The 60,948-nt window shown below is 41.4% G+C and overlaps 1 protein-coding gene across 1 annotated transcript; it reads right to left on the bottom strand.

Moving 5' to 3' along the window:
• Positions 1 to 2,373: 2,373 nt before the first annotated feature.
• On the bottom strand, positions 2,374 to 25,434 carry LOC138588881 (sprouty-related, EVH1 domain-containing protein 2-like). The gene is made up of 6 exons (XM_069659132.1): positions 24,892 to 25,434; positions 11,886 to 12,078; positions 11,610 to 11,778; positions 11,301 to 11,365; positions 6,405 to 6,563; positions 2,374 to 6,287 (listed from the first exon to the last, which is right to left on the bottom strand). The coding sequence occupies exons 1-6, from the start codon at positions 24,915 to 24,917 to the stop codon at positions 5,496 to 5,498; spliced, it is 1,404 nt and encodes a 467-aa protein (XP_069515233.1). The 5' UTR covers positions 24,918 to 25,434; the 3' UTR covers positions 2,374 to 5,495.
• Between the last annotated feature and the right edge of the window lie 35,514 nt (positions 25,435 to 60,948).

The following is a 60,948-nucleotide window of genomic DNA, read 5'->3' as shown; positions in this document are numbered from 1 at the left end:
TTCTTGTGTTTCACCTCTCATCCGAAAGGCTTCTTCAGTTCTCCATCTCCAGTTTTCCCTCCTTGTGTCGCTTAAATACAAACGTCTTTCTTTAAGTTGCTTTTGCACAAACCCTCATAACACAAGCTGAAGCAGTTTCCACAGGGTGGGAGTAGAGAGATGTTTTCCTCTGCAGCGGTTTATCTCAGGTGCAGGGTTTGAACTCAGGCAATGCTTAAACAATTATGTGCCTGCTTGTAATCTTTCCTTCTGCAACATCTCTGCTCAGCGTGGGTTTATCACAAAGTTAGTCCTGGCACGAGAAACACAACAAGCTGCAACAGTAAAAGTGAAGCTCAGAGGGAGCACACAGAACTAAATCTCAGTTTTAAGGACTAAAAGGAGGAAAAAGTTGACTATCTTTGTTGCGGGACAAGCCACCGGTTCCTGTAAACTTCACTAGGAAGTGAGCGTCGGTACTGTGTGCACCCAGAGAGGGGCCACGCTGACCCCATTACACGAGCAGATATCTTAAATGTTTGCACATGTGGACTGTGATGCTGTTTGCAGCCGTTGAGCTGCTTAGCAGGCCCCCAAAAGCCCTCAGGGACCTTCTTTTTTCTTCTCTTCTCTTCTCTCCCTCCTCCTCCTCTCCCCTCTCTCTCGCTCGCTCCATCATTATCGCCCACATGCTTTTCCAGAGACATCCTGAGTGAAACAGCTCGACGTCCTCGATGGCTATCACATGTTCCTGCCGAGGAGGGAGGCAGCTGGGGAAAGACATCTTGAAGAGAATGAAACAGGGTGTTCTAGGCTGAGGTTTTTTTTCTTTGTGCTTTCTTTCATTAAGAACTTTACAGAGAGTTTTGTGAATCAAATTAAAGATCTTTTTAAAACATGATGTGAGACGTCAGACCTTGACTGACACTTGACTGAAGTCATGAGTGATGTCTTTCCTCCCGAGCTGTTTTATCTTTCCCTGAAAATTCTGTATTTGTTTTAAAAAATAAAAAACCTGTTTAGGGACTTTATGGCCTCAAAGTATACCTTGAATATTTATGAGTCTTTCCTTAAACATATTTTTTTATAACCGTTTTAAACAATGGCCTGATGACCTTTTTTGTCCCCCTTAAAATGCATGTCGTAACACTTTAAACATCCCACAATCCTCCTTAATATGCACACCCCAGGAATGGGTTTTTGATCATGTGAAAATGCGAACTTTGGATAATTTTAGTTCTGACATTCCTTTTCCCTGTGGATGAATCCTCTTGATACATTTCTATTTCCAATAATTGACCAAATGCCTGAAAATTAATAACCCACCTAGAGCTGTACTGTGTGTTTATTGTTCATTAACAAATGTTGACAGCAGCATTTAGCTCAAAGCACTGCTGCGTGTTAGCACAGCCTCAGAGAGGGGCCGGCATGAGTGTAAACTCTTCTCTTCTGTAAAGTCACTGCTATGATTCCTCACATTTTTATCTCTGGGTTTTTATAAGAAGTGTACATTTACAAGTAATCTCTGTCTACAGATTCTACATAGAAATGTAGGACGTGAATTTCCGGGATGGCAAGTGTTCTGGTTTCCATTTGTACTACGCGTGTAGTCCGAGTAATATCGACCAATCACGTATCAGCAGGCTGTGGTGTATGCACGAAAAACAGTCTGTGTGGAGAGCAAGAGCAGGTGGAAGGTAATGCACCGAAATGACACCCGGCTGCCGTCAGCGGCTATCTGACGATGATTTAGCTTCTTATTAATCTCTTCAAACAGACATCTGCATGCTAACAGTTAACATTCTGCTCTAGATCTAAAATTCAACCTGATATAAATTTGCTTGTCGCCATTTCACGAAAGCCATTCAACGTGTAGATTTACTGACTTCCTTGAATGCATCAGATCAATCCGACCTCCGTTCAACAAACAAGAATATGACAAAGCTTGCATTTTGACTTTTTACAAATCTGCATCACGATGTTAAAATATCGGCAAAGGTAAGACCTGTTAATTAAAGTAAATCACAAGAAAAATAATTTCTTTTTCTGTAAATAATTCAGCACACGGAAAAGGAAGTCTTGACTGGAAGTCGCCTACCGCCAGCTACGCGCTCGGCATGTTCACCCCAGAGGCTTTATCGTTGTCAGATTTTAGCCAATGGGATCTGAGATTGATTTACAAGAGACCTTTGACAGATTTTGTTCCCTTAATGTGCTGATATTTGATGTAATTGCTGGCCGAGTACATAACTAAAATAGGAGGAACAAAGACGTAGATGATGCAGTAGAAAAGCTGCGGTTTGTGCCTTGTTTGCTCAACAACAGATTTCAATGGGGAAGAAGCGTCAACCAGAGAGTTAAAGGAAGCAACAGAGTCGCACATGGTTTCACTGTTTTCTCTCAGTTTATTGGAGGCGGAAGGTAAGACACACATTTCATTTTAGTTTTTCTCACAGACCTGGCCACCCTTCAGTATCTACAAAGTACTTCCTGTTCCTTCTCAAAAGCAAGAGCTACATCCATCGTACATGTTAGAAACAGTCATTTTAAAAAAACAAAATAGAAATAAAAATGTACAACATACACTTGATATATATAATATAATTTTTGCTCTTTTTTTACAGAGGTAAAAATACTAAGCGTAAAAAATGGGTCTAATTCATTACAGGGAGTTTCTTTAATTTTATCAATTTAAATACACAAGGAGATAAAGAGGATGCGTTCAGGCACTTGTAAATGGCTCTGACATGTGAGAACACACTCGACACCGGACGAGACGGAGAAAAAGACTCACACACACACACACACACACACACATAAACACACAGTCACACACACTCTTTCCAATCTGATTGGCCCCGTCCCTGACACATTAAGGATCATAACCGAAGGATCTGATTATACGGGATAGGTCTTAGTGTGTGATAGCATATTCAGCTGATCCCAGTAGCTTTGGATCGAGGAGCAGGAGAGAGGGGAAAGGGATGTGGGATAAACACACACACATACACATACACACCAAGGACGCACAACTGGTACACAGGACAGGATGTTTGAAACAGACACAACCAGGGAAGGAAAAAGGACATCCTCAGGCATTCTGCATTTCAACTACAGTAAGTGACATTTCCTTGGCAAAACAATCAGGGATGGATGTTTGTCTCCAGGATTTCAGCTGGTTTTTCGGACTCTCGTTATTTCCAAAGGGACCCGACTCAAATCCTGCTTCTTTTTTTAATGTTCCTGGTCGCATCCCCAATGCTGCCATCAACCAGGCTAAAACAGGGTAAAAAGCACCCGAGCGGTTGTCAGTTTAGTGACTGTCAGTGTGAAGGGTCTGATTGGTTGGCTGCAGTGTCACTCAAACAGACGGTGACACGAGCAGGTAAGGGTAAGAGTTTTGTACATCGACACACCCATTAAGATCCGAAATGAACACACTTTAACTGTCTCTCTCTTAATCCAGTCAAGCTGTTGTGAATCTGATGTTGCTCTCTGTGGGTGTGATGACGCACCAAATCTGGCGAAAACAAATACGCTACATGACAGAAGAATGGAGCCCGCCAGACACATGTTACTATGGATACGGAAGGTTGTCTCTCATGTTTATGTCCAATTTCCCCAACAAATGTTGGGCTGGAGGTATTCGGGAAAGCCAAGAGATGATTAGCTTAGCTTAGCTTAGCTTAAAAACTGGACAACAGTTAACCTGGCTCTTTCTTAAGGCATAAAATCATGTATAAATCTAACTTATTCACATATATCTTATTTGCATCTGTGTTTTGTTATCGTTTCTAGCTAGCTTAAGTTCCATGAAGTCACTGCACTCGGCCAGGAAGTAGTCCATTATGGTACACTATAGGACACTTTCGCTTTTGTACAGATTAACTACTTATGTAGTGTTAGTTAGTGCTGGATGTGCTGGTAGATGGCTCTTGTTACCTTTGGACAAAGCCAGGCTAAGTTTCCAGTATTTATGCTAGGCTAGGCTAACTACCTCCCAGCTCTAGGCTTCATGTTTACCACACAGAAAACCAGTGGTAACAAACCTCTAATGTAACTCTCTGCCAGAAAGTGACTAGTCAGGCTTCCCAAAGTGTCAGATTATTCCTGTTACGACTCCAGAATGACATGAAGCCGTATTTTTAGCGTGTATTAAGGCTCACTACGTTACTGTAGTGACATTGAACATGTCAAAGTTCAGTCGTTGTTTTGTTAGGCGAAGGCTTCATACTAATTTTCCATAGTATTTTAATACCTCTACTAAATGGATATGTGACTGTCGGGCTCCATTGGAAGGCGGGGCTTAAAGAGGGGAGCTGATTGTACATCGCAAGCAAACAGGAGTCCTTAGTTTAGACACTTAATGAGTTTCTTTTCATTATAAAAAACTGTTTAAAAGATTATATTTGAGGCTGATTGCTCTGAGCCGAAACTCTGCTCACGCTTTTCATCACAGAAGACGTCTTCAGAGGGACAGAGGGAGAAGTACGGAGTGAGACTCCACGTTTTAAGGCATAACGGGCACCAATTTTAACGGTATCTCTGATTGTTATTTCAGTCCGCGCCTGACGTGACACGGACTGCTGACTGAGGTCTAAGACTGGATGGGTTCCTGGTTTAGGCGATAGTTTAGGCACTGTTTGAAGTAACATGAAAGGGGCAGGGAGACAGATGCAAGAGTATCTTAGTATGACTTGAAGCACCGTCTCGTTCAGGGAGTAAATCACAACTCAGCACCCTTTTTGCTGGTGGATCAATTCAGTGAGAAAATAAATAGGATAAAAACACAAATCTTTGGGATATTAGACGTAGATAAAGATGAGTACCACATTTCAGTGAACAAAGATGTCGATGGTGGAGAGCTATGCAGACTATACACATGAGCTTTACTATAAGCTGCGGTACAGACAACAAAAGGCCTCGGTAAGCATGCACATATACCATCCACACATACACGCACTCGCACACACACACACACACACACACGCAAAGAGGTGTAGTGTCTGATTTCTCTTGTAGCTGGAGTTGAGCTGAGCGGGCCTGATATTGGAAGAGAATATAAACAAAATGGCCACGCATACATGAAAGGAGAGAAAAAAAAGAGAACAAAGGAACAATTCAAGTTCTTTGACGCCGAGTCAGTGTACAAAGTATAAAGTACCTGCATATGTGATACATGACATATAGGTCAGCTATAAAAAAGGCCCCCTGAAAAAGAGTGCTCTCTCACTATAAACAGAGCATGAAATGGCCACGTGGAGAGCGGAGAGATCTGTCTGCCGTGAGGGGGAGCTTATCTTCCCAGGCCGTTCAGAAAATGCACCAACTGTTTTTTTTTTGGCTTATTTCAGTGTCTGGAATTTGTAGAGAAACCCAGAGAAACCAAGGCAAGAGAGCAAGCAGCCGTGACCGCTTGTCCCCTCTGTGTATTTCCCCTTCCTTCCCTTTCCCTGTGCTTGCGTTGGGTTTTAGCTTTTTGTCGTTTCCTCTGAGAGGTCTCCGAGCGCAGCTGCTCAGCTCAGGGCCTTGTGTCGGCCCCCGCAGCAGCCGCACCTGAGCCCCGCCCGGTGGCAAGCGTGGAGAGGCGGGTAGAGACAGAGGCAGGGGGCCACCAGAGACAAGCCGAGCAGAGCTAGCCAGCGAGAGCCCATTCGGCCTCCACCACTGCCCTCGCCCCCGTCACAGGAGCAGGGGTCTGAGTAGTCCCCCTCTGGGTCAGACATGCAGTGGTAGAGCATCGTGTCTGCCAGCCACATGCAACTGACCCGGCGGATGCACCCCCGCACAGGGTCCGGCGCATCCTGACACCGGCCTCTCCGGTTGTCGGAGATGTTAAAGGATTCACCGCAGTGCTCACACTGAGCACGCTCCATCCCGTCCTCCTTCCGCCCCTTCCCGCCATTAGTGGACGGGGATGAGTTCGGGAGGAAGGAGCGGGGCTGAGAGGAGACCACAGAAGAAAAGCCTTGGCGATATGAGCCGCTGTGGCCCTTATTGGCCATTAAGGGTCCTAGAGCAGGGTCAGAGTCTGAGGGCGACAGGGCTGGTGCTAGCGGGTAGGTGTAGTCGTGCTTCTGCGCCTCCGTCTTTTCTAAGTGGACGTATGATTCATTGTCATCCATTTGGATGAACTTGTCACGCACGGTGGCGTGCCGGTAGTCCTCATAGCCTGTGAGCCAGGAACGGTCCGACGGGCGTCCATGATGACGCTCGGTCGTTCGCTCCCAGCTGCGCTCCCGAGGGTTGATACGGACGATTTCCTCGTCCTCCTGGAAGGTGACATGGCGGGGATGCCGGGACAACGGCTGCAGAGAAAGACAGAGTAAAATCTTTTAATCTGAATATTTCATTTATGAAGGAGCACCTGGGCCTTCACTCTCTTGGCATCATAATGTGATATAAAAAGACATTTTTTGCCTCACCTGGTCCGGGAAGTAGTGGTCCGACAGCCGGTAGGGGTCGTGGAGGTCGTGGCGATGTGTCAGCATGCACTTGTGTCTCTGCGGAAGGGGGGAGGACTCGAGCGGCTGCAGAGAGCTCTCCAGTTTCTGGGAGGAGTTGGACGAGCTGTCTGTGGTGTTCTGAGGGGACAAACAAACACAGGATGCGGGCTGAGAGCTGCACTCTGATTGGATACAACAAACAAATAGTGCAAGAGGATGACATGATTGGACAAACAAAAACAGGAAGCCGCGGGTTGCAGCTCTGATTGGAAAACAGGAAGTGTGAGCTCTGTTGTTGGAACCACTTGATCCAACTTTTGGATCAGTGTGTGTGTGTGAGTTATTAGCAACATCTGCCATAAAACAACAGCAGATTTTAGGGAGATTTTAGAAGTCACACAAATTCCCCATGTCAACTTTTTTTGGCCTCTCCCCCTACTTTCAATCCCTTTCCCCACAATCAACTTGTCCTCCTCCCCTCAATCTCACTTTCTACTAATTCCAGGTCTTATTCTCTCTTTTTCTCCACTCTGTTTGAGTGTGTGTGTGTGTATGTGTGTGTGTGTGTGAACAGTATCCCGTCCCCTTTTCGCTAAAGGTCGTCATGGCTCCACTCCGAATCAAACGTTGGCCATACACTACACAGTCCGGCCGCTGCCGTGTAGCTCTCACATGGACAGATTTGTCTGTGGGGAGCTGCAGTGTACCAGCTGATGGCCATGTCCTGGTTCTGTGTTGCAGACTTGACCCAACGAAAGGGGTGCAGGTGTTTTTGTGTGAGAAAAATTACTTTATCTTGTGTTCATCCTCACTCTCTCTTCCAATATTTTATCTCAGTCCAGCAGTCCTATCACAATGAATGTCCAAAGAAATCTTTAAAGCACATATATCTCACTGCATTTGTTTAAACTTACTTCAACGTCAACGTCAACAGAGCCTTAGAAACTTGTATCAAATGTTAACAAGCTTGTGCTAGCTCTTGCTAACAGATTTCTGTGCTGAATATTTCCAGTTCTCTTTACCTGGAATCCACAGCCATGCACTAAATGTCACGATGACACTGTTTACATGCTGGTGTTAGGCAGGTAAAGTTTAGCACTTTCACCATCCTAGTTGAGCCTGTTAGCATGCTAACGTTTGCTCATTAGCAATGAAATACATCTAAGGTTGATGGAAATGCCTTTAGCTTTGCAGGTACTTGGTCATTGACCAAAGTATTGTACATGTTATTTAACCTGATAATAAACGTGGACATTTATTATCCCAAGGGTAAAATAAATGTGCGTAAAACAGTTGTTGAGACATTTTTCTCCATGCACAACTTTGACCCTCATATTAGCACTACAGGAAACATCTGGGATCATCAAAGTCAACAGGAGTCATCGTCTGGGAACCATGACTGTGTCTACAAAATTGTGCACCAACCCAGAGATATTTCACTCGATAAGTGAAGATGATGACCTGCTGGTGGCGCTAAATGAAATCAGCCCTGGAAATCCAAACTAACTTTTTTCTCAAACTTTCTGAAAATCTTCGTCACGTGTGTCAAAATCTGGAATCAACCAGCGCTATGAATAATTTACCAGAGTTATATGACCCAGATCTGCTGTCTGTCTGTCTGTCTGTCTGTCTGCTGAAGCTATCCCTATTATATCCTGCTCCCCACATGGATACCGCCATGCTGAGAATTTCCCCCAGCTTTCTTACAAAGCCCTCAGAGCAGCCGGCCAAAAATAACATAACATGCTGCCTCCGCTCCAGGCCCCGCCCCCCTGGAGAAGACATTACGGGGAGGGGGAGGAGCCAATATGGTTTAAAACCAGTCCGACTGTGGCCTCCACGGCTGCAACTAATTCAAAACACAGACCAGACTTTCTGCTGCGAGCTCAAACTGCAGCCGAGGACAGAGAGAGAGAGAGCGAGAGGAGTTGAAGGGGAGAGTTTATATTCCTGGACATCCTCTCCTATATATTCAGGCCCAAGGCTGAGGCAGAGGGCATTTCAAGTTATTTTCTGACACAAAACATGTCCCGACTCAAAGCTCGGGAGGATTCATCCTTCAACAGGCCCGTCTGGCTCTCCTGGGATGAGCCCAGAATTGCTTCAATAGCTTTTTACTCCCTCTTGTTGTGAATGAGCCAAAATAGAGACAGAGCGAGGGGACGTGCTCAAGGGGGGGGGACAGAGGAAGGGTTGGGTTAAGTTTAGGTTTGGCGAACGAGAAATAATTTAGGGAAGTATGTCCATCCTTGCTCCCCCCCCCCCGCAGCCCCTCGCACCGTCCAACCTCGTCCCCTCAGCGGCTGTAAATCTGCTGCAGCATTTCCCCCTGTCCACGGCTGCCTGCCTCGCTAACTCTGCCGCCACCGCTAACTTTAGGAAAGGTCATAAGCAGAGTCTAAGAGGAACACAAGCAGCACAGAGCCCATTAATGTATCCCATGGTAATCAATGTGCGAGTGACAGGCGAGTTTGTTGAGTCACCATAAGGTAAAGGAGAGGTAATAAATGACATTGCATGTTTGCTCTTATTAAGTTTTGTCGTTTCAAGAACTCATATGCAATACACACTTTTTCATGACTGCATATTAAAAAGATTAAACTTTGTTTTCCACAATACAATTCAATGCTCTTTGGAGGAGAGACTATATTCCCTTTTACACTGCCAGTTTCGTCTTCTATGCAAAATGCTCGGAGGTGTAATGGTGGGGCGAAGTCGCTCTGCCTCTGAGCCGGCATCGGAGGTAGTAACAGAGGCGAAACAATGTCTGTGTAAACAGCTGAGCCAGCAGGGTTGAACAGCGCTTTGTGTGTGTATGGGAAGCAGGCGCTGTTTGTTAACACCTTGCGCATGTTTCCATCCGCAATACCGAAACGCACACTGGGGCGCCTTTACGCTGGCGTTGCTTGGTTCAAAGTAAAATGCCAAAAGCGGCGTGGCGGCGAAAGGCGGCATGATGGCGGAGCATCGTTACGCCGCTGTGGTGGAACGGCAATGTAAAGAGGGCTTATAACAACTGATGGCGGAAAGAAAAAAAGCTAGGTCAAAGAGATACAAACAAAAAAGGCAAGATCTGACACACCGAGCCGACAGTCTTGGCACTGCTTGGCTTTCATTGAGTGCCTGTTTCTGACTATCCAAACTTCCTCTAGTGTGTATTTAGCATGTTCAAACAGAGGGTTGAGTTCAGTTGGCTTTCATCTGAGACACAACAGGTACCCGTGTCTTTAAGACTCAACCAGCCATGACCAGTATTGCTAAGTTGTAGGTCAGATTCACTTTGCTACACTTCCTCATGTATGGAAGCTGATTATGTAGAGAGATATTTCTACATAAATTACATTTGAAAATTTCCAACCTACCCCAACCAGTCGGGTTTGAATAGCAGATCTATAGTGAAGACATCTTTCAGTGCTTTCAGACATATATAGTGTCATTGCCTCTTTATCGATCGTGTTCTATCCCTTCTTCCACAACCAAAATTCAGTGTGGAGATTACACCTGTTCAAATCTACACTTAAAAAGTGCTAGCTTAAGCTTCATCAGACACATAAAACAAACTCAGAAAGAGTTGTGGTCGGCTAGAATTTTTTAAGCCCTTACACACAAACTACAGGCGAGTAAGTCCTCTCATGCAGGGGATTGTATAGGCAGGTCTGCAAGCTGTTAGCGGCCATATTTGTGGTGTGTTCAAGTACAAATGTTCAAAGTTTAGAAACTATAACTTCAGTCAGAATTTTTATGTGCTTTTTGTTGTTGTGGCAGGACTGTTAGGGTTATATAAACCATCAACCAAACTGCATGAGCCAATGCGCTGCTGAGGAAAGTTTGGCTTTTAGAAAAAAGAAACAGTTTTCAATGAATTAATTTCACTGGAAAATGGCTAAAAAAGAAATATGGAGTCTATGTCACTTTTAATGAGCTACTATGAGTTTTAGTGAGCAGTTTAGTCTTACTTTGTGTGAATATGTCCGATAATTAGGCAACAATAACAAGTAAAGCCTCTGACTTGATGCACTGAAGTGTCAAGTTTTGTGAAACTCTGATGTTCCATTTTCAGGGTTACTCCACCCTCTGACAGAGCTGTAGCCTCCCTCCACTCCTCCTCATGTGTTTGTATGCGTCTCTGTGGTGGCTGTACACTCCCAGCAGAGCACCTATTAGTCTTGGCCCTTACAGACAGCTTGAGTCAAAGATGAACCACGAGGCACTTCCTCTCGTAAATCAGCAGCCCCGCACTAAGCTGGGAAACAGCTGCTAGCTGCTAGTTTGGTGGGGACTCTCTTTTTCAACTGGGAGGGTGAAGGGGGGGGGAGGGTGTGGGATGGGTCAACAGGAGAGAGCGAGGTGGTGGGATACAGGAAGTGACCTTGTGACCCTGCCTGCTGCTCCTGGTGTCAGGTTACAGGGTAGGGGGAGGGGGTCCTTCATGCTAACTTAAGGTACAGAGGTCTTGACACACAAAACACACACACACACACACACTCTGTGTGTGCTGTTGCAGGTATACGTGACACAGAGGGGACTATAAGGTCCTGAGTTGAAATATTTTCTGCTACATGGACGAAAAAAGGGATGTTGAATAAATGCTGGTAGAAACTGAGCCATAGTTCAAGTTCTAAAAGAGGCCTACAAAAGTTAAGATGGCAATTACTGAAGTCTATATCGAAGTGGGACCAAATTGGTGGAGGTGTCTTGCTCAAGGTACCAGGTGTACATGAAATCTGATCCAGGTAATCGAATCTGTGCATTTGTGAGCTGTGTCTATTCTCATGGATCCTGGGCTGTTGAGACGACTTGGAGACGACCAGCAATGCTTATTTATGTTTTCTACTATAACACAACGACATAAATGTAGGAAACACCAATGCTTACTGTAAAGACGTCGTCGTCACCCAGCTCGCCCTCATTCTGGAGTGCTGTAGAGGAGGTGGTGGAGCCTACACAGAAGCAAACAAGAACGTCCTTTAATCAGCACTTTAATAGATCATGTATCTATAAGAGAAGGCCTGGAGGTGGACATTGTGGAGATATTAAAGTGATACGATGTCTAAGACATTTTTAGAACGCGTTAATCCAGCACCAGGACTTGCTTAAAAATTCACCTGCATCTGGTCGCCTGGGACTTTATGAACCCTGACTGATCTGTAACCTGACATTGTGTTGCACGGTTACATCATGTACCTTCAGCCAGGTCCTCGATGGCTTTCCGAACCCCCCTGTCAAACGCTCTGGCGTCAGCTGGACTCTGAAAGGACAGGCCACACTTCCTGTCCTCCACCTTCCAATGGTGAAATGTGGGCGTAGCAATGGTGTACACAAGGTCCTTCCTCAGCGGACAGTCCAGGATCACCTGTTTATCCCACACATATCAGCCAATCACAACAGGGACACTTTTTCCATATCTTATCCTTAAATGAACTCACCATGATTTGTGGGTGTGTTTTTTTTTTTTTTTACCTGTTTGTCCCGAAGCCGCTCGCCACGGATAAGGAACTGGGAGCTGCTGGAGGTCGGCATGGGTGCCAGCTCTGGCGGGAGGAGGCGACACACGCCAACCCTGGTCAGAGCTCCGCCGTCCTGGGCCAACCAGCCACCGCTCGAGTCGTCCCGCGTCATCACCACGGCTTTCACACGCACGATGTAGCTGTCACTGCAGAGAGAGAGAGAGAGGAAGAATTATTAAAACAAGACCTAAAATTGTTTTTTAAATTTTGGTTGAAAACTTTAACTGTTCACAAAGAGGCAGACTAACATATCATTTCAGGGGAAGCAGCCCTTTCCATGAGCAAAGTTCACCAAACTATTCTACATCTGTCTTCGTCTGCGGTCAAAAACGAACTTGACTCTCATTACAGGTGAAACCAGCAAACTGACGTCAGAGCTTAATGCATGTTTCTGCCCATCATCAAAGGCTCCGTTATCACTATGCAATCTGATTTAGTAGCTATGTAGGTGTGATCAAATCTTGTAATGGAAATTCTGCTGAATTTGTTTGTACCAGCCAAGCTGCTGTATCTCATTTGACTTCAAGAGGCCAGTAAACATGTCAGCGGAAAATGAAAGCATTAAAAAAGCGCACCGGATGTTTCAAACTGAAGTACTGTGGAGCTGCAGAGGTGTCCTGGCTCACAAATGTGTGAAAGATGTTTGTCTTGTACAGACCTGACATTAATTTATTAGTTTTGCAAGTGAAAATTAAAAAAAATCCATCTTAAATAGATCTTGAATAATATTGGTATCATGAAATCTGCCAAAAATAATCGCAATATGACCATTTCCACACAGTGTAGCCCCTTTAAAGTGCATAACAACCTCAGTAAAATGCTAGGTTGCAGAAAATCCCCTATGCATCACTTTCTGACTGATAAATACCTAAACCTTACACTTCATCATTAGCTTGTTAAACTAAAAAGCTACATTTCCTTTTACTTGTATCAGGTAAAGTGTCACCACTTCCTTTTGCAGTATTAACAACAACAACCTACATAAATGTATATTTACACAAGACAATGTCTACATGTGATGTGATGTGCAAGCTCCACCAATGATAAGTGCGAAAACAGTCAAAGAAGCTTCCAGGACTCTGTGTTACTCTTCAAGCAACTAAAAACTATTCCCCAGGCAACATCTACTATTCTGGATCCCAATGGCCTCAACTTGTAAAAACATTGACTGAACTAAAACATGTCTAAGATGGTGTTAATGCCACAGCAGTTTATTATAGAGCTGGATCACACAGTGGCAGAATGTTTGAGGGCGTCACAAGTCACGACTTTGCCTGGTCGTCGCTGTGCTGCGGTGGGAGGTGTTGGACCAGGACGGCATGAAAACACACACACACACACACACTTTAATGTGAATGTTGCTTTGTGTTAAATTTTCATTGGTTTTACTCCTCAAAAAAAATGTAATAAGAGATGATCATTCAATAATTATGATGCTTGACAAAAGGAAAACTAATCAACTACGATTCTGAAAACAGAAGCAGACAAGGGCCATCTCGCTTTCTCAAAACACATGTACACAAGAATGTCAAGACCAAAATGTATATATCACACAGTAAATGTCTTGTACTTAATAAATCTGGCTGTTAGATAGATAAGTTACACCTTGGTTAAACATTAACAACTGCCATTGTTTGTGAAAATGTCCTTTATTGGACCATGTAGCAGCCTACTGTGTTTTTATATAATCGTAACATCCGCTCTGAATCCTCAAATAAACTACAAATAGATAGCAACAATAATCACCTTGGGTCACTTTGAATCATTAATTAAATTTTTTTAACCATATGTTATTCAAAGATACCGCACATGTTAAATGATTCATGTCAGGATTTGCTTCTTTTTTTGATTGTCAGACATTTCAGAGACTTGTTATTCATCAAAAGTTAAGTCAATAGATAAAAAAATTACTATTTTTTTAAATATAGGAAGTCAGAGCAGTGTATTGCCCTTTCCGACAGAAACCTCATTCTACAACACATTAGCGTACAGAAAAAAAGAAGCATTAGAGCCAGGCTCGTCACTCAAACTGACAGATAAATCAACTTCATTTAAGTCTATGCAGCTGTAAAAAACAATACTTGACAAAACTCCCTCTGCAGTCAATAGAGTCGTCAGTGCTTAAACATGAGACAACATAATGGAGGCTGAACGGTAAAATACAAGACATTCTCAGGCATTAGCATGACAGGCCACCACCCTCACAGGGACACAATGAACACACAATCCACATGAATGATCTGACAATAACAGGATGTACCTCTGTGTATTCCGTCGATGCTGCACTGCGTGTGTGTGTGAGTGTGGGTGGGTGGGTAGGTGGCATGAACAGAAAGAGACACATGAGCCCCTTTCACACCTGCTCTGCACTCCGGAAAATTTACCGACATTGTCCGGGTAGGCTGCATGTGCCAACACAAACGGCCAAATTTTCTACCCAGAAGTCAGAGAACGCAAGTAGTCGGGGTGAGCCGATGTGTGGGCGGAGCGATAATGTTTAGATCATGCGACGGGTGCGAAACCAGAAGAGTGACACATAGCAGGGTGATTAAAAACATCAGAGAGACGAGGAGATTCGGGAGCTTCTGGCTGTGAAGGCCGATGCAGAAATTCTTAGCCAGTTGCGGGGACCGCAGCGTACTTTTTACGTCACGTCCTGCCTCAAAAAACCCCCAGATGAGAGGGACATGTGTGAAAGAGAAACAGGGCCCTTTAAGGAGCAGACTGTCCTGAAACTTTCTGGAAATTGTCTGGAGTACATGTGTAAAAGGGGCTATAGAAAGAGAGATAGAGAGGGAGGTAGAAAGAGAGGCAGAGTGGGAGTGAATGAGAGGTGTTGTTATATAATTAGCTTTCAGACAGTCCCAGGGATTTGAAGTGCACACACACACACACACACACACACACACACACACACACACACACACACACACACACACACACACACACACACACACACACACACACACACACACACACACACACACACACACACACACACACACACACACACACACAGGTGGTAAAACTGGTTCACCAGCTCCCACCCACACACATTCATAAAACTGACTGAATGACAGACCGACTGACTGGGTGACAGCAGACAAACAGAGAAGCATCTACAAGGGTTGCACTTAAGTGTAAACACACATAAAATAAATGCTTCCTCTAAATCCACTCCTTCTAATTAGACTTTTCCATTCAGATATAAATGTGTTGCAGGTCAATCCATTAAGAAAAAAAGACATTAACTAGAAGAGTAAATCTGTTACTGGCAGAGTGGAGCGGCAGTGTTACAGTTTGTAGGCATAATTTCATGTGTCATGTCAAACCACAACGGGCGGAGGCAAATCAGTCATTCGGGTTCTACTTAGCCACGTGGAAAACGTGAATGGCAACAAAGAAAATAATAGATATTCAAGACATAAATGTCAATGAGCTATTTATATTTCTGTTATTTCATGATCTTGGAGGGCACGGCTGGCAAAGCTAGCTGACCTTATAGGTGCTAGCAAGAGACTACAATAGCCAAAGCCAGTTGAATATAAAAGGTCAGCTAGGCTAACTGGTGAAAAGCATTTTACAACTACTAAACAATAACAAGGGATTTACCGAGTTGGTTTGAACTGTCTATACACTGACTAATGAGAACTATTAGGGTTAACTATGAAAATAAAGTTACATCATTTTAAAATAAACACACTAGTCACTTGTGTAGATGTTGTGATAGCATGATGTTGATATTTGTTAGGTTTGCAAACAGCTAACCTTTCTGACACCGTGGTTAGCAGCTAACTACTTAGAATAGCTAACTTTACAGTTGCTAGCTAGTGGCTATAAATGGCTATATCCTGTTGAATATGAAAGGTTAGGTAGGCCTCTGGTAACTTTCAGTTATTATAACTAATTACTGATATTTAAGGTCTTCACAGTCGTCTATTGTTAGAAGTTAGACTGGCACATTACAATGCTACTGCTTATGAGATTGTTCTTGGTTGCAGCAAGCAAGTATTCTGGAAAACAAAGTGGTCTGAATCATAGAAACAACTAAAGAAATAAAAGAATTAAAAGTTTCAAAGATCATAAACGGAAAAATGATAAATATTGGGTTTAACTATTCAGATAAAGTTCCCTATTCTTGAAAGAAGTCTGTAGCCACTTCTATATGAATGTTTTTTTTGGATGATGTTGATGTTTGCTAGGTTTGCTAATGGTTAGCGTGCACTACATCGTGGTTGGCATCTAACCACTTAGTGTTCTTTGACAACAATTAGTGTAACTAGAGACCACTAAACAGACACTGTATTCCTGTTGGTAATCATAGTGTGTTGGGGATTTTGTGTCGGTTAATATCTGTTGTACATTATCTGAAAGGATAAAGTATGTCATGCTAACAATTTGGCGGCTGACTGATATAAATATCACTTGATGTCGCAAAACAGCAGTTGACAAGGCCATGTCACATAAGCAACTCTGGATGCTCTTCCCTCTTTATTGTAATTTAAACTGTATTTTGGTTAAATGTCGCTGAAAGGGGGGATGGTAAGAAGCAGAAACGTTTAATTCAGCTTTAATTCAACCAATTAAATTATTTCTGCCTTTAGAGTAGCTGTGACACTTTAAATGTTGGTGTAACAAACAAAATCCATAGTACAACAGCTTTATGATTCAACCACATGTAGCACATAGGTTTGAATCCAGTCCGGCCACAAACAGAAATAACAGCAAATTCTGTGCTATAAAAGCAAATGAGCATTAAGATACACGATACAGGCTATCAGCTCTCTAAGATGAACTTGTCACTTTTGGGCTGTCTTGTGACCCATGTTCAGAGCCCCGTCTGCCGACAAGCCCTGTAATCTGTGGTTGGAACACACAGACGGCCACAACCAGCAGCAACGCGCTACTTCAATACACTTGGGAGTGACCACACATTCTGGCACAAATAAACACAGACACACACATACATTTGGGAACTGTGAATCTAATTCGGTCCACACAAATGCGGCACGAGGTACCGATGCTGAAAATGGACTATGACGCCCACTTTAAGAAAAGGCGGTTGATGCACTATTTATGATCACATGTTGGAATTCACACCTAAACCATACACACAGTTTTCCTTAATAGCGTGGCTCATTAAATGGTGCTCTAGGTGATTTATAATATTGTATGTGCTCAGACTGTGTTATGTTAATGGCTGTAAAGACTTTTCAAAGTCCTTTTTAGGTGGCACGAGGATGTAAAGTTTCACAAGTGGTGTGATGACTCAGTTTAGAGCAAGAATGGAGAATGCATTAACAACTCACTGATAAGGAAAGTGCAAACAATTCATGCATCACATCCTTTTATAATTTGATATGGGCTTTGTCATCAGGTCAAAGGTGCTGGGTGTGTCTTTATACTGTAGTTGCCATGCAGCCAAACTTTCTGTACAACCTTTGACACAATATTCTCCTGTCTGTTTGTGGTCAATGTCTTCTGAATGTCTTTCGTCTTCAGGCCACATTTGTGATTAACTGCCAGCTGACTTCCAACACCTCAAGCTCCTCCAGCTGTGGAAAAGGTTTCATTGAGTACACTGCAGCCATTACCTTCTAATCACCTACAAATGAAACAAGGTTTAAGGTGCCCTTCTTACATCCCTACAGCCAATTGTTTCTGCGGTAATGAGGGATTATTGGTAATGTTTGTATAACAAAGCACAGTAATAAACAATATTTCTGGCCTCTTGGGGGCAAATTGCACAAGTTGTCGACATAATTGTGACATATTACCACCTTGAAAAGTTGATTTATTAGCAAACTGTTGAAAGATTTTCACATCCAGCAAACATAAGCATTGATTCTGTGGATAAAAGTCCAACATTTTCTCTTCTTTAAGCCCTGTTTTGGACTCTTTTACAATCTCCACTTTTGTGCTAAGAGCTTTTTCACTGAAAACAGCGGCCTTCTGAAACAATGCTGATAAGAGAGAGACTGAAGCCGGTCAGTAGATTTGCGGGCCTGAATACCTATACAAAGCAGTCATGATCCATTGTTGAAATGAAAGGTTTATTATAGTTACTTTAACTGAAGCTAGGCAGAATACACGGGAAAAATAAACGGGATTATTCAGGTATTTTAATACAGCAAAAAAAATATATATTAGCTAGCTGTTAGCTTAAACAAGCTAATGGAGTGTCTCTGCATGAGGTATACAAATAGAGGTTTTCTTGGGTTTTTTGTGTCTTACATTCATTGCAGCATGGCCGTGATGAAAGTATTCATTCTACACTTTTCTTTCTATGCTTGGTCCACACCTTGCACACTAGTCTGTGTCACAATGAGGAAATTAGCTGAGGGTGGAGTACACACCTGTAGATTTCCTGCCAAGTCACATTAGTGCACAGTCAATGAACTCTTTAAGTTGCATTTGTTAGCTGTATTTACCTGTAAGCCATTTTACCATTCACATCCTGTCCGTATTTGCACTCAAAACACCACAAAACTACAGCTTGTATTTTTTTAGAGCACATACTTTTAGGAGTGCTACATAGTTAGCTAGCCTCTGCAAATACCTGACGTGGTCTGTGAGGAACAATATTGCCATAAAGCAGTAAAGGGGGCTGGGAAGATCCCCTGGTTATCAGGTCTGGAATCCAGCTCATGTGTGACAGATAAAAGGGCCAGTGAGGGCAGCCCAGCCATGTGTGATAAGGGCGGCTATACTTCCTCTGATAAGGAATGACTGGCCGCGCCTCTGCCTGATCAACAGAACCACACACACCCCTGCACAGGGTTCACATCTCTACGTGGAGCTACACACACATACTGTATATATGCCCGATCAAGAGCAATCAGGAAGTGGCTGAAAGGTGGTTACCAACCGGATGTATTTGTTATCGGCTTTGTTTATGATTCACTGCTATTAGTGTAAAAAGAATAGTAGGACTGTTCGATGTGATAAGCTGAATTTTTTTTAAAGTAAACAAAAAACAACAAATAAGCAAATTATGACAAAGTAGGATAAATTGAAATTTAGTTTACATACAACACGAGTCAGTAGACCTTTTCTTAAACCTCATTTAGGCTCCCATTCAAAGTTTCACTTCAATGTGAGCATGCAATTGAGACAGGCAGGGAGAACTAGAGAGAGAGATAGAGAGAGAGAGGTGTGGTGAAGCGAGTTCATTCACAACTATTGACTCTGGAGGCTCCTGAGGGGAAGTTTGATCGGCTTCCTGTCAATCAGCTGTAGTTATATGGAGCGCTCACATGTCCGGGCAGCACAGGACTCATGCTGCTGAGTGTGTCAGTTGACATGACAGAGAGGTCACTAATATGCAGAGGAACGTTAATGGATAACATCCCATAGCCAACCGTCCAATCAGGGCGCGAGTTCACACTTATGCATGATTATTAATATACGCAGGAGAAAAATAGCTTTACTACAGTTTAAAAATTGATGGAAGATGTTATTAGAGTGAGATTGTTCTCAGATTTACAGGAACAGTAGAGAAAGGAAAGTAGCTACATGCTTAAGATACTGTATGTGCAGCCTCTGAGGCTTATACTGACATAGAAAAATAATTATTTGATATTGTATTGCAGCTTTAACACATTATCCCACAACAAAGAGTGAGCAATGATCCCCTAAGGTGACTCCGCAGCCCCTCCATTTATATCGAGGGTGAAACCATACTGGAAAATAAGCTCATTGGTTCTAAACCTCTTAGAAATCCAACCAAAACCCCTCATAATGACTCATATCCTCTTATACTCTGTTAGGCTTATCGCTTTGGGTAAAATGTACGTGATCAGACATCTGTCAAAACGTCAACCTCTGTGTTTGATCAGGTAGTCGTCGTTTACATAAACTGTCAGATGTCAATGGTTTATCTTGTAATTGGACGGCCTGTGGACCAGCTCCAGGGCAGCAACCCAACTGAAAATTATTTGCATAATGAACACTAGAAAGTCTGTTCTCTCAGGGCTTCCCTAGTATAAATATGCTGGTATATCCACCACTACACATGATGGGCTGCGCCGTTTCCTGATGCTATTTGTGGTTAGTTTTAAATAGCCTGTAGTCTTTCCCTGTTGTGTGTTGTAGGAGCCGTTTTAATTTACTGTTATTGGGAAAACATCCAGTTTCCAAGAAGAATCCGTCTGAAATAACTTTAAGAATTAATTATGAAAGTACATTTTTTAACTTTTACTATAAATCTCTCTCAGAGGAGTGACATAACAAACCAGGATCGGAAAGGGCCGACTGACTTGTATGTTGCAGGAATAAACTCTTATATCAGTACAACAAAATAGATTGTGATGTTACCAACCAAGTCATCACATACTTACATGACTTTTAAGTATATCCTAAAATCCAACCTCAACTCCTTTAAATACCACATATGCACTAAGTAAAAAGCCAGAGTCCTGAAAAACAAAACAACAAAGCACACAGTGTACAGTTCTGTAGTTTTTGTCTACATAAGCAAAGAGAGTATTAAACAAAGGTTCTGCATGTGTTGATTTATCTAAATCATCCGTGTACTAAAAAATAAAACAAGGTTTAAACATGAACTTGTAACAGAAGAAGTGAAAGTTCACAGAGTTCATTTGTCGAAGAGCTGAATGGAATGTGAGTCGTCAATAATGCACCCAGTGGATTGTTGTACACAATGGGAAAAAAACACACTGGGTGGGTGAATTGAATGAAAACTCAAGCTATTATAATCTTGGTCATCTAGTCATCTGATGAGCAGAGATTAGTTAGGAAAAAAAAAGAGAAACAGGCAAACAATCCGGCTCCATTGTTTGGTCTCCAGATATAAACAGCTCAGGCCATTATATAAAGGCTCCGGATAGCAACCAGTGATGAGCTCCTCTGTAAAACACAGGAAATACTGTGAACAAGGATCTGTTCCACATGATGCCTCTGTTTGTGTGTGTGTGTGTGTGTGTGTGTGTGTGTGTGTGTGTGTGTGTGTGTGTGTGTGTGTGTGTGTTTGTGGAGGGGGAGTACAGAGAGAGAAAAAAATGCAAAAGAGGTTCATTTGTGGACATGGAGCATAAGTCGATATTCTCTTTTCTCATGCGTGTGCTTTATATTGAATGCTGATATGCATGTTACTTATTACCAATTATCTGTGGATATATAGGCATCACCACATACATATTTGTCTTCCGTTTCTTTCATTTTCAGTATGTGTGATAATTATGCCTATACAGCAGATTACCTAAGTGTAAGCCCTCTTGTGAGGTCACACTTCTGCACCCTTCTTCCAGTAAATGCAAATACTATATACAGAAAAACACACGCTGGTAAGTCAGCTAGCCACAAATACGGTTCGACAACAGCAAATTATTCAGCAGTCTAAACCATCAACAGGAAATGTCAGGTTTCATGATCAGTTCCTCTGAATCATCACCGAAGAGACAGCCGTAGAGAAAATTTTTTACACCACAAACAGCTTCGATGGACCTAAATGGAATGCAGCTCCAACACATGTTGCACTGATGTGAGCGATGTATCCACATACAACTAACAGATTAGTGAAACCGATTTAAGTCGTTCCGCCAATTATGCATACGTTTGGTAATGAACGTTTCCACTGACCTAAAAACGTTATCATAGTCCTAATATAAGAAAAGAACAGCACGGTCCGGTTGATGGAACATACAGACCTCATAACTCCTCACTGCTGTGTTTGCCAGTGGATGAGTTCTTTTTGTTCGGAGATGGATTATATTTCGTTGCTAAGTTGACCTTAGCTGAATGTCACCGGGCATCTCCTGTCCAATACTGACTGTGCACATGCTGACCCTGCAGCAGCACACACCAGATCAATACATCCTCTGCTCGCATTGTGACTCTACAATGTGTGTATGTGTGTGTGCAACAGGGCAAAGATTCATGTCCTCCAAATTGAGGATATGATGGCTACAGCTATTGTTTAGTTTAGGACATGTAGTTCACAAAAGGCCCAGACTGACAAAATGTGTTTGTGCCATTAATTTCTCATAGAAAAAGTGCCACATCCAACTGGTTTCTCTGTTGAGCAGGTGAAGCATTCAAATGTGTTCATGTGACTCAACCACCACAGCATGCATCAGCAGCAAAAAAAATAATCTGCTGCTAAACTACAGCAAACAATTAAACCTCAAAAAGTGAAAGAGGTACTGAAATATTGAACATGTGACCGACTATATGATCACAAGCAAAGCTACACTGCTGCACCCTTTAGCATTACACAAAAGGCATGAAGGTGTGCCTTTTATTCCCCGACCCCTCCTTCCCAAGGCTTTTATTGCCGATAATAAAACCACAACACACAAACTAGCAGATGAGTGCACATTGATTTAGTTAATTCCTGTAATAAGACAGTAAAAGTTTTTTGAAGTAGTATCAAAAGGTTACTATGGTTTATTTGTTGAGACATTTAGATCAAATGTAGGCCTACTGTAAAATGCAAAAAGAATAGCAGTGAAATAAACTAAACTGACCATAAATGCAAATTATGTGAATTCTTTTACCATTTCAGTTGTAGATTACAGCTAAATTATAGTAAATCATTAATGTTTTAAACCAACACAGTTCAACAAGCCTCAAAATACTTTTGTGCTAAGCAGTCATAGGGATTCAACTATTAGCTAAGTGGCATAAGACAGAAGGTAGACCAGTGATATTGTCAATAATCAAATTAATCTTTCTTTAAAATGCATTCATATCTACATATGATGCAATAGATCTGCAATGAGAATCAAGAGCTAAACTGACTCCTGTAAACCTAGTGTTATATGTCCAATATTAGCATAAGCGCTAATCAACATCAATTTATTCTGGAGTCAATAGCAATGGCATTTATCCCAAAGGAGTAGGCTAATGGTTTTATAGAAGTTGAATAAAGGTTTTAATTAAACGGTTAATAACTTGCCATAGCCTTTAAAAAGAAACCAAGATTTAAGAGTAAAAATTATTGCAGGAATCGTTTTTTTCATTTTCTTGAGGCATGAAGCATGTTAGCTCGCTAGCATGTGCCTAGGTTTTTTAAGAATTATTTCATTGACATAGTTTAAAAAGTCAAAAGCTTGTAAAATTTGATTTGGGAACATACTTTACGAAAACTAGTATAAAATACATTATCAGACGACAATATGACTTTGTTTTGCTAATAGGGAGTCAATAAAAGGTCGTTCTTTGAGTAGGTAACGTCGTGGGAGTGGCCGAATTTGCACATCACGCCATGAGAAAGAACCACATCACCATAGAAACGCTCTCTCACCCGGAAGTGAGGGGCAGTTTAGATATCACCTGTTTATTTAGAAATATACGACTCAGAAAGGGCCATAAAGACATAGCTTCTGCCATGGAAGAACGTTAAAGCAGTTTCAGAAGGTATAAGACACCTACAATAAAACTAGCATTGAGTTCTACCCCAGTAACCTACATGATTTCAGCTAGCTCTCATGTTTTAGCATTGCATTATGCTAGTTTATGAGAAGCACAGACTGGAGCTAGGTTTAAGTCCCCTTTTCTTGTCTCTGTTCCTCTGTAGGACCAGGGACAGACAGACAGACAGAGGCTATGTCCGCTGGTTTCATAGAGCTTAGAACGACCAGCAGGCATGAATGGGGACGCGTTGAAGGTTAGAGGGCTTTTATGAATGAGCCGGCGTCACGCCACAGCAGCGCAAACATCCCCTACGGTGCCCTTCGCCCTTCCACCCCCGCCGACAGAGATCTGCAAGGCAGGCATTCCAACCGAGCACAGCCCCGTATAGTCTGACAGGGACGGAGGAGTTATCGATATCGGCTAATGGTGTTGTAAAAACGCAAACAGGGAGCCAGTATTTTAAATGGTTCTGGCATGACTGCTCACATGTCTGCAAATTTCCATTCAAGCCTTAAAGAGATTGACTTTGGCACAGGCTCGTCTGCATACCTAACAGTGAAAAATTATAATCTCCCTGTATTTAAACCCGGTGGTCTATTCGTGTTGGTTTTAACAATAACATTCAGGCTATAAGCGCTCTGCCACCTGCTCAGTAGGCCTACTAAATGTTATTCACATTGAGCTACAGTTCCTTCTCGGTACAGCTAATTTTAAGCTTCAAGCGCTTCCATATAGGCCTATGGGTGCCTTATAACAGGTCTGTGGGCCTACACATTGAACTGCTCTATATTAGCTACATTTCGCAAGACGCTGCAGCACAGTGCACGGGTCTGTCTGTCTGTCACACACGGGCTAATAGGGCTCGAGTCGACGAGAAAAAGAAGCGTATTTTTCCAGCGCAAGTCTTCGTTTACAATCGGTATTTTTATGAATGAAGCGCGGTAGGCTATGCAAATGAGGGCGATTGAGAAAGAGATGGCGGATGAGGCATATCGGATATCTCATATCCTGTGAGACTTCCCCCTTCGGTTGGAAGCAAACATACAGATGTGGCCAAATAACGAAGCCAAATTGCCTCTGTAAACGCCGTCGGGTTTTTCTTTTTTCACAGAACAATGCACAAACAAGAGGTGCGTGAGCTCGCTGCTGTTTGTGTGTTTATAAAAGGTGTAACTTCGGGGCGTGTTTGAGTTTCTAAGTTACGCTGCAACAGGGCCTGCTCTCTCGCTTCAGATCCTTTCAGAAAATGTTTCCGATCCACCCACGCTTATTCCCCTCCTCCTCCTCCTACTCCTCTGCTTTCTCCCTTGCCTTCTCAAGACTAGTCCACACCAAGGTTGGGGCCCTAAAAAACCCCCGTTCTACAGCACTGTCAATGCAATGCTTCACAGCAGCATCAAGCACCAAATTTAATCGAGTATAGGAATAAAAAAATGCAAAAACATACATTTAAAGAAGCTTCGTGAGGGGAGTTTTAGGCTGCACATTCCACCAAGTTTCCTTAATCATCTCCAACTTGTAGGCACAGGGAAAGGCGAAAGAAAGACAGGCAGATAGAGAAAGCTTTGAGCCACAGTACTTACTCGTTTGGGTGTGTTTCTTCTATCATTTTCTCGTTTCACCTCAGGTAATGTACCACGGCGGTTGCATACTTTTCGCTCGTCATTCTTTCACCGCGGATCCTCCGATTCTGTCTCCAATTCCGCATAAATCCCCCCTGCGCCTTTGTGCGAGTGTCGGCTCTTTGGCTTGCCTTCGACTGGCTGTGCCTCAGTCTGCTTTTCCTCACTTTTCCTCTCCGCAGCTACCCAGTTCCTTCTGGATCGCAAATGCCTCCTTTGCTATAACTTTAATACCCCATCGCCTTCAGTAGGTAGCGTAGTCTATACAGACAGTTTAGTAGCCGAATCCAGCTCTTCTCTTCGCACCCCCCCTCCCCAAACACACACACGCACGCACACACACGGACACACAAGGTACACACTCCGTTTTTAAGTCCTAAGGCGCATGTTTTGACCGACGACTCCTGTTCCAGTTGTGCGTAAAAAGCGCGTCGTCGCTGTTGTTACCGAGGGGTGGCCCCGCTAGAGCCCCATCTCTCTCTACTCCATGTTGGATTGCAGGCAGCCGAGCTGCTCCAACGACGCCGGGGGAGGGAGGAGGAGGAGGAGGAGGGGGGTGCAGGGCGGAAGCGGTGACGTCGGTCTACATTTTGGTGGAGGGCCCACGATGGTTGCAAGCCGTAGGGGCCCTTGATAAACGACCCCCCTCCCTTCTTTCCCCTCTCCGGATCCTTGATTTCAAATCCGGACATGTCACCTTTGTTCCCAAATGAAATTCCTCCCAGTTCCTGTTTGGAAATGATAGATACTCAAACGAGAATCAAAATGATCCTATTTAAGTGTTCACTTTAAACTTTAAACTCTCAGCGCGTTATGCAGATTTAAATCAAGGCAGTAGTTATATATCATGGACGCAATAGTATGTTGTAATGCTTATCACTCAGAGTTCGTTATCTTAATCCCTTTGCATTGATTAAGTAGTATGGATTTAAGGATTATTATGTTGAGTAACCGAACAAAACTACAAAAATAGTTTAACTGCAAATGCGTGTCAGATGAAACAAAAGAGATTCAGTTTTTTTTCCTGGTTAATCTTGTTAACTTTTTGCTAATCTATCTCCGGTAATCCATATCAGCTGTGAGTATAGACTCGTATTGCCTTTGTGAGGTGATCTAGTCCACAGATTGATCTCTTTAACACCTATTGATCCTCTAAAGTGCGGGGAAGTTCGATGATTAAACCACTTTTGTTTTCGTTGAGTGCTTCCAGATTTGTGTTCCTGCCTTCAACAGTTGCCAGTATTGTTTTCAGGTTCATGCCTGGGCGAAAAATCAGCACAGAGTTTAGAACTGTGGGGGCGTAGCGCCCTCTGCTGGTGATTATTACACACTACAGTTTAGTAGGAGAAGTTTTGCTCAATGGGTTGAATTAAACAATGATACAGGAATTAAACAATGATACAGGAACACATTTTTGTTTATTTTCATTATCCCCGGTCATTTATTTATTTTTCTACATTTTTTTTAATATACAAATTTTATCTTTTTTTTTGACATACAAATTGTGCTTTTTAAAAGAAACTTTTTGGACGACATAATCATTATATATATAATTTTTTTAAATGTACTACAGAGTAGAATAGACTGAGAAGGAGAATTAGGGAGAGGCTTCTCCTTATGATTGCAATTAAGTGAATCAGAATCGGTGTTTATTGCCAAGTAGGTTTACACATACAAGGAATTTGTTTTGGGGATTTTGGTGCAGAACAATTAACACAGAACTCGAATAAAATTAAGTAAAAGACTTAAATAGAATAAGATAAAAAATAGGAAAAAGAATAAAAATACAAAAAGCAATACGTATAATACAAATAGTACAAAATATGTACAACAGGTGTGCAGGATATTGAACAGTGCAAAGAGCTTACAGTATTAATTTAAAAATAGTGCAGCGTATAGACAATATAAGTCCAGTGTGCATTAATGTAACGCATAGTCTGAATTACAGACTTAACACTCGTTAAGTGTTAAGTGACTGAGGGGCTGGATGAGAGTCCATGTCATGTGGGGGGTGGAGGAGGGTCGGGGCCTTGTTGACGAGGCTGGCAGCAGAGGGGAAGAAACTGTTCTTGTGTCGTGAGGTTTCACACTCAATCACACGGGAATCACACTCAAAAGGTTAAACTTTATTTCATCTTGCAACCATCCAGGCCACATAGATGCATTGCCTATTTATATCAATTAAGCAGTTCTAGAGAACAATTTCTATCTGAGACAATCCCATTAAGCGATGTAGATTCACTATTTTTCCATCAAGTACTCATGAGAGTAATTATTCTTGGAAGTGGAAAGTGGACTCACCAGTATGCTTCCCTCGCAACTTCACTTTTAGTTTTGTTTCAACAAAAATACTTTCATGTGCGTAATTTGTGTGCTATGTGCAGTTTACTGAAGTAGTATCATGTGGATTTCAAGATTCAAATCTTTATTGTCATTGAGCAAAACAACAAAACAGCGAAGCATCTCATTTGTTGGAATTTCAGTATTTTTTCCCCAAGTCACTTCCAAGTGGTGATACCAACCGACAAACCTTCATATCAGGTATTTTTAGCGGAAGATAATAGAGTAGTTTTCCTCAAAACAGCTGTTTTTGTGTCCTACAAAATAGTTAATTTGACAGCAGCTTTCTCGTAACTTTTATTATTTTTATCTTCAGAAACCTGTGTAATGGAGTTGTCATATAACTTCAAAGCAGCAGAGAATGATTAACATTTACATGATCATCTCTAGATGAAAATTTTAGTGTTCATTGAGAAATCATGAAATCATCTTAACCTGCATTTAAGATCTATACTGCCACCTTGTGGTTTAACTGTGAACATTCAGACTATAGTCGGTGTTAAAAGCTAAGAAATGCTGCCAACCTTAATCGTCTCATTCAAACAAACTGATTAACTAACATATATGCCAACATTTTGGCTTATAGGTTTTTAAAATGTCAAAGTCCTTATGTTCCAGTTCAGAGTGAACCCTCAGCTGTGAACTGTAAAATTATCTTTCTGATAATTTATGATAAATGGCATAAAGGCAGGCATCAGTTTATTGTATTTGAAAACATCCAGATGTTATTTGTTGGATGTCGCTGAGCCTGTTTTTGACTTTAAATTGCTTTGGCATCGAGTATATGAACTAAAAAAAACAGAATAAATGTGTTTCAATTATCAAAAGCATTTCCTCAAGTGTAACTTTCTGTTTGCGAGCTGTTTTTGTATCTGTAAAAAGTATAGCTAAGTGTGTGTTTTTTATATATTTTTTTAACTTGTGTCTGGTTTCTGTCAGTGTGTGTTGTTTCTGTATCATTACGCTGTCCTAATATTTGCTTTTTATTCTTTATGTACTTCATGCAACAGAAATTTCCCCTTAGGATATTGAAGGGTCATTCATCTACGGCTCCCCTGTGTATATAAACAGTTAATGAGTCCACACACACAACGTCAGCCTCCCATTCATCATCAGAGCAGTAAACACTCCAAGTTCTGTCTCAATTTCCAGTTTCCCAGCTCTTGGAGACAGATGTTATAATATTCCAATTTGTCAGTAATATCACATAACATTAGTGTTGCCGGGTCTTACTCCATAGAGGCCTCCTCGAAGTAGTGAAATCCAAAGTAGTCTTATGTATAATATCATGACCCATGACATATGCACATCTGAATCTATTAGTTGTCAACTATCAAATTAACTGGCGTCTATCTATATCATCAATGAATCAGTTTCAAAAATGATTTAAAAGAATATTCTTTGCCCCTATGACAGTAACCTGAAAATCTCCGGGTTGTGGACAAAACAAGACATTTGATTTGATGATGTGTTCTTCGGATTGGGGAAACACAGATTGAAATTTTGGACCTTTCTCTTTTATTTTCTTGATACAAAGGGTGTGATATTTAGGCTATAAGGATGTTTGTCATTTAGGCTATCTTGACAGTGTCAGATAGGCTACCATACAATATTATCATTATAATCTGAACTAAAACCAGAACAAAGCTGCATTACTGCATTTTAAAATTTAATTTAATAGTTTATTTGAAGAAAAGGGACAATGTAGGTTACATTAATCAACATTCGGACAAAATGTAAATGCACCCCAGTTAGCCGAAAGTCTAGCTTTCATCGGAAGTCCCTTTTGCCAGATGTTATTGGCATGCTAAAACAACAAAAACAACTCAGTTGGCGCAATAGTTAAAAATATACTAGTTTGAGATAGAAAATAAACGAGTTTGAGATTAAAAAAAACAAAAACTAGTTTGTGATAAAAACATACAATACAGACAATGTTAAAACAACATGAGTGGATAGAATTCATGGTGATAGTTCAAGAAGTCAGTGTTGACATTTTTGGTTATCAACAAGCCATTACCTGACATTTAAGTGGACTGGTGGGGCCCAGTAGACGAGATGAAGTGTGTGGCCATCAAGTGTTGGGAAAGTTTAGTGCTTAATGACACAATATTTCAGACATGGGACACGCTTGTCTGCTACTTAACTTGAGTGTTCAAGACAAGACCGCAAGTGTACGTACTAGGCCAAACCTGTTGTGAGCATGCGCGCCAACTGATCTTTATCAACGATTAAAGCGATTCGCAATATTTTCGTCAGCAACGGTCAGCAACAAAACGGGACAGTTTGGAAGAAAGGTAAGAAAGGCAGTGGGTGTTGGGTTATCTGAAATATTACAGTTTGACGGCATTGTAAAAGTCTGCTGTTAATAATTAATGCTGCTCTGTATAGCAGTCTAAAACTTTAATATTGTCTCCGTATTTTAATGTCTGGTATGTATCGAGTTTTACTATCTCGCGCCCAGAGTCACGGGCGATTTTTAAAAGCATACGATTTTAGTTATTAAGTTATTTAATGAAAAGTCAAATTTTAGTACTAATAGGGATAATTAGTTGTTTGCTGTTGGTTTATTTTCCATCAGTCGGCTTTTAAGTCAAAGAACAGAGTTGAGTCCAGCGTTGCTTAGTTTGTATTTCTTCGGTAGCTAACCGGAAGTGAGTATTTACCAAGTTAGGTAGCTAGCTAACTTGGCGTCTGGTAAAAGGGGCCGAAAAGCTTTATGAGCTAACTGCAGCTACCTGCATATGAACTAATCTTGACGATGTCGGCTGAAGTCAACATTTGATTACTACAATGTACATCAGGTAGGAATGTTGTACTTTTAAATACTCAAAGTGCAGTGTACAGTTTGGAGAATTGATTGATTGTTTGGACAGAACAGGCAAATTGAAGACATAACTTTTGGCTCTGGGAACACTGTGATAGATGTTTTTCAGTATTGTCTGACATTTCACTCACTTACAGATTAATCAATGAATGGTATAACCAATTAACAGGTAAATCAATAACAAGAACTGTAATTTGCCACCATACAAATGTTGAATATTTAGTTTAAGATTAAGAGATTAAGATTAAGATTGGCTGACATTGTAGTAGCCCTTAATTGCGAAATAATAAAAGGTGTATTTTCACAACACTGTTATAAACTATTATGTCCTGGTTTGGTGTTGGTATGAATTGTTTGGCCTGTCACCTCATCAGGGGTTCATGGTCATCATTATTTTTCTCCCTCTCTCCTCTAATGTTTGCCCTTCAGTACAGCTTTACCGACTTGTGTAATTGCTATGGCTGCTTTAAATATGTAATGTGTTCATGTTTACTTTTTGTTGTTTTGTTGTGTTGGAGAGATTTCCTTAAGATGCGTCTTGGTTAAGTTCTATCTCGTCTTTATAACAGATACGCAATAGACCTAATTGCATGGGATCTAATGCAAGTGGTTGCTGTGATATTTTTAGGTTTGACAAAAGAATATTAGGACTGTATAATCAAATGCACTTGCACTTTGGTTGGTGAGGTCGATCTTGGCCTGTTTTTGAGCAGACATCCTGAGTCGTCATAGCAGGAATAGAATAGAGTGACATTTATTATCTGAGGCGGCTGTGACTCAGTGGTAGAGTTGGTCGTCTCTCATGTTGAAGAGTGGGCATGGGTAAGACACTGAACCCCAAATTGCTCCTGGGTATGAATGCATAGATCCTGATTGGAAATTGGCACCTAGGTCATTACCATCAGTGTGTGAATGGGTGAATGTGACATGTAGTATAAAAGCACTTTGAATGAAAACTAGAAAAGCGCTATATAAGTACAGTCCATTTACCATTTATAATGTTTTATTCAGGTGCCACAGTATGACAGTCAGCAAGCATGCACAATGTACTTCAGCCATAATTAAGTGCATCTTTTACACCTGTGCTTTTTTTTTGACATTTCAAAATCAGTGATGAGGTTTGTTATTTCTGCTTCACCTGCCATTTTAGTGGATGGTGGCCTATTATTGGACTTCTCTTCTCACTCTGTCCAACTGATTTTTCTAGCAATTTCCAGTCTTCAGCAGAAGTTTGGGCTTGTGTAATTATATCTGCTTTGTAATGTGTTGTTTGAATGTTAGCATGTTGTTGCGGACTGTATCACAGCAATTTTCTTTCTTTAGTCCTAAGTGTAGATAGGAGGAGTCTAAGGTAGTATTTATCCCAATGTTGTATTGAGCAAATAACTAGCTTACTAGAAATCCTGCCTTATTGTACTTCATCTTATCTTATCTCAGGTTAGCAATTCACTGAGCTAAGCAACTTTTTAACTGTTGGTTTTTCTCATTTAAACATACTGAAACATGCATTATAACAATAATACTGAAGCAACAACTGCAACACTTAACTGAAAGACAGACGACTAAGAGGTGCAACATCTTTAAAGACATCCAAAGATTTGACCAAAGATGTGTTCTTTTTGGGAAATCAACAATGTTAACTTAGGATGAGAGTGGGCTCGGATAGCAGCTGTAGCATTTTGTTGGTTGGGTAAAAATGGATTAAACTAATAAGCTTACTAGTTGATGTGAAAGTTAGGACCGCTTAGTGGTTATTAAAAAGACAGAGTTTTTGATTTAGGGAGGTCAAATATTTTTTGCTTCTGTAGCTCTGACAAAATTAGTGATGTTATTTTATTGTATAATTGAGTATTTTCCAGAAGTATTAAAAGCAGTTGCATGTTGCTGTTCGGTTGTGCCTATAAAAACACATATTAGACCAAATGGAGAGAAAACATTACTGCTCCACTCACATTTAATACATTGATGTTTTGAGGGGGTCAATTTGTCTCTAATTCAAACCACACCACCTAGCACAGCTCCCCCCCGTATATACTACTCCTGAGTATCACAAAACATTCATCAGGCCTGACTCCCTGACCTCTCTGCCCCCCAGCCAATCAGAATCGAACCAGACAGCGTCTCTCTGTCTGTAACTTTTGTACATGTACATAAAAGCCCCCTTTCCCTTCCAGAGTGCTTACACCCCCAAAGCCCCTCTTCCTCCCCCCATCCCCCTATCACAACACTCCACATCCAGGTGATAAATGAGGTTGCCCCAGTGTGTAGTATCAGGTCAAAGGTCAACCTAACAGTTCTTGTGGGGTTTTGGGGGCAAATTAAAGTCACTGGGATGTGGGTTAGCAGTCTGGTCAAACTGCTGGCTTTCTTATAGCTTCACCACCTCGGTGCTAAACCAAATTGTTCCAGGAGAGGGAGACAGAGACACACATAACTACTTACTCCTTCCCTATCAATCATAATGCTTGAAAGAGATCCCCTCCTTTGTACCATATCTCTTCAGGAAAAGAGCATTGTGTTTGCCCCCTTTCAACATAAACCAACGAGTATTTAACAGTAATCTTCTGGAAAATGACATAGGCCTATTTTTAGAGCTTAGTTCATATTTTGTCAATAGACATACATTGAAATTTCTGCTTTGACAGCCTAAATGATTTGTTTTTCAGCAACGTAAAAATTGCATTAATAAAAATTTTTAAAGCAAAAATACCGGCTAGATCAACTTATCGTAAATCAAAATTGATTTGGAATCGATCAATTTTGGAAGTCTTTTTGATGACTTGGTGAACAAATGATGTCTCCAACTTCTCAAATGTGAGGATTTGCTGCTTTTCCTTGTCTTACATCCTAATACACGTAGTAACTTTTGCCGTTCGATTGTACAAAACAAGTAATTTAAAGAGGTCATCTTAGACTTCTGGAAATTGTGATTGGCTTTCAATATTTGCTACTTTATCACAGTCTATTGAGCAGAGGATTGCTAAAACCTAACTGTTGAATCAGCAAGTCAGTAAATGCTCATATTTGCCCTCTTCGTATGTCTGTGTGTGTGTGCGTGTGTGTGTGTGTGTTTGCAAGGTCAGCACTGGGGTCATCAGTGTTTAGTCTGTTTTTCTCCAGAGTGGCGACCCCGGCTTTCTGTTCGCTTTGCAGAGATTTATAGTTATACCTTCTGAATAAGGACCCTGCTCGTGATATGTTTGAATGCCTTCATACACACACACACACACACACACACACACACACACACGAATAAACAAACTTGAATGTTTACCCTTCCTGTGTAATCAAAATATATACATGCACGTTATAAATTAAAAGATGTGTGTAGAACTTTAAACACAAATATCTTATTGTGAAATTGATAAAGGTGCCGTTGCTACCTATGAAGAAGTGAGTGTGATAAAATACTTTTGGACAAAATTGACAACAATGAAATAGAGATGAATATGCTTTGACATTGTGAAAGAGATGATTTAATTTTGACAAAAAATGCAACTTAAATAACGTGAAATTTTCACAAGTCCAAGTAGAATACCCTACTCATGTGCAGCATGGGCCCCAAAAGCCAGTACTATCAAAATACAGCCTCAGCCTGACACACAGCTTGGCCTCTGTGGCTCCAGCAGGCGTAGTAATGGTTCTGGGAGCCAGACTCTGTCTCTGTCGCCAGGCCCTGGCTCCAGCCCCTGTGTGTGCGACAGCAATTTCCTAAAGAATCCACAGCAAACGCAACACTTCTCCTTTTATTTTTTACTAACACACCACTGAGCCACCCAGCCCCCCACCACACACACACATACACACACAAAACACACACCACTTCTGAGAAACACAGAACAGTCACTTGCAATTACAACTCATCCAAGAGTATGATATACAGTCCTGTCAAATAGCCAGCAGGCCCACAAAGGGGGAGCAGAGGGTCATGTTTTCTTCTTTGACCATACTCCGTTTGTCTATCTCGGCCTTGTTTGTCGACATATGTCTTTTTATATGCTCTAAATCAGACACCAAAATACACTTAATTTAATTATTCTTACCCGAAAGTTGGATTTTATGGTTAAACTTATTTCTTTTGCTGATTAGGGTCTTTCTCAATTTCTGCTTCTATCCAGTTCTCTACCTGCCCTTAACAAAATAGCACATTTAAACGGGTCATGTATTCTAATTTGAATAATTTATTGACTCCCAAAGATGTAAAATTATCCAACAACAACCAATAATGAAGCAAGAAAGTCTAAGTAGTCTGTGTGGCACAAATATAGGCTATGTTTTGTTTCCTCTCCTGATATCCTCTCAGACGTGCTGTGATCCTTGTGGGGGTCCTGACTCCTAAGTAGGGAAACATTGTAGACAGAAAATTTATCGGCGCCGATAATCGGTCGATCCCTAAAACATTGCCTTAAATTAAGCGCTTTTAGAGGCCTGGAAGTTTATTAATGAAATTTAAACATCTGGGACAAAATAAAAGACATGGTTAAATTATGCCTGTAGTCATATTTCAACATAACATTATAAAGAGACTGAAGTTGTAGAGTCTGAGATTGAAATAAAGTATTTTTTAATGTTGGCTACATGATGGATGTTGCTTAAATGTCAAATTTAGCAAAAATGATTCAATTGCTTATTGCTTATCTACACTGATGGAAAGTCCCATCACATGATGGCTATCATATTACCCACATCAGAAGGGCCAAACATTTGCAATTATTCATGACAGATCTGACATAAACAGCTTATCATCTCTGTCTAAAGCCTGCTGTAAACAAATCCACTGGTGATCAACCAACCTGAGTTAATCTCCCACTTAGATTTCCAAACAAACCTTCACAGACCTGCATGTGCACACACACACACACACACACACACACACACACACACACACACACACACACACACACACACACAGATGCGTCACAGATCTTAAGTCCTGCGTCCGTCAGAAGAGAACAAGCAGAAGTTTATGAGATTAGACGTTTGGCATCAGCTATCAAAGCGAGCAACAGCAGAAACAGTGTTCCTTAAAAAGGGATCTGTGTGTTTCTGTGCATGTGTGTGTGTGAGAGGGCGGGGGGGTGTGTGTGGCCCCATCTAAACAAGCTCCAACAGCCCCTTTGTTGGCGAGTTGCTCCAGGAGAGCGTGTTGATGGAACCGCATCGATGTTCGGATTAAGGCACGCCTCCGTGATCAAGTGCTCAAACACTAGATAAGAGCGACAGAAACACCCTTTAATCCTGGCTAACCCTTTTCTAAATAGGACGGGATCCTGCCGGGCTCACTGGAGGGGAGGAGGGCTTTAAAGAGTAGCCCAAAGTTGAGCTTCAATCCTATACGGATACTGTGATTTATTTGAATAGCAGAAAGGAGGTTGGGTATATGGATGGAAAATTGGAAAAAAAAAGTAAAATACTGATAGGTGAATATGAAAAAATGTTCAATAGACTCACTTGATGGTCTCAAAGTTGAAGATGACCCTGATGGAGTCGGATGACTATAACAGATTTTGATAAACTGATTCATTGGTTAGTTGCCATTTAAGTTAACACTAGATAACTTTCATTTCTAAACCGGTCGTTATTTATCCCACAGTATCATCGACAAAATGCAAAAACAAGCAGTTAATGTTAGGAATTCATTAACAGTCCCTCTGCAGCCTTTGACTATAAAACAACCATCCTGTGCCACACACCATCACTACATTATTCAAGTTGTTTAATGTGAGATCACTTCCAACAAAATTTTAATCTTAAATTATTCTACCACTCTCAGAGATGATGCTTTTATTTTGTTAAACTAAGACATAATAAAAGTGAAATGATTACAGACAGCTTGCCGAACCAAAATCTTACTTGAGGACCCTAACACATCTGGCATGTCACCCAGTCCACTAACTGCTGTGGGAATACACTTGATCTAGTGATGTCAATGGGACTATACGTTGGGAAATTTGGAACCCATCGGCTATTGTCTAACAACAATAAACAGTAACTTTTGGGAGCGACAGCCAATTTTTCGGCGCTTCGACCAAGACTTCCTTTAACTTGCTAAAGGGATGATGGAAGTAGAGTTGAGATGCAACGTCTAAAAACAGATTGCTAATGCACTTGTATGCAGATGTCTGTTTATAGAGATGAATAAAAAGCTAAATTATAGTCAGATGATGGCTGATGGGAGCCCGGAAGGCTTTAATTTTTATTTCTATTTGAAATCTAATCTTGACTCTCTACTTTGGTAAAGCGTGGAATAATTGTGATCAGGGTCAATCATGGTCAGATTGTGATTGAAGCAAACCATTATTGAATGTTAAACATCAAACCTTTGTGTTGCAATCAAACATCTTGTATGCCTCTATAGAGATGACCATTTTTCTGAGGATCACACTTCCTACTTTAGCACTTAATGCAAACTTAAAAGTGTTTGAACAACCAACCAGTGCTGTTGTTTTCATAGGAAGGAATGTACTTACATTAAAAGATATATGTCCAAGTTTGCCAGTTTCACATCAGGGCACTTTAGCTAAATGCTGCCCAAACAGTGTTTTTGCAAATCTCTTGCGCCAGTAGCATCCAGCTTTTCTAAACCTCCACTTTTCCTTTTCACTATAGGTGAGAAATGACAGTAGAAAGGCACACAGTTGATTAAATGTATTGGTGTGTGTGTGTTAGGTACTTTTTTTACTTTTAAAAGACAAAAGAAATGACAAAAAGAACCTCCAATCCCGCCCCTAGTTTAGGTCCCCTTTTTCTCTTTCTCCATCCATTTTCGTTTTCACCCCCAGTTTCACACGTCTGTGCCACAAAACTGTTGAAATTGGATGTTAAAATACCTTTGCTTTTGCAACCTGTCAGCTTCTGTCTGATGTGTGAAAAGGTAATATAAGCTCAGCTTCAAACCCCCTTCCCCTCACTGCTTCAATATCTCCAAATTCACACTATCCTTCTCCAAGCCATCCTTAACCCATGAAGACCACAACCAAAATGTTTCAACACCCCATTAGAGAAAAAACAATCCTCCCAGTACTTTTTTTCCTAACACTCAGGTGATATGCTTTATTTGTCTGGTGTCCAGAAAGGCAGAAGCGCCAAAGAACAGGGAGGAAAAAATATTCAATCTGATACATTTATTTCCCATTGGCATCACGTCTGCTAAAAGGACCCTACAGGGATCGACCGTGCCCAGTAACACTTTACACTGATATGTTCAGTATGATAACCCTGCAATAAATGTTTAAAATGTAAAAAGAAACTGGAGTGCTTTGCGCATGGGCTTTGGCATATAAAGGATGCTGATCTGAAATTGACAAATTACGAACATTCACTAATGACCAACTTGTAATACTTCTTATATGATGCAAAAATTAGGCCTGACACGATGATGACAAATAATGTTTGATGTTCACACGTAACTTTTTTGTGCAAGTAAACAACAATGACAACCACTGGATTTAGTTTTCAGCATGAATGCTGAACAGGGTCTGGACTTTGTCTGCGATCCATCTGTTGTATGATCACTCTGTAACTCAACTGTTGTGTCCACAAACAATGAACAAAAAATACTGGTTTGTTAAAAATGCTGCTGTTAAAAAATCCAGTGAGAACTCAACCAATCAGAAATGATAAACGCTGCCGGCCCCACCCCCAAATTTCCTGTACTTTCCAAATGAACAACCGAATGCTGCCTATTTTTTGTCGGCTAACATAATTTCCCAAACACTTATTATAGACCCTGGCTCCTAGGATGGAAATGCCCCGAGTTCCTCCTAAGATCCCTCATCCCTGGGGAAAGCTCCTGCGTTGAAAAAAACAGCTCTAGTTAACACTAAGGGTGGGGATGTCCATTAGAAATACTGCTAACGAAGCTTTTTTTTTGTAGCTATGCCTTGTCCTTTCTAAGCTCAGACACTTGAAACAATCAATTAGGATGACATGAGCTGTTGACAAGAAAAATGGCAAGTCATTACATCTCTAACGCGACAACCCCTGAGCGCCCTTACAAACGAGGATTGTTAATTCCTGCGTCTAGATTAAAAACACCTGTTGGTAAACAAGACAATTATACCGTTCGGTCCAATGGGGAGCCGTGCGTTAATCATTCAAGCATCCTCCCCTGTTAAAAGGCAACCTGATATTCCCCCACTGAATTCCCACTGATTAACTCGATACTCCTGACTGTTTAAAATTCATCCCACCAATGAGCGAGAAACTGATCTCCCGTGTGTGCGTTTGCGTGTTTAAGTGTGTGCGTGTATACAACTGTGTTCTTTCCCCAAGATCCCGGAAAGTGTATGCATAAAATATCCTCAGTCCCTGGTGTCAGCACAATTAGCTGTTAAATAAAATACCTACTCCTCGACGCTTTTGCAACATTTTAATTAGACAAACCAGCTGAAGAGAGGGCCTGTTTTAGTAAAATAAACAGCCCTGTTTGCCAAGAAAAAGCTCCCTGGAGGGAAAGGCACTAAGTGAGGTTGCTTAGGGCAGGAAATGGAGAGATAGCAGCAGTTTACCCGAGGAGCTAAAAGATGTTTGTTTAAGTCACCGGTGTTTTTCTTTTCCATCGTGTTCGTAGCATCTTTATGCACCTGCCTTATTATTGCAGTTTATATGATGCCAAACTGAATGACTGTTAGGGCTCTTGTGTATTATTTGATACTTAGTTACAAAAACCAACTGATAACCACCCACCTCACCGTCCCCTTCCAGGTCTTGGGAGAGCTTACAATGGTCGCAAAACTCGCGGAGAAAACAAAAATGACCTCTCTGGAGCCAGAAGAGCACAAGGTAAACATTTCACATTTTCTAGTGATTATACACCCATGAAAATATACCTATCAATACTACATTTCTCTTCTGTCAGTTGAGCCCTCTAAGTCTTACACCCTGTTCCTTTAAGACTTCATGAGCGCCTCTGAGAGTGAGGTCATATTTTCTGTAATCGAGGAAAATGGTTCTTCCTATATGGCAGGCAAATAGCTTTTAACTTCCTGTATAGTCTTTTCTGTTTTTGTTTTAATCTAGACAAAAGAAAAAGCTTATATTTGTGATCTCAGTGATAATTGCAGCAATATTTTAAAAGTATTTTCTTCCTCAAAAGAGGACCCAACTTGAAAAAAAAGTAACGTAACCCTAAAAATTCTGTAGCTTCCAAGCACTTCTCTTCTCCTGTGTGGTTACATCCAAAGCATTTTTGTTTGTTACGTATTTGAGTAGAGCGAAGCAGAGCAGGTTGAATGGAGACATAAGTAGGCATCTAACAGTTTGTGCTCGTAGACAACACATCAAGATTTACTTTCACACATCAGGGAGTGGCTCCGTATAGTGCTTTATTGTCGGTGTGCTTCCTAATGAGATTCTTCCTCTACTTGTTTGTCTTCTTCCTTCCTGCCTCTCCATCTCTAGTCCGACTGTGTCGCTGGAACAGGAATGAAATCGTCATGCCTCTCTTTTCCTTTGTTGCAATCTTGTATATTAGCCAGCTTATTATACCACTCTCTTGTTCCTCTTCTCATCCTTTATCCTCTCCAACTTTTGCACTTCCATTTAAAGCTTGTCATATCACTATTCTCCATCGCTTGTCAACTATTCTCACTCCTTAGCTCCACAGAGAGCGCCATTCTCGACATTTTTTCCCAATGACTCTCAGTCTCTCTCTTATGTTCCCAGCTCTGTCTTTTTTTCCAGACTTTCCCTTGAAATGACAACTGGCAAGCTGTCAGATCCATAATCACGCTGTCTGCGCCATTTTCAAACATTGTCAATCGTTTTGTTCCGTTGAGGCTCTGAGGTGGGAAATATGTCAGAGCTCCTGGAGTCAAACAAAAGTAGTGTCAACGCATATAGAAGAGAATAACTAACAATATCAGGAGGTGTGTGTATTTGTGAGTGCAAGTTAGTTGCAGAAATACAGTGTATTTGTGATTTCCTCATGCATTAGACAGGCTTCTATTTATCTGAAACAGTGTGGAAGTGGAAGTATGGAGTATTAAATTAGATTGTATTCATTTTGAAGTCTTGTTAAAAAGTATGGAAAAAAAGAGAAGTATGATAGTATATATCTTTGCGCATACATACTATCTTTTATTTATTTATTAGTTATGACTATCAGACTATCTTTTCTTATGGCTGCATTCATCAATGTTTCCACAAAACAGAGAGTAACAAGGCCGTACAGACGGCATGAAAATTTAACTGATTATGAACTGCATTAATAAAGACTTTTTTGGGGGAACAATAATATAATTTTTTTGGGGCCTTTTATGCCTTTATTTGAGAGAGAGAACAAAGGAGTAAATATAGTACCAGGTTTAACTTTCTTTATAGGAATATATCGACTGAAAAGTCACAATCCATAAAAAGCAAGGTTTCCAAGGGCTTACTTCACAATTTAAAATATAAAGTCCAGCAACATAATAGCACACATTTAACATACTTGATAGCAGTTGGATTTTATAACCATCAACATCTAGCTATTTGGACTCAATGCACTCGACATATACTGTATACTCTATGGATAAACATGGCTGGAAAAATCTATCAAAGGGTCTGGATATTTGAGTCCGGAAAAGTACGGTTTATAGAAATTAAAAACGTGTTTCCAATTACATCAGTTTGTTTGAATGCTAACATAAAAAGATAGGAAACAGATAATATCTTTATTTCATCTTTAAAGTGAACCGAGAAACACTGAGTTACAGTATATTCAGCCAAAATATTTGGTTCACTAAATGGTCTCAGATACTCTCACCGCCTTCTTTTCAATGGGCAACGCCCACCTGGCTTTTCAATGCTGAAGTGTCCTTGAGCAAGACACACTGAACCTGCTCCAGAGTTCATACACCTCACTCCTTTGATCACACAACTTGTAACATGCGACTGAACATGCTCTTAACTTATGCATGATGCTGTGATGCTGATTGTCACTCACTCTCCATTGCAGAGGAGTGTGTTCACATTGCCTCCACTAGGGGGCAGTGTAGCCCCAGTAGTAAGCTGCTGGAGGGCCAACAAGAACTCCCCCTGGATGTCAGCTTTACTGTCGGCCTCAGAGGGACTGAGTGAAAAGGGGAATGACACTTAGACCAAGTATGTCACCTTTTTTGATTTTTAAATAAAGAAACCTTGTGTATTCTGAAAGAGGCAGAAAGGGGTCAATACTGGAGCATAATATCAGACCCTTGAGTTACATTAATCCTGCAAACATAAGAAGATGGTTTTATGCAACGGGCAGAAATTACACAATGTGGCCGGTATTCACATCTGAAGAGTTCAAGTTGAAGATGGTTTTTACGTCCTTTTTTAGATGTTTTTATTTAATTGAAAGTAAAGAAAGAGAGCACAGGACTGCTGTTAACTTCTATGCAGAGAAAGTTAAAGATCAGACTTGGTGAGCTGCAAAGATGCAAATCTCTTGAAACACAAAAAAATCAACAAGTATTTAGTTTTAGTTTTAAAAACAATGTCATTATTCAAATGTTTGTATCTTTTGAGGAATGCACTGCCTGGGTTTGAGCTTCTGGTATAGCCCGTAAAAACCCTCTTTTTGTTCCTGTCCTCACTTCCTCCCTCTGAACTTGTACTTTCTCAGTCTCTCAGCTCAGTTAGTGTGTCTGATGTCTCCGCTGCAGCTATTTACAGCCACATAATACTAGCTAGATAAACTCTTTTGAAGTGCCGCAATCTCTGATCTCGTCTCTCTCTCTTTGATGGCAATAGGTTTAGACATGGCAATCAGGACGCATTCACGTGAAGGGCATTGATTGATTCTTAGATTATCTTTCAATGCAAACTTTAGATTTCCTCTTTTAAAGGGGTTTTATTTTGAACATGGTCACAATCAGCTGTGTTTTTGGCTCAAATAGTTTCCGTGTTGGGAATTAGCTACAGAGACAAAGTTGTATAAAAGTAAACTAAATCTTGGAGTTCAGAGCTGCCGAAAGAAGTCTCGGAGCCTTCTAGGGAAGTGATTTCTCTTTGAGTGCCTCTAAAGTTTAAGAAGTTTGTTGGTTTTTATTTAACTTAAGTGTTTCTGAGTGATTTAGGGACATTTTGGGAGCAGCTTTAAGATACATAGATACATTTGGAATCTATAAAAACAATGGAAAAAAAGAAATATTGCTTCAGGAGCTAACCAAAAACACTAAGTGACATTTGTTGTAGTGGCCTTGTAAAATCTACACTCATACACACTGTATTGACCATCTGTACAGGGACAACAGAACTGCATATAGAGGCCAAGAGGTAAGACTTATAGCAGACAGTACAGCTGGCGTATCAAAGCTGCAGGGGTACGTTCAGGAACCAGTGACAGATATTATTTTTTTATATTTTCGACACTGTGTTCCTGAGAGCGAGGGAGAGAGAGAGAGAGGTAGGGGTGTGTGATAGTTTGTCAGTCCAAACAGAGTCATAAAGCGCTGCATGGTTAAGCCTGATGAATTAATAACAGGGAGGCAGATGGGTCCCAGGGGCACTGTGGGAGCAGAGCAGCATGGAGAGCAGAGAGAACACACGCTGATATCACACACACACTTTTCTATGTCTGCATGCATCCGTATACACAATCAGAAACTCATTTGCATCCGTATAAAGTGTCGGACAGAGCGAGGCAAGTATGGACTAGTCTACTGTAGGTTATGGTGAATCTCACATTTAATTCATGACTTATTTATTTCTGTTGATATTTTGACCCTCTACTTTGATTTTTTGACGCCTTATTTATGAAGACAGCCAGACTTCAATTGATTAAAAGAGATTGTTGCATGTTGAATATTATCCAGTGATGCTTTTGCACACTTAATGAAGGCCAGCGGAGGTCAAAAAATTGATGAATAAACCCATCAAAGAGCATCAATGAAGCATGGAGGTGTATTTTTCACCTTAATTGTTTTGTCTTTTGCATCCAGCATCTCAATCGTGTGTGTGTGGGTGTGTACTTCTCAGCTTTGTTACTGTACCTGCAATCCCTTTTTATGTTTGAGAATGAGTGAGTGTAGCCGGTACTCAGGTCTAATGATCAGCATCTGAATCACTTTAATTGCCGAGTTCAATTAAAGCTGCTTTGGGTTACAATTTATTGTTGTTCAGATGCACCAGTCTTATCAGGCTAAATCATAAAGTGAGGCTCCCATTACACTCTTATTTTCTCATTATCTCCTCCTTTTATCATTTCCTAGAAACAGTTGTTCTCCATCTTTCCGACTATCCCGGGACTGTTGTGATTTTGGAAAAGAAGCGGTGTTAAACACAAACTAGTGAAAACACACAAACTGCAGCATACAAGAAAAAGATTAAAAGAAAGCTGGACGCATAGGCCTTAAATCCTCGTCCTCTTGCGTCTTCTTCTAAAGTCTCTCAGTGCAGTATTATCCAGCTCCCTTATATTGCAAACCATGGTGTAATACATACAATGTACTCACCAAGGCACTGATGTAGCATAATGGCTGCTGTGGACGCGAGCTGATGACACACCAGAATGAGGTGCCAGAGGACGCTGTGAGGTAATTTACGATGGGCAGACAGGTCAAGGTTGCCATGTAATCTTCTGTCTGATGGAAAGCAATAAGTGTGTACGTGTGGTAAGAGAGGAAGTGGATGGTGTATGTACACGTGTGTGTGTGTGTGTGTGTATACAGGGGAAATGAATTAACTTTTGGTGTTGGTGGTTTGAGTTAGTCTGCTGTGTCTTTTACTGCTGACTGACAAAATAGTTTTATCTCTTGCAATCTGATTAAAAACTATGAACATGTCAACCAAAACACATTACCTGGGTGTGGACTACAACGTATATGTTTAGGTAGATTATTGCAGCACTATTGTTTATTGTACATGCTTGAATTAGTCTATTTATTGTGCTGTCAAATCCCCTAATATACAATTTTACAGGCATTTTTGTGAACTTGAAAGTGAATGCTTTGGCCATGACACCTTCATTTCTTAAAGGAGCAATTTGCCCCTGGAAAAATCCACTGTCAGTCAGAGCTGGTGTTCTCTGTAATCGATAGAAGCAATAATATTTGAAATTGGCGCCATAGCTGTGGAGAAAGTTGTACAAACAGCTTGTGGTTCTGCCTGTTCTACCTTCCTGCAACACCCAGAATGCATTGCGCCCCTCCCTCTGAAAGGAACGGCCCAGCGAGAGAGGCTGGAGTGAAATACTACCATTTCGCTGCAGGCAATGGCTCAGAGCGGTACAGAATCTACAATATGACAAGAGTATACCGGTGGAATCGTCAAAAAAATCTTCTACATTTCAAACCTGGCGATTTTGAACGAGACATGACATCAGAGGCGGGCATCCTAGATTAAGGAAGTGTAGTTTAGCAAGCTCCCTGGCCTCCGCCAGATGATGTGTTTTATGTAGTCTTGCAGAGGTTTTCAAGGGCCCATTGGAGAAGCGGTTAGCTGATATAGCATAATGGCATTAGCTCACCATAATAGCATGATAGGACTGAGGTGGAAAATTGGCGAACTGGCCCTTTAATATACATACATTAATTGACAAGTTATTAAAAGACGCAGTACTCGATTGTACAGGATAATAGTCCCCCCCCCCCCCCGGCCTTAAGAGTCACCCAACCTACCTAAAACCCTTTAATTAGTCTGGTGTTACTGGAGAATTGCTGGTATAAAGAGTAATTTTGATGCTTAAGCAGAAGAATGATATCCAAAAGCAAGACCTGTTTCACCGATTTTATGGGCACCTGACAATTGTTTAAGACAGACTCTAGATCCAAATCTACCCACATATATCTCACCCATGTCCTGCCATGTTTCCTGCTTCATCAGATCACATTCAGTGGTTTGTCGCCTCTCTCCCTCACTCCAACACTGTCCTCTTGCTCTGCTACTCGGTAATGAGAAATTAATCCTCTCTGCAAACAAAACAAAATATCTATATTTAATGGGGCAGCAGTGAGGGTCGTTTAGCGTTGTCACAACAAGTTCCACGTTAAAAGGCCTTTGCTCCGTCTTTGCCTTCTCAATCCGCCAACTTGAATAATTGAAAATATTTTCACTGACTGTCAGGCCAGGAGAAGTGGAGCCGAGGCACCGTTTCTGTGAGTCTCGCAGCTCCTCGTCTCTTGTTTTCTTAAGCTCTGACATGGCGTTGCCGCATGCCTCTACATCGGCGTGTGGGGTTTTTCTCAGTTGGGTTATACATGGCGCGAGTGTGGGAATGTAAAGAGGCTGCCCGGTTTTGGCTTAGCCAGCTAAAAGTCTCCACACGGCCCTGGATAAATATGGATGGGCGAATAAAACGCATACAGATGAGGCGGGCGAAGCAGGAAGTATGCTCTGGCACACGGACAGCAGGATGTAAAGAACTCCACCAGCACACGCACACTCTCACAGAGACCCTGCTACACAAAACCTGCATATTTGCGAGTCTGTGTTTGGGCTGTCAGGCCGATGGCAATCATGCATGTATGCATTTGTGTGCATTGTTTATGTGCATGTGCCAGTTTCTGTATGTGTATGCATATGCATGTGTGTCTGTGTGTGTTGGCTGCCAAACGTGGAGAGCAGGAAGAGGAAGAGGCTAGATGGTTGGAGGGGGTGTTTGTTTATTCATTACCCAGCGGCCTTGGTGGTTTCAGGGGGACATGGCAACACTTGTCCTGGGCCCTTTAGCACTGGTCTGTCTGAGGCCTGTGCTGGCCCTGCCAAAGCCTTCAGCTCTCACCTTCTTTGCTCTCTGCTCTCCACTGTTTCTCCTGCTTTTTGTTCTTCTTGCTCAGGATCCTGCTTAGGCTTTCACTTTTGTTTCTCTTTGTGTTTTTTTCCTAAACTTACTTGTTTTTTTCTTTCTATACTTGGAAGATTTTTTATGAAATACATAATTTCCAGCAACTTTTCCTTTTAACATGACTGTTTTTATGCAGATCTGAAGTGTTTAATTCAACTTTCCAATTTGCTCAGCTCACATTCTGGTAGGAGGTGATGCCAAAAAAGTATCAGGAACTAACCACAACTTTAGCCAACGGAAAACCAAAGTAAATACAAGCAAATTTAATTGAGTTGCAGTGACAATGAGCCAGATGTGTTTAAGTCACCTTTAGACCTATGCCAGGCTAGTTTTCGCCCTGTTTTTAGTCTTTATGCTCAGGTAAGCTGACCTGTTGCTTGATGCAGCTTTATCTTAACTGGGCAGGTATGAGAGTGGTATTATCCAGCGCTGGAAAGAGGTGGTTCCTGACAGGTTCACAGGATACTTCCAATGGTTTTAAACATCATTGTCCAGTTTGTTTTGGTAGATGTGAGAATGACATTATGATTTTTGAGGTTTTGAAATTCAGTTTTATGATTATCCCATTTTGTTGAGGTCAACATGCAAACGTGGGGCATGTAATTTTAGAGTGATAACAATACATCTGAAAATAGAAATGGATTTTAAGCAATAAAGAACAAATACGTTTGTTTTAGAGGGACTAGACTTTAAATGAGAGCTGCATGCCCGTTGTTAGACAGCATGCTCTATCACACTCAGGCCCTGTGCAGTTTAGTGTCAATTTATGAGCAAATAAGCAGTTGTGGTAGAGATGTATATCTAAAAAGAAAAATCTCAAACAAACATGCATGCTTAGGGTGTCCACTAACGGCATTTTTTTTCATCACCCACAACCTCAATTTCCGCAGCGCTTACTGCCGCTAGGATAGGAAAGTTTTCTTGCGGCTTTTCCACCTCTCTTGGTAGTGACCGTTAAGTCTGTTTGAAATTGCTTTGTATGCTTTAAGCAAAGACTGTATATTTAGATGGATGACATGACAGCTCCCTAAAAGTGAAGCCAAAACATTTCGAGCGCCCCCTGCTGACTGGCTGCAGTATAGGTCATAAAGCCCGCCTCCTCCATGTTAACAGATGGAACATGGGTCAAACTATAAAATCAAAATACACGCCAAATACATTTTTCTCAAACATGGTTTCTGTCATTATAGTTAGTTATTATCATGCTGATTTACTTCCAAGTGTTCATTTTTCTGACAAGTTTATTTTTAATTAGTTATTTGATGCTGTAAAAAGGATGATTGACAGCTCTGTTGACTAATATGGCTCTTGCAGCCGATCAGTTCCTTATTAGCAGAGTGAAGGTTTTTCGGTAAGTTAAGTGTGCGTTTTGGTTAGTGGAAGTGGCCACGGTGGTGCCTCCCGCCGATCTCTACTTCGCAGACTCTGGCTCCATATGACCTCACCATCGCAAGGTGGCAGTGCCTATCACGGGGGCTGATTTGGCATCACTTTCGTACAATGGGAGCAGATGGAGAAGAGTGGAAAGGAATTGTGTCCTGGCATTAGCAGCAGCTCTAGACCTGGAATTGTACCATCGGAAAAATGAGTATTGACGTCAGTGACCTCCAGGATTAGTTTATCCTCCACGATTGTTGTAGACAAAGTTGATGTCAGAAGTCCCGCCCTTTCTTAATTTTCATTAGTTGGAGAGGAAGAAGTGACATTGACGAGCACTCCTCCCACACCTTTTCAGTTCTAAAGTTGGAATTTTTGGAGGCTTTTCCCATTGATCTCTTTAACTTTCCCAAACCAAAAGTACTTTCTCAAGACATAGTCTTACAACGTCATACAAACCTCCCAACATTCAAGAGTCTCTTTTTACAACAGCTTTAATTCTTCTCTCACAAGGACAACAAAGGAAAAAAAACCCCAACAAAATAAGTTTATAAACGTAAGACAAAGATTATTATATATATATTCAGGACAGACTAATATACAAACACACAATATAACATCAGTTCATGCTGTGCTCTGCCTGACCTGACTGGGCTAATCTCCCTCATGGTGGGAGATCATCGATTCCCTTAACAAAAGACCTAAGCCGGGCACACATCTTGCTCCTGACCCTTCCCTCCATTGCTCGGCACGAGCGCGCGTTCAAACCCCGACCCGATCAATGGCCATACATGGGGATCAATTTCTCAGGCTTTGGGGTGTCAAATGTGATATGGCTTTACTTTGGCCGCGTGCCGTAAAAGAGCCCGGCCAGACTGATGCTTCAAAGCTTTTTGTTTCTCCTCATCAGTCGAAGCATTCAAATCAAGATTCAGATTGGTGCGAGGTGATGAGAGGGACAGAGATGAGAGGGGTTGATTCTGCAGCTCCTCTTTTGTTTTCAGAGGCTTGTTTGATTGGTACAGTCACCTTTCATTGATTGGTTGTCGTTTATAGAGTTCGTTTGGCAAGGTGACAGTTTGAATCATGTGCTTTTCATTTGGTCTACATCTTTGTTGTTAGGTGATGGTGTCTTGACCTGTACTTGAATAAGAAAAATCACCCCTCAGTCAATTATTGTTGACTGGCCTGTGATGTTTTCTTTACTGGATTTTCTGTGATTGAGTTTGAGCCTCTGTAAAAACCTTTTATCTCTTCAGCAACGGTGGCAGTAAATGTTTATAACAACAACTACTACTAGGAAAGACGCATCCTGTGTGCAAACAACAGTTCTTTATTATAGAACCAACTATGAACACATTTTTTTTAGTGCTGTGGTCTGAGACTAAGAGTCTACAGCTAGGATAGCGGCTATGCAATGCTTCACTTGACTACATGTTAACAATAACAGTATCATATCTGGATGGCTAGACAGAGAGCGAGATAAATATGTTTGAAAAACTGACATTTTTTTCATCTAGGTTGCTGAAAAACAACTTCAGTGAGAAAAAGATCCTCTAATAAATATGTCTAATAATATCTGTGTCAACTTAAAACACCTCTATACCTTTGCCACTGGTGATTTATTCTGTCTCTAGGATTGGGTCTTTTAAAAAGCTATCGTGGGCTCAATTCAGTTTTCAGTTTCATATATTTTGTTAAGAAGCAGCTCTTTAAATTATATTAAGGCTTAAAGTTATAGATAGTGAGAGTAGTGGTTGCTTTTAATAACAGATGGGTGCTGCTGGCTGTCAGCTATCACCTCAGTCTCTGAACCTCTCAGCCATGTTTGTGTTGTTGCTGCCTTTTGGAGGTTTTTACATGCAAACATCTGACAAATATATGGCCAAATATAAGTCTGATATATAATTAACTCTGGTATGCTACCATCAGAATCTCACTCTGTGGGTAACGCTGTCTAAAAATCCAGCTAAAGCATTAGCCGTAAGCATAGACTGTACACCTCTGATAACTTAAGCTGGAGATATACTTGCTTCTACGCGTACGCCTACGCATGATGGCCGCCGCGCGCTCCCTGCGTCTGTTTGGCGCGTCAGCTGTGCACGTCCTCAAAAATTAACACTACGCGTACGCGAGATGCTGTATGCACATGACCGGTAAGGATGTTGTTTACATCCCACACATACAGTAGTTTCATACAGCCTGAGCTCTTTGGTCTGCCCTCTAGAGGTATCCTCCAGTAACACACGTAGCGCACAGACAAGTACGTGAACAATAACGTTCATGACGCAGCCAGTTGTGTACGCGAATGCAAGGCCAAGCATTAAGTATAACTCCGGCTTATTGTGATTGTGTAGTAGTAACTGCAGATGGATACAAAGGTTAGCCAGGTTCTAAGCCTGCTGTGTGGAGAGGGAAGGATGGTGTATAGGTCTTGCCCAGGACGTCCATGGTCTCACCCACTCCCCTAATTTTGCCTAGAGCTGCACACACATTAAATACACCTAAAATGGCAACAGGGTCATTCTTTAACACACACACAATAAAAGTTTCCCATGGCTGTTGATGAGGTGTAGTTTACAGTATAGGATACATTTGTTTTGGTCATTCACCAATAAATTCTTCTTCAGGAATATTTACATCACGATTCATTAATGTCCTTTATTAAACAGGAAAGGTTCAGTTTATGACACTGAAAAACAACAACATTTAAATTGACAAAGAAAGTACTGGTGGTTCATGGACCTTAGATAGACAGTTGTGTTCTGAATAAGTGTTAAATTATTGATGTATTATGAATGTGTTAAGGTTTTTCCTCGCTGACTGTTAATGTGTGAGCTGAGAAGTGATTTTGAGATCTGGAGGTGTCGCATGAGGCTGGAACCATTTAACTGTATTGTTCCCTTAATGTGAAAGGTTTCCAGGTGATTGTACCCAGAAGTACCTCTACTTGATAATTGTGCTAAGTTACTTTCATCCTTTTTAAAAATGATGATATGATTCTGGTCTCCTTTTGACACTTTAACCTAGGTTTAACTTGGCTAGCGTTCAGCGTTTCTGCCAGACAAAGAGAACAGAGAGAAGAAAACCGTCTGAGGAAAAATAGCAACCCTTAAAAGAAGAAAAGGAGAAAAACACAAAAGTATAAAAATTTAATTGAAAAATAAAAACGATGTTATCCCATAAAAACATTCTAAATGGGCTTGGTGGGGCTGTGTATGGCGGGAAACCGCACGATGTACCTAAGGCACTGCAAAGTGTTAACATGAAAAACACATCAGAGGAGACGGAGGAGGGAGGGGAGGGGCAGGAGGCCTGTGGGGGGAGCACGCATGAAAACGCAGACATGTGGCCGATACGTCCCACTTTGCAATTAGTGTGCATGATATGACTGCGTGTGCAAATGGGGGTCAGTTTTTCAATTTAAGTATGATATGTTATTCTCGAGATGGAGCGAGAACAGTTCAGAGAGTAAGCTACACATCGGTTTGACAAAAGTTAATTAGATTTAAATGTGCATCCAGTGTACATGTTTATTCTTTATGTACAGTATGGAGGGACCTTCTATACTGGATTATAGAGGGGGAGTGTTATTGTTCTGCAGCTGCATTTGTTGGAAAATTAAGACAAAATGGATTTATCATTTTACTTTCTTCTAACAGACCTGGAGATGATGACTCAAAGTGACATTTTACTGCCATTAAGAGCCACCAATGTCCAAATATTTGTGCTGCTTTATATTCAGAATGTAATAACATGTACTTCTACCTTTTTCCAGATGAAAACACTTGTAGAACCAAGAGAAACACATCCACACAAGATGCACAGGTTCAAGACGTACTGGCACAGAGACAGGGCAACAAAGACTAAATGCACTTGCAAGATGAGTGTAATCAGACACAGGTGCAACAATTAAGGCACAGGTAAAAACAATAGCTGTGTCCCAATTCAGGGGCTGCATCCTTCAAAGGACGTATTTGAAGGCTGATTGCGTAAGGCTACTTCACACACACATGTGTCTTCCTTTTCCCGGACCATGAAGGATCCATCAGGTGCATCCTTCGCGGCTCAATGTACACCGAGATTCATTGCGCGACAATTCAAAAGAGATGGCGGACTCTCAAGCGGCGGAGGAATACACTTTTAAATATAAAAAGTTTTGGTTTCAAGTTAATTGAATAGCAAGAGTTACAAATGTAAAAAAAAACAGAAGGGGTCTTTAAACAAATGATCTTTAAAGTAACAGGCTAAGTTACATGACGTTAGTTATGATAGCTAATTAGTTAGCTAGCTACCTGTTGCTAGGCAACAGGAGTGGCGTTTGGTGGGCCGCTATCGTCTCATTTCAGTTCGGCCTTAGCGGTCTACACAGGCTACGAATGACTCATCCTCCGTCGACCGCATCCTTCAAAGGATGCAGCCCCTGAATTGAGACACAGCTAATAAGGCTGGGGTGCACAATCATCAAGGCAGGAAGTGAAGCGAGAGTGAACGGTGATCAACAAAATAAAAAAGGAAATGAAAACTGAACACATGCAATGAAATGCATAACTAACAAGGATAATACATGACATGATCGCTAATAATACTATCAGTGTTTCATATTTATAATTTATAATCAGTCTGCATTACTAATATTTCATCTTTCAGAGTCATTTGCAGGGTCGAATGGGTTACAAAACCAGTGCCAGACTGATCTGGTAAGATCTTATTCTTTAATACTGTGGCTCTCATTGTTTTGTCTGATATACGGTAGCAAAGCTCATTTATTTGGCACCGAAGGCTTGAACAAATTATACAAAATTAAACAAGAAGATGATTTATATTTGAAAGGTTGAAGTTTGAGTCATAAATTATTGTTATGTTTTTTATGCTGATATGGAGCTACGTGTCTGAAAATAAAGAAATAAAGTAATAAGCTACAAAAGGCAGCAGTTAATTAGTCATGCACTATTAAATTTTCACTATGAATTATGATTTAAAACAGTATGTGCCTTTGCCAAACAGCAGTCACACTGATGTTCTTTTTCTTTCATGGTTTTGAATACAATTTTTAATTTCCTGTCTGCTGGAGCAAACAAAGTTGAAACTTGTCGGGGCCCTCGACACGTCTAATTGTAGAAATAAAACGCCTCGAGCAAAGTTTTAACAAAAAGGTGTTTGTTTGTGAGGTGGAGCCGATGTGTGTGCGTGTTTGCATGCTTGCTTCTCTGCAGCACACGTACTCACACTTTTTATTTTTTGATGATGACAGAAAAATGGGCATGTTTGCTTTGCATATCCCGGATTCCCAGATTCTTCCGCCGCAGTGGAACGATAGAGGCAAAGTAAAGGAGGAGATGAGCAAAGAGAAAGGGGGGAAAAAAACACAGCAGAGGAATTAGTCAGTTAAACATCTTAGGGACTTTCCCATCTTTGTCTCCTCTGAGTGTTTACAACAAACCCGTCTAAGCATTGAAGTTTGCAGGAAGCCACACAGGACCTGGCATCATGCGGCAGACCTGACAGGAATGCCCTTAAACTATTAAGTCTTGGCTTCTCTTACACATTTTCTCTCTGTGTTTGCTTCTCTCTCTCACACACAGAATAATATAACAGTGTTTAACACAGGCAGATGTGTGTACAAACTGTTGTTGCATTCGCTCACTAACAACCTTTTAACAGAGCATTTTATAGAGCGTGCATCCTGCGGTCTGTTGTGTAACAGTAACTACCGGACAGTCAGTTCATCCATTTAGAGTAAAATATGTCAAACCAATACGAACTCCAGTGACCTCATGTCAAAAGCTTTGACCGCGGCTGTTTACTAACCACTGAGGTCACATGAACCCTCGACCCTGCATCCAGGCTCACATTACACCACCTCTCGTTCAACCCATCACCGTTACAAGATCAAATAATATCGGAGGATCCAGAACTTGTAGCTAATAGCCACCTCGGCCCGCGCGGCTCCGTGACTCATAATGGAATGAACAGAGCTGTGGACTTACTGCCGTTTAGCCCCCGAGGCTGTAATCAATTTCTCCCTGTGAGGGGGCCGGGCCGCGGAGTTCACTGTGCGCAGGGTTTGATAAGAGGAAGCCGAGCAGGGACCTTTAGTTTGGCTTAATGTCAGGTTCACCATCAGATAAACACACTGATTTGATCTCACTGCTGCAGGGAGGAGACGACTGCTGCTGCAGCACTCAGTGGAATTCTTACTATGCCTGCGTGTGTGTGTGTCATGACCTGACAGTTGGCTTGTGTGTTAAACTCTCTGTGGTTCTATGTGACAGTGCACAGTTGTGTGTGTATAGTACTAAAAGTGAATGCGTTAAATTGTGTGAATGTCTGCAAACATTCAAGGAGGTTCTATATGTAAACATTTTTACATCTTTAAAATGACAGTTGTTAGTATCTGAAGAGTATTAACTTGTTAGACAGTATTTCTCTTAAACTAGTTCTGGAACATTTGGATGATTTATTGTTCAGTCGATCAACTTAACAAAGATAACGGATAATTGACTTTAATTTTTCTTGAAAACATCTCTTACTGTAGAGGGCCAAATATCGCAGGTCCCGGACGGTCAAGTTTTGCAGCATCTCCGTTTTTGTTAATGAAATATATTTGTGTGTAACAGAACAAACGCTTCTACTAAAGAGAAGAACTGGTAGACCAAAAGAGGTCTCCAAGTTGCGACTTTTATGTTTGAGTTTCAAAGCCACGAGACTGCCAAAGGTGCAAATAATTTAAATGCATACATATTTTTCACCATCTTTGTATTTCTTCTACCTTTTTTGCGGTTGCTAAAAAACAGAATGGCTTCTTTAAATTACTTAGTTTGCCCAAACAACAGTCAAGCTTGTTTTTAAAGTTCACTTTATTTATAAAAGCAAAAGCAGCAATTTATGTATTTTAAGTTGTAATCAGCAAATGTTTTAGAAATTACTGAAATGATCGATCCCGTTATCAAAAAAGTCAGCCGTTGAGTTTCTTATCAATCAAACAACTTTTTGTTACAGTTCTGCACATACACATAAAAACTGGTTAGTTTAAGTAATTCATTTAAATAAGTGCATTTTAAGGCTGTTTATTGTAGCTTTTTTCATTACTCATCTTCCCATAAGCACTTCTTATTATGAGATTTTACCACAGTGCCATGAATGTCTTCAAGTGTAAAGTACGGCCGTGTAAACTTTTAGTGTTTCGTCTAATGCTCTCATCCATCTATCCCACCATTACTTTCCCCTTTTAATTGCCTAAAACACTTCAACCACTAAACCCTCAACCTGTTCACATTAGATGAGCTCTGTTTGTGCAGCGATAACCTCTCTCAGGCGGCTTCTCAACAGGAAGCCTGATGAGAGGGTATATTAAGGCTGTTAAACAGTTGAGGAGGGCTGGGGGCTTCAGGGAGCCCAAAGAGACAAGAACCTTTATTGGAAATGTAATTTTTGTTTGTCTGCAATTACCTCCCCGCTCATTTGTTTTACAGACGCGGTTGTTATAGTGAGGAGAGAGCGCGGCGGATTCTCCCAAGGATTGCTCTTCAGAGAGGCTGCAGTTTATTACAAATGGGAAAGCTTTCATTGCAGATTGCCCCAGCGCTGCACAGAGGTACGTGACCCATCTCAGGCGCTCTGGGCTCTGCTCTATAGGGTTTGAATTTACTCACAAAGTGCACAGACAAGAAGCTGATTGGGTGTATGCTTGTAAGTTTGTGCGCATACACACATGAAATATACATATGAGTATTGTGACTATAAACAAGCAACTATAAGCTATAGATGGGAGGTTTGATCAGATGGCATGAAAAGCCTGTTTGTACAGCACACCATGAAATATGTGTTTATAGTTTAACAGTGTAATGGTGCACAATGGGCTGGTTCCCATGTAGCATGCTTACATTCTCATCTATAGAAGCTGAGGTATTTTAATTTTAGCCAAATGCAAATCAATATCATGTGTGGTGCATGTTACATAAAGTAAAAGAATATCCTTTTAAAATATAAAACAAACAATCTGGAAAATACAGGGCTTGATGCCCACTGCATAAACAACCAACATTAAATGTGTTATTGTTAACTAAATAGCTCATTTGCATTATTCAAAAGTTATTTATTCATTCATTCATTAAAAATAGTAAATGTAGCAGAATTGTTCACAAACCAAGAGAAATGATCACCAAACTCTGCAGTTACCTGAAGCTCCCCAGGGCTTTTAGCGTGTTTATGTTCCGAAACTTTACTGTTGTTCAGAGTCACCAGTCGTATAAAGCTGCAACAGGCACCTCTAAAGACGGACTGCATGCTACCGACCAGGCAACTGCAGGCAGACAAAGACGCAACTAGCTAGTGCATATAGCGTAACAATTTGCAGCTGTTGATTTCAACATTTCCCTCCAAACACCAAAATAGAACAAAAAAGTTGCTCATAATTGGCTTGCATTCCCTAGGTGGCAGAAACATGAATAAGGGCCTGTGTCCACTAATGGCGTTTTTTTGTGCTGGGAGCGCCTGTTTTAAATACAAAACCAATGCAGTTCAGTGTCCTCAGTGCAAAAACGCCCCCGTTGTCAGCTGTTTGTTGTTGCTGCGCTCTCAGTTGAAAATAGTTCAACTTTTGAAACACCACCACGCTCGTCAATGTCACTTCTTCCTCACCTTGCAATCAAAATCAAGAAGGGGCGGGACTTCAGATATGAACTTTGTCAACAACAATGGTTGAGGAGAAGCGGACCGTTTAGTTTTTTTGAGGGTACAACTTCCAGGTCTAGAGCTGCTGCTGATGCCAGGACACGATTCCTTTACATAGTTTTATGTTTTCTTTGTAAAATTTCATTGAATTAAAGAAAATATCAAGATTTAAAACAGACTTAACTGTCACTACCGCGGAAAGCGAAGTGCCACCAGACAACTTTCGTGACCTTGCAACAGTAAGTGCGGGCGAGAAGCGCCCTGAAATTTAGGTCGTGGGCGTTGTCGGAGCAAAAAGTGCCGTTACTGGACACAGGCCCTTAATATTAACGTTAATGCTGCTCATAGGCTAATGTTTGCTAGCATGTTTGCAACATCAGCTTTATAAGGTGATAATCAATGTTGTTTAACAGTATGTTGCAATGCATCTAAGGGGCCGTATAAACAAACAAATCAGGTTTAAATTCCAGTAATAAATCACTCTATAGATATTTTATATGTTACAATTAATTACATTTATAAAATTATGTATTTTGTCTTTATGTTGTCCCACTAGCCTCCCAACAGCCACCTCCTTACTTTTAAGATGAATTATAGTCCAATCAAAAACAAATAAAGAATCAAAAGGTCGACTTCAAAAAGCTTCTAGACATAAATGCAAATGTCGCAAAAGAATAAAAAGAGCAAATACGTGGTTCTTCTTTCTCATTGTATGCCACTATATACATGTTGTTCAGCGAGTAACAGCTAATCAGTTTATCATCAGTGAAAATGTCTTTAATAAGGTCGCTGGCCCCTGACCTCTGCCCTTATAAAAGAACAGGACAGTGGTTGTTATTAGTCTGCCCCACACTGGGAGGGACCATTATCGCAGAGGAGGACTGCAGGTTGCGGTGGTGTGGTGGGGCTGAGGAGGGGGTCTGGGGAGTAGGTAATTTGATTGGTGCAAAATTAGGGACTCCTCTGCTGAGGCATTATGGGAGAGTTCCTTGTGGGTCATTTTAGCTTCACTTCCTCCATATTTCTCAGCTTGATTAAAAATTGATCGGCAACGGCAATGTGAATATATTATTGGGGCCATTATTCACCCCTGACAGATAATTGGATGGTACACACAACTCTATTTTCTTTGGGGGCAATGCCATCACTTGTGTGGCTCTGGCGCGTGTGTGCGTATGCGTGCATGTCTATGAGTGTTTGTGTGAGGGAGAGAGAAGAAGATGGAAGAAGAGAGTGCGTAAGTACCGGCTGGATGGATGGTTTAGCTGAGGCCTTTTTTTTTCTCCTTTTTTTTATTGTAAGCCAATAAATCACTCCCTCTCCTCTTCTTTCTTATCCATCCCTCCATCCCTCCATCCCATTCCAGCTCTGCTGTCACTGTCTATGGCCGTAGATGATGGATATGTTATTGAAACATCATGCAAAGCATATAATCATTTTTCTGGTAATCATTCATAGCCTATTCTCCAGAGTTTGGAGTACGGCCATGAAATACAATGTTAGATAAAACCAACATGGATTTGGATTTGCTTTTTAGTTTGTGCTTATGCTCCATCTCAAATTCACTTATTACCAAAGATTGAATTTCCTCTAAAATGCACTCGAGCTGTGGAAAATGTCTGTGAATAAGCCAGTCTGATAGCCGTTAGCTAGCATAGCTGCAGGCACAGATAGATATTGGAATGAGCAGAATGCAACGTGTGCTCGGTGGCTAATGCTATTTGCTATTCGCCCAAGGCTTAGCTTGCTGCCATTTTCACGCCTTCTTAATATCTTAAACTGCATGAAGAAAGAGATGGCTTGCACTACATTATACGAACCCACGCACAGTTGTCTGTTGTGGCGAATAATGAAGGCATGTTGTCAGCAGTGTGTTGCCCTTTTGCGTTATTTAAAAACAATTTTTTTTGAGGGGGGAAGGAGCCTATCCCAGTTGTCACTGGGTGAGAGGCGGGGTACACCCTGGACAGGTCGCCATTCAGTTACACATAGAGACGCTCACACTCACACCTATGGGCAATTCATCAGTCATTGGACTGTGGGAGGAACCCACACATGCACGGGGAGAACATGCAAACTCCGCCCAGAGAGGCCCCCTACGTCCGAACCGGGGCTCGAACTAGGAACCTTCGTGCTGTGAGGCAACAGCGCTGACCACTGCACCACTGTGCAGCACCTTCCTAGGAATGTGCTCATTAAACTGGAACAGCAGTCCCCAGGTTTCTCAGCTCCGTCTGCAGGCTGTTGTGAACGGCAGGTTTCACACAGTTTTTTCTGTGGCGTCACAAGGTGAAGCCTCGGCAGAGCTGGCCAATCAGAAGAAAGCGGGCTTGTAGGGGCGGGGTTTCTTATAGGGACAGAGCTGACTGAGTTGTTTCGGGCAGAGACTATATGAGGGCCTGCACAGAGCACCAGTGTGAGAAAAATAACTTTTAACTGTAAATTATGCTAAGCTACTCCACAGGTATCACAGAGTGAAATATGAAGCTTGAAATTAGCATATTACCCCCCCTTTAATCACTAACCGCTACACTAGAAGCCCGAAAAAGTTGGCTGTCGCTCCAAGAGGCTTTTCATCGTCGGATGATTGCCAGTGATGTCTGAGATAGACAAAAAAGTTACTAAATAGTTCTCCTGTTGAAAGCTTAAGATGCTTCACCAGTTAGCGAGAAATGCTTACAATGTTAAAAATGTTTTGGTATTAATTATGTTGTTCAAATAGATCACAAATATCTTCACAAAAGTGGATTGTTGTTTGACAATCTGAAGTCAACTTTTTTTTGAGCAGGTCTGGGAAGCAGCAGGGTTTTGTCATCAGTATTTAGTTGGTGAAATATACAAACTCTCGTGTGCCAAGTTTCTGATGCCAAGAAGAAAAATAGTAGCAGCGTGATTAAGAGCGATAGAAAGACGTATTCCTTGAAGGTAAGTTGTCTGGGTCGATTGCTTCACTTGTCTGACATTACAAAGATCGCGACTTGCAGCTGCAGCCATTTTATCCTAAGTAAATCTTTCTCTACAGCGGCAGTTATACCAACCCCCTTCCTGTGTACAAATCAAATTAGTAGCTATGATCTCACTGATGGAAAGGCCTCTCAGGAAATGACATGTGTCTGTAACATTATTTGCAGCCATGCTAGCTCCCACATTATCCATCCAGTGTTCCAGCTAACCCCCCACTCTCTCTTTTCCTTTCTTTTCTGACTTTTTTTATTCTTTTCCCTTTATTGCTCTTTTTCTCCCTTATTCTGCACGGTTCATTCATTTCTCCTCCCTCTTTCCTCTCATAACTTTAATAGCACTTCTCCAGCATCACTCCCCTAATTCTCCTCCTCTCTCCATCTTTCCCACTCTCTCTTTCTCTTTCTCGTGGGTGGAAAAAACACTGCTTTCCCCCTCACAAAGACGCTTCTCCTGAGTGGAAATTACCGGCGGAGATTAATAACGACATTAGGCAGTAATGATGCTGCACCGAATGAAATATTTATTAAAGATCCCTCTGCTAGCAATTAGCGTGGCATGTAATCGTTCAGCACAAGAAATCAAGATGATTGTGCTGCAGTCCCCCAGCCCCTGATCGCTCTCTTCTCAGATCCCCCTCCTCTTCACACACAGTTGAAAACAACCCCCTGTACAGCCTCGACTTCCGCAACGCAACCCCCCCGTGCTTCTCATGTCTTCTCTCCATGACAACAGTAGCTTTGGGAGGTTCGCGGAGTCCGTACGTGTGTGTTGAGGGGTGGTAATGGTGGTGGTCCTGTGCATCCAATCTTAATTACAGGCCCTCTGCTTTAAGCTGGGGGGAGAAGACTCCACCAGGCAATTACACTGTCAGGGCTGCAGACTTCAGGAATAGCTGTTGATCGGCTCAGGAGGACGTCGAAGTCAGACCGCAGGCGCGTCAAAGAGTCGGCGTTTTTAGTCTTCGTTCCAAATTCCTGCCAAGTTGTCCGGGGCAGGAGCGAAGAAGTGAGAGAAACCCTTATTATTGGATGCCTGTCTTGCGTCTCGGAGTCCACTCACTTCCAATGCCTAGAGGGACAGGTTAGCACAAGTTGCGTAGAAGTTTTCCATCCCAGAGCTTTCACTTACTTTTTAAAAAAGTTTTTGAATATGCACAACCCTACGCCTTTTTGTAACTATTTTGTATTCGATTCTTATTTGGTATTTGAAAGGTGGAATAAAATCACATCTCCTCTCTACGTGTTGTTCTTCCCTGAGGTGGTTAAATCCTGCATGAATCATTTCAAGGATGAGCTGCCCTTGAGGACGCGAGCCCTTGTTTGTGTTCACACAAGCATGACCTCATTTTCAAGTCGTCACCTGAGAAGGACAATGGAGAGAAGGAGGCGTGAAGGGGATGATGAGGAGGAAGAGGGAAAGGCGAGCGCACCGGGTGTTTGTTGTTACAGCAAAAGGTCAGAGGTCAGATAATCAAAAGTGTCCGTTTATTGGCTACATCATCAAACCTCAAGGAGCTCATCAATGCATCCACTCAGGCGTGTGGCTCCGCTAATCAGCTCTCGGACCGGTGTTTAGCCATGCCGATGCCGTCCTCAGAGTGACAAGAAAGAGACAGAATGAGTGAAAGAGAGACCCAGAGGTGGGGAGGGGGGAGAGAAAGGGGAGAGTGGGCTAATGTAATAGTAGTTCACTTCACAAACCCTGACAAAGGGTGGCGGGGAGAGACGGATCAATTTGCAATATCGTGGGCTGCGGCCCCGGCAACAAAGGCAGGACATGAAAGCAAGCACATTAAGTGATGCTCTTGTATGAACTCTGGCAATCAATAAACATCAGGGCGAGGAAGGAGGGGGAGGCAGAGTGTGTGTGAGGGAGAGGGTGAAGTAAAGAAGAACAAGAGTAAAAGAGAGGGATGAGGGAACAATAGACAAGAGAGTGATGTGAAAGATAAGTCTGATATCTAACCACGATGTTCTTTGTTTGACAAACTTTGTAGCTGTTCTTCACTCATATAGTTAATTAGATAGTTATCTTTAGCCCTTTGATAGATTAGATAAGCCCTTAATTAATCTTAGGATCTAATTAA

Source organism: Semicossyphus pulcher, unplaced genomic scaffold, assembly GCF_022749685.1.
Source record: "Semicossyphus pulcher isolate SPU_LCO1_2020_fin unplaced genomic scaffold, fSemPul1.0.p SCAF_12, whole genome shotgun sequence".
Classification (NCBI taxonomy): Eukaryota; Metazoa; Chordata; class Actinopteri; order Labriformes; family Labridae; genus Semicossyphus; species Semicossyphus pulcher.
This window is presented reverse-complemented; position numbering and strand designations above follow the sequence as displayed.

Bases quoted from the DNA above. Each gene is read 5' to 3' on its own strand.
- LOC138588881 (XM_069659132.1), bottom strand. From the start codon at position 24,917: ATGATAGAAGAAACACACCCAAACGA. The intron at 11,366-11,609 runs GTACATGATGTA...GCTTCTGTGTAG, and splicing joins CATCGAGGACCTGGCTGAAG to GCTCCACCACCTCCTCTACA. The intron at 6,288-6,404 runs GTGAGGCAAAAA...CTTTCTCTGCAG, and splicing joins ACCACTACTTCCCGGACCAG to CCGTTGTCCCGGCATCCCCG.